This window comes from Chenopodium quinoa, unplaced genomic scaffold (genome assembly GCF_001683475.1).
Source record: "Chenopodium quinoa cultivar QQ74 unplaced genomic scaffold, ASM168347v1, whole genome shotgun sequence".
In the NCBI taxonomy this organism is placed as follows: Eukaryota; Viridiplantae; Streptophyta; class Magnoliopsida; order Caryophyllales; family Amaranthaceae; genus Chenopodium; species Chenopodium quinoa.
Window position 1 is genome coordinate 21,826,777 of NW_018742204.1, and position 72,089 is coordinate 21,898,865.

Below are 72,089 nucleotides of genomic sequence, written 5' to 3' on the forward strand. Positions count from 1 at the left end.
ATCTTCACCCACTACCTCTTACTTTATCATTTCTCACTCCTTTCACGGTCCCCACTTCCTCTCACATTCTTTTACTTTATCATTTCTCGCTCACCCAACTAACATCTTATTTTATTAAAGTCAATAAAATCTCCTAAAACTACGTATCGGTCAAACTGTATCACTTAAAAAAACACGAAGGAAGTATAAAAAAAATACTCTTGAGAACTTTAGAAAAGAAAATAAATTAAGATTGAAAACAAATAAGCAAAAGACACACAAATTGACAATGGACGTATTTAGTTGGATTTGCATGGGATGTCAAAATTGGATGCGTTAATTATATTGGTAAAAGCGTAAAGTAGCTAGCTAGAAGACCCTGTAATATGTCGTGAATAAAGCCATGAAAAGGAGATGCACTAATCTTTCATTTGGTGGTTGATGATTTTACGACACAACACAAAATTCTTCTATATTGCTATAGTAAACAGGACCCACTTGGCACTTGCTAAAGAGGGAAAGACAAACCTACCTATAAAACATATATAAACTCTATTAATTAATATATTAAACAAGCTTTGCCAAAAGCTATTAATGTGTTATTTGGACTGAAAAACGAGCTACATGGACATTGGACAATACAACTAATAAATGGAGATTGTTGAAATTGAATATGTAATCTATCATATACATTCTTTCAGCGTTAGCATATAATAAGTTATTCAAATAGGCATAGCTTAGTAATAACGTTAGTATGTTATCATAGTAACAAAGTAACTATTGATGAGGATCTAGGAGATGAAGGGATGTGGTTAGTCCCTCCATCCCCCTCCCCCCACGTGTGATAGGGGTTCGAATCTCACCTCCCTCCTGTGATAGGAGGGGGCTTCCCGTGCAACTTAGTTGTAAAAAAATAACAATAATAATAATAATAAATAAATAAAGTAACTATTACAGAGTAGTTGAAAATTTACGTACTTAGCCTAGTTTTTCTTTAAGATCGAATAAGCTTTCTCTTTAGTTTGTCATTAAAAAGAATCTAAAAGCACCCCATGGCACCTATTTCGAAGGTGAAAAAGAGGTGTAAAGAGATAGCATAAAGATAAAGGAGCATGAAAAATTGGATAAATATAATGATGATTATAGCGTAGTACTCCAAATGAAAAGAAGATCCTTAACTTTGCATAAGTAAACGCTTAAACATGATAAAGTAAATTGGTGTATCATAAAAAAAATAGTTTGAGTGAGTTAGTAAAAAAAAAAAATAATGTTTTTTATGTTATCATGCAAAGTCAATCGCAATCTTGCTAGATTTATAGAATTAAAAATCAATTACTGTAGTAGATTTGGTGTTTCATTAAACTAGGTTAAACCCCGTGCCATGCACGGTCATTATTAAATTTTATAACAATTAAATAATAAATAATGATGTTAATTCAACGATAATTTATCCAAAAAAAATTATTTGTAACAAAATAACTTGAATTTTAATTAGTTTATACCAATACTAAATACGTAAAGGTTATTGAATTGGATTATATATATAAATAAATAAATAAACATAATAATAGAAACTTAGAAGCTATAAGTTTTTATATTATATAAGAAAATTAAAATATTAGCTTAGGTTAGTACCCTTATACGAACTCATATACATTTGTCCTTAAATTATTGACACACTTTGATCGACATAATATGAAAATTTAGTTGACATAATTTTACTTTAGGATAATTTGTATTCAATAATCAACTTTTAAAATATATCTTTAGTAATAATCACATAAATGTTTAGAATAATTAAATAATTTTCCAATATATGTTGTGTACGAAGTATACTATAACAAACTTATTTTGTTCTTTTAAATGTTACGTATGATTTTAAGATTAATACAAACTATGCTACAAAAATTATTTTTCTTTTTTTAATTAAAATAAATTTTATTATCAAGTGATAAAAGTTGGAGAAAAAAATTGATATTGATAATATTATAATAATTTTGGTAAAGAATATATTCTAGTACATTATTTTTAATCATTGTTAGTATTTTTTTAACTAAAAGTTTCCTCGTATATATAGAATATATGTAAAAAATTTAGTTGAATATAATTGGATTAAATATGTTGTCAAAAAACTAAAAAGGAAAGGAAAAAAAAGGAGGAAAAATTTTTAACCAAGAAATGACAAGTGTCATTCCTGGTTTCGCCTTTAGTATAGGTTTATTGATACTCTATATACACTAGAGTAATACGGAGTAAAAAAAATTTATTTAAACCTACACATTTGATACTCTCTATGTGCGTGTTTTAATAAGTTTTATAGTTTGACCAAATACGCATGTCGATGACCATTACTTTATCTAATCATGTGTTAATAAAATCATAGAAATTTTTTTAATATGAAAGTATATATTATAATGAATCCAACAATATCTTATTATACCCCTAAGGTTTTGAATGAAAAATGCACCGTAACCCTTGAAATTTTTCAAATGCACCATGTATCCTTGAGGTTTGTAAAAAAAAAAATGTACCACATACCCTGATCGTCTTACAAATGCACATATTATTGACTTATTAAACTAAAATTATGCCCACACACTGACTCATTTTTAGTACTTTATATTTATGGAGTAAAATAGCCTAAAAGCATAAATTACATCAAAATTTGAACTCCATCGATCATTCTAAATCCTAAACTTTAAGGTGTTAGAATTTGATTATTCAATTAAGTTTGCTTGATAATTAAATGCTTTAACATTATACTAGCATTAAATTGTACGGAGTAACAATTTAATAGAATTTTATGCTTATAGCCTATATGGGGTCTCAATTTAACAAAATTATCATTTGTTATATGAGTCTAGCCGTCTAAGGGTATTTGGTGCAAATTCTTACAAACCTCAGGGATACATGGTGCAATTGAAAGATTTTATGGGTACACGGTGCATTTTTTAAAGCCTTAAGGGTACACGGAACAATTTCCCTACCTCAGCTAGTCACATGTAAAAAGAGAGGACTACGTTGCTCATCATCTTGCTAGGCTTTTTCCATTTGGTATTGAGCAAGTGTGGGATAATCATAGTCCATATGAACCCCCCCTATGTAAGCGAGCCGTTTTTCTAAAATTAAAAAAAAACAAAAAAAAAAAACATAATACCTAACTCGCTGCTAAAAATTCCCCTACTTTCATGCATCATCAACACCTCTGAGCTTTTTATACATAGAATTACACCTTCTAATAAAGATCAGAATACATACACCTCCAAATTCTTGAACCCCAAACTCTTATAATCATTCAACAATACTCAATTATTTTTATTTTTTTACTTAATTACCAATAATCAAACATTATCGACTAAATCATATAACTAATATATAAAGCTAAACTTTTAGCCAGGTCACGATGCAGCGACACTTGGCATCCTAACTTTTCGCCAAGTGTCGCGCCACGTTGGATAGATTTAAATAGACTTAATAAGATAAAAATTAGTGTCGCGCCACCTTTGATAGATTTAGATAGATTTTATAAGATAAAAACATTAGTTAAAAATTCCATTTTCAATCAAATTAGGATAGAATTTTAGAATAAGTTTGTTGTTTAGAATTTTATTTTCGATAAAATACCAAATAATAAACTTATAATTAGGCCACAAGACAACATCATCATTTAGTGTTTTAACTATTCGTCAAGTGTCGTACCACGTTGGATAAATATAGATAGACTTGGTAGAAAAAAAAATTATTTTATTAGAATTCTATTTTCAATCAAATTGAATTATAAAATAATTTTATCTTTAAAATCCATAAACAACCCGGGCATCGCACGGGGCACAAAACTAGTATAAAATAAAAGATATATAGACAATTAAGACAAGATAACAAATCAAACAATTGATTTAGTTTTATATCACAATCATAGACTATGACAAGATACGTCATATGGAAGTAGAAATTAAATAATTTTAACATAATCCAAGGTACATTAAAAAAAAATCTACCAAGAAGTAGAAACAATTTTCAAACATGACATAATACAACTTACATGACATTTGTAGGAAAAAAAATAGAATTACAATCTATGTACGTCATGTGGAAGGATATAATTGGGATTAATGCTCTCCAATTCAGCCTCGAGGATTAGCAACCGAAGACGTTTACGAGCCAATTTAATCAAGTATAATTGCAACCCAAAGCACGTATAATATACTATTTTAATGAGGTTTTCTAAACTCATTTCTATGAAATCTAAGATGCTGAATAAATAAGGACGAAAAGGGATATGCATGATCATATAATGACTTTATAATAAGTTGATTTATTGGTCTAAGTTATCTTTTTTTATGATGTGTTTATATATATTGTTATCGAGTTTTAGGAAATAACTAACACCTTCATGCAAATGGGATGTAACGTAAATGCTGCTGAATTTCTATATGATTTTAGTTTTTATTACTACTAGGGTGGCCAACGCGCGTGATGCATGCGACATGGCTAGTCAATGCGAAGAAGTTATCAAGGCTTGTCTTTATACTTAGATTTTAGCTTGTAAATAGTTATGATTAGTAAGCATTTTGCACGTAAAATGTCTTATGCAGTCTTTAAATACCTTGAAACTGATAAGAATTAATATAATGAACCTTTCGAAAGAGTAATAATCGACTATTAAGTTCAAAATCATATATCCTTAACCTTTTCTTATGTATTTTAAAGAGTAAAAAATAGCATTTACATGCTTTTCTTATAGAGTCCAGATGATTCTCTAGAATAAAATTTTGATACATATTACAAGCTGAAAAACAAAGAGAAACAAACAGAGGAATAATGAAATTTTGCATCAATTTGTTCTTGGGTACCCTATGAGTAGTTAGGACTCTTAGGTGTTAAATTTAGTTTTGAGTTTGGATTTTGCTCAAGTCCAATGCAACGTACATTTATACTTAGTATTGCTGTTAAGTCTAATATGATCATCTAATATAAAGTTTGGTAGCTTGAACCCAATGTAAAAATCCAAAATAATAAAATACGGAGTAGTTTTTTTTTTTTTCCTCTCTTTGTATATTGGTCCAGGCACTTTATTTTTTATTTTTTAATACTCTGTAATTAAACCCAATGTAAGAAGAGATGAGTTATCCAATGCAGGCAAGCTTGAGCTCAGCTTAATTCAACTCAACAATACAAAGAAATACAGTAAATCATTAAGTTGATACTCATTAGATGTAGAGCATATAACATTATTAGGATGCATCATATCAATCTCACCAGAAAAGTGGTATCTTCTCTTCTGACGAGTAACAATAAACCTTTAAGGTAGGTTAGGATTGATAAAAGAAGTACTCACACCTCCTTTCCTTCAAATATAGAATATACATCCAGAACCTAAGCACAAATACATTCTACTCCCTTTAAAAAACATGTACCTTTAAAAATTGCATCTTTTAAAGTAGTGGACTCTCATTTTACGCTCTTAATCCCAAAATTATAATCGAAATTTGGATGTCCTTTGCATCTCATAACAACGAATCTAATAGCAATGTTGAAAGCCACCTTTGTAAAATTCTACAATCCCTAAAATCAAAACCAAAGTACAATATAAAGATCATAAAAAATAAAAATAAAAAAATCCTAAAAAATCGTATAGGGAAAAAATTAAAGTACCTTTTGATCGGATTTGTAGTAGCGCTTAACTGGACAAACCACGAAGTCACTGACAAATATTCATGAAATGATCAAATTGAAATAATAGAAAGAGACATGCGGGGCTTCCATGGGGTAGTGCTCGAAAGTTGGTATATTCTCTCGCTTATAGTGTTTCTGGTTCTCCATTCACTTTAATTATCTACTATATTTTTTTCTTTCAAAATCCAATCAAATTTAGGAAAAATAGATGAATACCCAGACCTTAAAATTAAAAAAGGATAATACCTTAAAATCTAAAATCAACCAAAACCTTATAAAACAATTGAAATTAAAATTGAAAAATACCTTTGAAGATTATCAGTGATTTTGTGGTTGAAACTTAAAACCAATAATTCAACCGATTGGATGGGAAGATGAAAAAGTATGTAATAACAGAGAGAAGATATACAATATTAAAAAAATCTGGAAAATTTGCAAATTGCAGCCATTTAAAGTTCTATTTTGCAAATTGCAGCCATTTAAATTTTTTTTTTGCAAATTGCAGCCCAAAAGTTCATATAAATTGTAAATTGCAGCCCGATTCAACTTTTTCATCGGTTTACAAGTTGAAAAATCTTCGATTAAGGTTTTAAGGGCCATTTTAGTCCTTAGGGAACCAAATTGAGCTCGAAATTAGCATATATATATATATATATATATATATATATATATATATATATATATATAATGACTTTGAAATTCATATACCGCAGTTGCTCCTCTCTCAATCATTCCTTGTGTTTTATTGGTCGAAACTCTTTCTCTCTTTTTTTTTCTTTTTTAATCTCACTTGTCCCTGTTCCATCTTTAAAAAGGCTTTGAAATTATAAGCTGCACTTGTTCTCCTAATCCATATCCCCCAGCTTCTTTATCTTTCCCAGCATTCTCTGTATATATTTCTTTCTTCCGACCTCCTTCTTTCTTTTCTTTCCCAACCCCTCTATGTGTCTCTAGGCCCCATTATCTCTTATCGTTGTATTGCTTCTTCTTTTAACCCTTTTCCTCCTCATCTGGGCCTCTTTTTCTTTCTTTATTCCTCTTAAGCCCTCTTTCTTTCTCTTTCTCTTATTAACTCCTCTCTCATGGCCTGTGTTTCTTTCACTCTCTCCTATACCTCTTTTGTCTCTTTTTCGGCCCGCGTTCTCTATCGGCCCTTATATTTCCCAACTCCTTCCCCCTCTCCCCCTATTCTCCCTCCCTCTTTCACGTTCTCCTAGACCTCTTTTGACTCTGTAGTTTTTTTTTGATATAATAAAAATAATGATGATGATAATAATAATAATAATAATAATAATAATAATAATAATAATAATAATGTTGAAATCTGCTTTGCTCGGCTCGGCTATCTTGAAATCTACTCTGCTCTGCTGAAATTTAATCTGCTCTACCCTGTTGACCCCTGCTCTGTTGTGCTCTGCTCTGCCCAAAATCTCAAAAGAACAGGGCCTTAGCTTGCTCTCTCTCTTTTCCATCCCCCTTCTCTCTCACGACCCCATTCTTTTCTTTCTCCTTGCCCTTCTTTTTCTCAACTCCCCTTCTCTCTTTCTTTCTCTCTCTGCCCCTCTGTATCTCTCTCTCCCTCTCGTATGTGATGAGTGTCATTTTGACATTTATTTTCTAGTCATGTTCCTAGATTTTATGTTAATTCCTTAAAAATTTATTGTCTTTATTTATGTTTTTGATATTTTATAGCTTATTTCTCCTTTGTGTGTTTTTATACATTATTGAGGACATTTTGGAAGATAAAAAGATGAACAAAATAAAGGTATTTAATGTCTTTGAAAAGAAACATGGTATATGCAAACTAAAGGAAATACGAAGTATTACATAAGAATCCAACACGTTCTACCTTAAGGTTGAAATCATTTTTAAAATATGTTATCAATCAGATTAATTTTCTATACAAATTACAGTATTGATTTTTTATTACATGAAATTGACAATTAATTGACCATCTCTTTCTCCCCCACCTTTCCTTTCCTTTCCTATCTTATGATTTTCAATATTTATAATGTTATGCTTTATTTGCATCCCCCCCGTTCTCGATCATTCTCCTCTATCTTTTCATCTATTGTTACATTGCACCACTTATGTTTTCCAAAATTTAAAGCCTTTATAAAAATATTGTTTTTTTTTTTTTCAATTTCTAAAATCTTTTCAAAAGTATTGTATATCTTTAATTCATTCGGTTAATTAGAAAATTGTGTTCGCACATAACTTTTTTTGAAAGTGTTTACATTTTTGATTTGTAAGTATGTAACGTTCATGCAAATGAAGGAGCATAGAAAAAAAGTATGAGCTAGTAATCTAAAGTTCTCACATACATTAGAGCCATTAGTGTCACCCTATCTCAACACGTGGTTGCACTTTACATGGTGTGTCATAACCATTAAAATCAACGATCACGTGCAGTCCCTTAAATTATCAAAAAGCTTTAAAGATACACTAGTCCCAAGCTTGGCTTGGGGGAGCTATTAGTGAGTGAGGCGAGGGAGTTTGTAGTGTGCTTATTATTAGCACAATTTAGGTGGGGGTTTGAGAAGTTGTTTTGTAGTTATTCATGTTTATTTTTGATGAGTTTGAGAGTTATATTTTCTTAAAAAAATAAAGCATGATGTTATGAAAAAATAGAAGTTCAAAGAAAAAATGTGAAAAAAAATAAGTGAACTTCAAAAGAAAAAAAAATGTTCAAATGTTCTATTTGGAGGTTGATCAAAGAAAATTTTTGAGCTTCAATGAAATTATTCAAGTTTGGAAATAAAGTTTGTTTATTTACTCTACTTCTTCTTTATTATATTTTATGAGTGAAATTGTAAGAGTTGGATTTATTTATTATGATTGGAGTATATTTGGTTGATGTTAGAGTTGGTTATGTAGGAGATGTATGATCATTATTTATTTTGATCATGGGTTTTATTAGGATATGGCTCCTTTAAGCATAGCTTTTCTCTCACTTGTTCCCAAATGATTCCTACCCTTTACCCTAGCCTTACATTACAAGCTTTAAAGACTTTCCGACCTTTGTGCATAGAATTGTATGAATATGAAAGTGTTGTTTATCAATGCAAGTTATGATTTGACATATTTCGAGTCGACTAGTAGGTTGAGCGTTCATTGTTTTATACACACGAGAGTGTGAGTTGGGAGGGCATTGTTCACATAAAAGGGTTGGATGGAGAGCGATCGAGTACATCTTTTACTCGCCACAAAAATTAGAGTTGAGTGTATGAGCACTAGTCTTGAACTATATATGCTCTGGTGGTTTGCTTTATTTGACAATTGTTAGGGAAAATTGGTAATTAGATGGATTTGACAATTACATGGTGTGTCATAACCATTAAAATCAACGATCACGTGCAGTCCCTTAAATATCAAAAAGCTTTAAAGATACACTTGATATTTATTAAGAGCTAATAAAAAAGGTCATTATAAATACAAGTTTTCTATACATCCTAAATGTTACTTTAGACAAGGCCTTTAGGGTTTGTTCTATTCACCTGATTTTCATTAATCTTAACTTATTAGAACTTACGTGAACTTATTTGACCTTGTTAAAACTTGTTTTAGTTGTAGTTTGTAATTGAATAACCCTTATCAAAACTTATTACACATGAAATAAGAGAAAATATGGTGAACAAAACAAACCCTAAAATGTGTTCTCTCACTAAGAGTTTTTAAGAGACCATACTGCACTATTCCAAATTTCCATGTACGGACATCTTATTCAAAAAAAAAATAAATAAAAAAATAAAGTATGGACATCTTCAAAAAATCCACGCAGACTTAAATAAGTGTTTTTGGCTGATTCCAAGCCAAAAAATTATCATTAATCCTGTAAAGAGATTCAAATTCCACCAAAGCACAATCATGTTAATAGAAAAAAAAAACAAAAAATTCATTATTTCAATATTTGCCATCCTATACCGTAAAACCACTTATGGGATTAAGGCTTTGATTGATGGATTATACTGTAAATCAATCACTTGTATTTGACCTACCACTTTTTTTCACGCAAAAGGGGGAGATATTATATTACATCATAAAGGCCTTAGCCGAGTTTAGCAACAACAAAAGCAGATAAGAGAGATACTTAAGCAGTAATCTCCTCTTAATCTGAATAGAAACAGACTTGAAAGTAATGAAAACAGAGCTAGATAAAGTTTTAGGACATAAACAAAATGATCCTACTTGACTCATTACAACGCATAGTACTCATCAGGAATAGCAGCAGCACGATAAAACTAAGCTTGGGGCTGGTAAGCTAGGATTTCAGCAGCATACTGATCAAAGATATCAGCATGAGGGTAGAAATAAGTTTCTTTCTCCCCCTTCTTGACCCTAGTTCTGCCAATATGAGCTAAAGCATCTGCAATTTGGTTGACATACCTCTTGGCATGAAAGATAGCAACATCCCAATCTCGAGCAAGAAGGGAAGAAACATCCCTGATAACGTTACCTAGATCGTGATCCTTGAAAGCTTCTGGATTTTTCAGCATTTTAGAAAGAGCATCAGCGTCTGTTTCAAGGTCAAGGTGCTGAATTTTCCTCTTCCAAGCCATAAGAAGACCTTCTCTGATTACAATGAGTTCAGAGGCAGCACCAGCCATAAGAAGACCTTCTCTTATCGTGATCCTTGACCTACCACTTATTTTGAAGTGATGAACTCAAAAAATGTATTCTAAACAACAAACACTCGCAGTTGCATGCATAAAACACCATCAATCAATTAGTACAATATCTTTAGGCCAAATGAAAATCAAAATAGATAAAACTATACATTCATCATGGACAATCCATCAAAAAAGATACCTTCAAAGAGGGCATCTTGTTATTGTCTAAGAAACCCTATAAACAACTATAAAAGCCTCTTCTCTCAATTTCTTTCCCAACACAAAATCATCCTGATACGAAAAAGAACTAAAATTGAATATGTTAGCATAGAAACCTAAGCAATTAAAATATTTTGGTACTGGATGTACTTGTTTGTTTGGTCACTACAAGAAACTTTATGAATTCCGTATGGCCCTCAATTCTTTACCAACCTGTTGACCCTTATGAGGTTTTGATGATGATGTTAAGAATTGAGCAAACTTCCTTTTAATAAGGATTTTCTAGTGTTGTAATGTTTGCAGGTTCAGTAAGCAGTGGCTGAAGTAGGAACTAAGACAAAGGAATTTTAGAAGATCCAAGAGGATAAGTAAAGACAGAAGAAGAGTTCCAGCAATGGAACTTCCCGAAGTTTCTCAACAGGAACTTCAAAACGGGTTGTAACGACCTGGTTCCGATGTAATACTGGGGCAAGCCTCAATAACCAAGGATCAGTGCAAAGATCGAGATATCAATCGAAAAAGATGAACTTCATAACTTAACAGTTGAATAAAAGATAAGTTTGTTTTTGTAGGTTGATGTAAGCATATTAATGGTTGTTATGCAAGGAATTTATTAGAAGTCAGATAAATCTTGGCAAGCTGATTAATTCGTAAAAGATAACTTTAGTTTTATGAAAAAGTACTTAATTGATTTTATCTTATAAAATCTGAATTAACTCGGTTTTATCTTTTTCATAAAATTCTATCTTTTAGTTAAAACGAATTTGATAAAATTGGTTTTCAGATAAAGCGAAATTAAATCTGTTTTGATTTTGATTTTAAAGAAGATAAGATCATATTTCTGTTTGAGTTATTGATGTGTCTATTTTATATATTATTTTATACCCGTCCCTTGGTCATAATTAGTAGTGTTTTTGGCTCTTTAGAGCCACTTTTATTACTAATTGGTGTTTTCTAGTGTTTTCGTAGATTTGGTTGACTTTTGCAGGGATTTATGCTTTTGAAGTATTTTCCTGAGATATTTTGGAGCAATCACGAGCATTGGAGAAGCACGACCAGAGTTTATAGCCCAGGGCCGGTTAGAGCCATCGAACCGGTGATTAAGGGCTCGGTATAGGTGATGCCGGGGCATTTGGACCGAGTATTCAAGACCCAAAGAGGAAACCCAGATTGGCCCGAAGAATTGGAGCCCAATCGAAATCCAAATAGTGGCCCAAATGAGCCGCCCGGCCAAAAAGGCTGGCTCCCGGAGGTGCGCGCGGCCGGGCGGGAGAAGCTTAGGCTGGCGCCCGGTGACGCGCCCGGTCGGGCGCGAGATTATTAGTAATGAGCAAAAAAGGCGCGCCCGATCGGGTGCGTGTTTTATTAGTTGACGATTAACATAGTTTTAATTTGTTTTAGTTTAGGATTTTTGTACGGAGTATAAATACTCCTCCGTAATACGTTTTTAGGACTTCCTCTTCTTCTTCTCCTCTTTACTTTCTTTACTCTCTTAATTATTCTCTTAGAATTCTCTCTCTAACCCTTTGTTCTTAATTCTACTTTTAATTCCAGATTTATTTTGGTAACGATTCCTCTTCTCTTAATCTTAGTTATTTATTCTATTCCTTTAATCATGTCTTATTTTATTGCTTTGATTTGTTTAGTTTTTAATATGTGTGAGTAGTTTAATTTCTAGGGTTTATGGGGAAGGGGTAATTTATTGTTGTTAATTATCAATGCTAGATTAATTTCCTATTGATTGATTTAATGATCTGTGACTAGATTAGGCCTATCTTTTATGCATGAGTTTGACAATATTGATTCAAGATTCGAGGGATGAGAATTAATGTTTAGGTCTAGTTTCAATAGGCAGATTAATTTATAAATGGTTAAGTCGAGATTCGAGAGATGAGATTTAATACCGGTAGATTAATTCTGTGATTGTAATACGTAGCGAAAGCCCTTTACAATCTGGTTAATTGATGCATTGATGATTGACTATTATTGATTATTGATATTGCATGATAATTTCCTATTGAATTGTTTTAATGTTTTACAATTGCGGCTTGTAAAAGTATAGCAATATTAAATTGATGAACCGAGCAGATGTTAATTTGATATTAAAGGATATTTTCAATAAGAACTTACATCTAGTAAATTGCGAGAGCCTGTTAGATCTATGTTGATTAATAAATTGCGAGAGCCTGTTAATCATGTTATTTATGCAATGTCAATGATTGGTTACTATGTTTTACCCTGGAGTATTATTTATTAGTGAACATATGCCCTAGATCCTTTTATATATTGTTTTCTCCCTATTCCTATTCTTTGTAGTTTAGTTTCATACTCAAATATAAATATTGGTTACTTAGATAATTTAGATTATAATAATTAATTAGGAGTAAAAAGACTTGTTTCCCTGTGGAGATCGACCATACTTCCCTATCTACTTTAGTTAGAGGATTTAGGTATTTACTTTTGATTAGGGGATACCACTTTACCCTGTCAAAATTTGGCGCCGTTGCCGGGGAAACTGTTTTATTTTTATTTTTGATTGTTTTTGTAGTCTAGATTATTTCTCTTTTGTCTCAGAGAGCGTCAGTTCTCTGAGACAAATCTCATATTTGCTTCTAGTTTTTGTTTATGCCCAGGTGTTCCAGATCAGGTTACATCCCATTCGATCCTGAGATCGAACGTTCCTTTCATAGACAGAAAAACTTCTACAAGCAAATCCTGGCGGATTCTGGTGATAATAACAATAATCACTGCGATCCTCCAACTGATTCCAGCGATTTAGAGGCATCATCAGACGCAGAATCAGAGATAACGGCTCCAAAGAAGCTTAGTGACTATTCACAACCAAAGCTTACGGATTTTCCACATCTCACCCCCACTCCGGCTCTTGATGGGGTTCAATTTGAAATTAAACCTCAATTTATAACGATGATAGAGAGGAAGCAATTCAGTGGAGCCAAGGGTGAAGACCCGAATCTTCACATTGCCGACTATTGTCAATATTGCAACACCATCAGGCAAGCCGGGGTCACTCAAGACCAAATCAGGGAGATTCTCTTTCCCTTCTCTTTAACTGGAAAAGCTAAATTGTGGTTTAATGGCTTAAATAGAACTACACTTGGTATAACTGACTGGGAAACTCTTGTTTTGAATTTCTATAACAAGTATTATCCTGCAGAGAGAACAGCAGTACTACGGAGTGCGATTCAGAACTTTGCCCAAGAAGCCGATGAGTCTTTATATGAGGCTTGGGATAGGTTCAAGGACTTATAAAAAAATGCCCTCACCATAATTTAGCGCAATGGCAGTTAATCCAAGCCTTTTATAACGGCATTGGAAATTCTTCTAGAATAATTTTAGACTCTGCAGCTAGTGGGAGATTTATGAATCTTAATGTTGATGATGCAGGTCAGGTTATTGAAGATATGGCGATACACAATTCCCAATATGGGAATCCCAGAGGTTTTGCTAACAAGGGGAAGCATAGTGTCGACTCTGTATCCTTTTTGCAAGCTCAACTGACCTCTATTTGCCAAAAATTAGATAACCCGAGCACTGCTAATGTAGCCAATGTTTCTGCGATTAATAATAATTCTAATGAGGCTTTCTGTGAAAATTGTGGTATTGTAGGTCATTGGGAGCAGGATTGCAGGAGTTCCGTGGAGCAAGTTAATGCCTTCCAAGCTTATAGGCAGAATAACCCATACTCCAACACTTACAATCCTGGGTATCGGAATCATCCATACCTTTCCTACCGGAGCACTAATGTTCAAAATCCACCACCACAAGAACCACAGGCGCCACAGCAACAGCAGCAGAAATATTATCATCCCAATGCTAGCCAGAAGAACCAACCACAACAACCCTCCTCATCTTCCGACCCTTCTCTGGCAGAAATTAGAGCAATGTTGGTCAATATGCAAAAGCACATGGAGAGCAGAGATGCGACAATTGATCAAGTTTTAGCGCATAATAAAATTGTAGATAATCAAATTGCGCAACTCTCCGCTACTCTACAAGCCCGCCAACAGGGAGCCTTGCCGGCACAGCCGACTAGGCCTACAGATCAAGCATTTGCAATTACACTAAGGAGTGGTTCAAACTATGAAGGGCCCTCTATGCCCAGTTGATGAACCTGTTTTATTAAATAATGCTAATCTTGATTCCATTAAACCAAACAATGTAGTTGATAGCCCTGCAGGGCTAAAGGATAATACTAACATATCTAATTCTACATTGCAGGGTACAACTTCAGAGGAGGTGGCTACTCCAGACAAGAATAAAAATGCTCCAAAGCCAATCATCAAACTTCCTTTCCCCAATCGTCAATTGAAGACAAACTTGGATAAGCAGTTTGGTAAGTTTCTGGAGGTGGTTAAACATTTGAAGGTAACAGTTCCCTTTACTGAATTGATCACACAAATCCCCTCATATGCAAAATTTATGAAAGAAATATTGACGAGAAAAAGGTCTATTAGTGAGGTAGAGACAGTAGCTTTCACTGTAGAGTGTAGTGCCGTACTTCAAAATAAGTCTCCACCTAAATTAAAAGATCCGGGTAGTTTTTCTATCCCTTGTCATATTGGCAATCTCTTAATTGATAATGCATTATGTGATTTGGGTGCTAGTGTTAGCGTCATGCCATTATCTGTGTGTTCTAAGTTGAATATGGGTAAGTTAAAAGCTACCAATATAACTCTACAAATGGCCGACCGTTCTTTCAAATACCCCTTAGGTGTTTTAGAGGATGTCCCCGTTAGAGTAGGTAAATTTTATATACCTGTGGATTTTGTTGTTCTTGATATGGCTGAGGATATGCAAACCCCAATTATTTTGGGTAGACCATTCCTTAACACTGCAGGAGCAGTCATAGATGTAAGAAGTGGTAAGTTAACACTATCAGTAGGGGACGATAAAGTGGTCTTTAATCTGAATAATGCCCCTAAAAGCTCCATGACTGAGGAGAAATGTTTCAGTGTTAATGTGGTTGTAAATTATTCTAATAAGCCCCAAGCTCTTGAAAAAGATCCCTTGGAGGCGGTATCTTGTGTTGCATCCTTTTCAGATGAGATAGACAAATGGCAGAAGGAAGTCGATGCAATAGAAAGAGCACTATACAATGTTGGTCTTGGTTTCGAGGATGAACAAGTGGAACCGATCGAGCAAGTTGTGCGAATCGAGCCTACGGTAAGTGTTGAACGCAATGACAATTTGAAGCAACATTCGATCGAAGAAGGGTTTTTAGTGCGTAGCATTGAAGATCCCCCAGTCCAAGTCAAGGAGGATCCACCAGATAAGGCGACTTGGCGTCCCACAGGTTATGTTAGGAAGCCGCATCGTAGCCTAAACATCGCTAGACCGGGTGAGAAACCACCCGATCAAGCGTTAGGCTAAGGGTCCTAGAAATTGTACTTGGTAAGAAGGTCGTGCGGGACCTATATAAACCAGCGCTTTGCGGGAGGCAACCCGTATTTTTAATGTTTTTTAGTCTAGTTTTTCTTTTCTTTTTCTTATGAGAGGAGAGATGAGGGAATTTAATGAGTTTTATGAGTGTTTGTACAGGTTTGAAGGAAAAGAGTTAGCCAAATTTTGGAGAAAAGAAGAAAAATAAAGTTCGCCGATTTAGTCTCGGGCCCGACCGGGCGAAGCTCGCCCGATCGGGCGCGAGAGCAAGGGTCTGAAAATAAAAATTTCGCCCGACCGGGCGAATGGCGCCCGATCGGGCGCGAAAATTGACGTTTACGGACTAATTTGTCCGCCCGATCGGGTAAGCCTCGCCCGACCGGGCGCGAGAAGGGAGCAATTTTTGGCCTAAAGATCGCCCGATCGGGCGCCATTCGGGCGCGAGAGCTACAAAATTTAAGTTCGAAAGATCGCCCGACCGGGCGAGTGGCGCCCGACCGGACGCGAATAAAAAGTAAATTTGATCGCCCGACAGGGCGAAATCCGCCCGACCGGGCGCGAGAATCAGCATGCACATATTCCAGATCGCCCGACCGGGCGCGATTTATTTCCGCGTCTTCTTCTTCCCTCTCCTCTTCTTTCTTCCTCCATTTCTTCAATCTCATTTACTTTATCTCTCTAAAACTCAAATTTTCTCTAACTTCTCTCTAAGATTTCTCCTCCATTTCTTACCCAAATTCAAAACTCTTTACATATTTGTGATCCTCTCTTCACCCTCTTCACTCTCATACAAAAAAATTTCAGTTTTAATTCACAAAATTTTCGAGCCATTTCTTCAACATGGCTTCAAAGAGGGCTAGATCCATTTTTGGTAGGAGCTCCAGTTCGAGGGAGGAGTACGACCCAGACTTGCAGCTCCCGTATTGGCCGACGATCCGGATCTTGATCCGGGAATAAAAGGAACGATTGGAGCATTTGGTCGGCCGTGAGATAATTCCTTCTCGGTGGTTACACCGCCCTACCTTAGAATCATATGGTTTGTACGATTTTGTTAAACGATTTTTGAATGATATTGGCATTAGAAAATTTGTTGACATGCATTATCCTACATACCGAAAACTCACCTGTGAATTCCTGTCCATTTTTCATGTTGTTAGTAGTAGGAATGGGCCTAATTTATTTTTCAGGTTAAATAATAGAAATATTAGTTTAACTTTTGTTGAATTTTGTAAAATTTTTGAATTAAATTCTGAATTATCTTACCAGTGGCATGCAGATTATAAAATGGGTGACTTATATTATGTTCTGACTGGTTTACCTGCCCCCGACCCCCAACATGCTAGTACCAAACCTATTCACCACCCTGTCCCAAAAATCTGGCAAAGATTTGCGGGTTTGTGTTTTTTAGGTAGGGCCGAGCCACATAACGCTCAAACCAACGAACTAGCTGTCATAGGACATTATGTGTACGGGTTCGGGAAATTGAACATAGGCAGGTTTATAGTTCACCATTTGAGTAGGCATGCCACACCCAGCACCACCTCCAAGTCCCCTATCCGTTTAGGTGGCCTTATCACTCGCATAGCGGTGAAAAAGGCCGGTTTTGTAGTAGACGGACCCCACCAGCTGACTAACTGTGGACCAGATACCTACATGACTGCTAGGTATTTTGAGGATGTGGGGTGGGTTAGGCCGGATAGCGAGCAGACACCCTTTTGGTGTATTCGGACTGGGAACGAGCAACCTCTGCCCATTTTTCCCCTACCCAGTCCAGACTTGACCGCCTTTCCCCCAAGGCAACTTTCTTACACCTATGATGCTTTAGTTGCCAACGCTAGGGGGCAGGCACCACCACCACCAGTTCCACCACCCCAGCCTCAGCCCGAGGTGGCTTTCTCTCCACCTCGTATGTCCCATTCCGTCCCTCATGTTGACTCTGACCCAGTTTGGGATCTTTAGAGTATAGGTCAGGCCCTAGGACGTATCGAGCATTCACATACTGACCTTAGAAGGATGGTAGGCTCCTTAGACCAGAGGTTAGGGTATCTAGAGAGGAACCACGGTAGAGCTCTCTACCCTATGTACGATGATTATGCTCGTCGGGGCAACATTCCCGACGACGCTATTTACCCTGACTGGTTTCAGCCTCCACCCTAGGGATACGATAGGGATCCCACTGCTCGTGGTATTTACACTGACTATTCTTCCTTTTTCGGGTACGGGCAAGACATTCCTTTCGGGGGACCGGCGGGGAGGAGTTTTCACGCTGATTATTTTGGTGGTAGCTCTTCTGGTGCAGGTGGTGCAGGTTGTGCAGGTGGCAGTGGAGGTGCGGGCTTCGGCTCGATGGACGAGGATGATGAGGACTAGCTATGCTGGGCTAGTTTCCGAGCCAATGAGGACATTGTCTGATTCTGGCTTGGGGGAGATTTTAGTTTGGTATTTTTCTTTATCTCTTTTCTTTTATTTTTGGTGTGTTTTCTTAGGTTAGTTTTCTTGCTTTCTAGGTTAGTTTTATTGCTTTCTTTATATATAAAAATCCAAAAATAAAAAATTGAAAAAAAAATCCAAAAATACATTCCAATGAATTATAATTATGCTTCCCTGTGCCCCTTACTTGAGAAAAATTGTTTTGATTCCTGGTATTTGATGATAAGCATTGTGGATTAGTTGATCATGATTTGATGTTTGATTGCCTTGAAACCTTAACATGCGTCAATTTTGTCCAACTACTTGTGAATATAGTGCTTGACTAGTTGATTTGGTTAGGAATGTGTGATAGTTCCATAGTTCCTGGTATGTCAATGAATTTGAGTATTGGTTTGCAACTATAAGTAATGTTTATATGATTCATTATTATGCACATTGAGGAGGACGAAGACATTTGTTCTTTTAGGTAGCCTCCAGATATTGTAAATACATTTGTTCCCTTCTTGCTACCCATGTTGTTGCCTTGAACTTTTGTTGTTTATTAGCCATATTACAAGCCTATTTTGCCCCATTGGTTACTAGTCCCAAGCTTGGCTTGGGGGAGCTATTAGTGAGTGAGGCGAGGGAGTTTGTAGTGTGCTTATTATTAGCACAATTTAGGTGGGGGTTTGAGAAGTTGTTTTGTAGTTATTCATGTTTATTTTTGATGAGTTTGAGAGTTATATTTTCTTAAAAAAATAAAGCATGATGTTATGAAAAAATAGAAGTTCAAAGAAAAAATGTGAAAAAAAATAAGTGAACTTCAAAAGAAAAAAAAATGTTCAAATGTTCTATTTGGAGGTTGATCAAAGAAAATTTTTGAGCTTCAATGAAATTATTCAAGTTTGGAAATAAAGTTTGTTTATTTACTCTACTTCTTCTTTATTATATTTTATGAGTGAAATTGTAAGAGTTGGATTTATTTATTATGATTGGAGTATATTTGGTTGATGTTAGAGTTGGTTATGTAGGAGATGTATGATCATTATTTATTTTGATCATGGGTTTTATTAGGATATGGCTCCTTTAAGCATAGCTTTTCTCTCACTTGTTCCCAAATGATTCCTACCCTTTACCCTAGCCTTACATTACAAGCTTTAAAGACTTTCCGACCTTTGTGCATAGAATTGTATGAATATGAAAGTGTTGTTTATCAATGCAAGTTATGATTTGACATATTTCGAGTCGACTAGTAGGTTGAGCGTTCATTGTTTTATACACACGAGAGTGTGAGTTGGGAGGGCATTGTTCACATAAAAGGGTTGGATGGAGAGCGATCGAGTACATCTTTTACTCGCCACAAAAATTAGAGTTGAGTGTATGAGCACTAGTCTTGAACTATATATGCTCTGGTGGTTTGCTTTATTTGACAATTGTTAGGGAAAATTGGTAATTAGATGGATTTGACAATTACATGGTGTGTCATAACCATTAAAATCAACGATCACGTGCAGTCCCTTAAATATCAAAAAGCTTTAAAGATACACTTGATATTTATTAAGAGCTAATAAAAAAGGTCATTATAAATACAAGTTTTCTATACATCCTAAATGTTACTTTAGACAAGGCCTTTAGGGTTTGTTCTATTCACCTGATTTTCATTAATCTTAACTTATTAGAACTTACGTGAACTTATTTGACCTTGTTAAAACTTGTTTTAGTTGTAGTTTGTAATTGAATAACCCTTATCAAAACTTATTACACATGAAATAAGAGAAAATATGGTGAACAAAACAAACCCTAAAATGTGTTCTCTCACTAAGAGTTTTTAAGAGACCATACTGCACTATTCCAAATTTCCATGTACGGACATCTTATTCAAAAAAAAAAAAATAAAAAATAAAGTATGGACATCTTCAAAAAATCCACGCAGACTTAAATAAGTGTTTTTGGCCGATTCCAAGCCAAAAAATTATCATTAATCCTGTAAAGAGATTCAAATTCCACCAAAGCACAATCATGTTAATAGAAAAAAAAAAACAAAAAATTCATTATTTCAATATTTGCCATCCTATACCGTAAAACCACTTATGGGATTAAGGCTTTGATTGATGGATTATACTGTAAATCAATCACTTGTATTTGACCTACCACTTTTTTTCACGCAAAAGGGGGAGATATTATATTACATCATAAAGGCCTTAGCCGAGTTTAGCAACAACAAAAGCAGATAAGAGAGATACTTAAGCAGTAATCTCCTCTTAATCTGAATAGAAACAGACTTGAAAGTAATGAAAACAGAGCTAGATAAAGTTTTAGGACATAAACAAAATGATCCTACTTGACTCATTACAACGCATAGTACTCATCAGGAATAGCAGCAGCACGATAAAACTAAGCTTGGGGCTGGTAAGCTAGGATTTCAGCAGCATACTGATCAAAGATATCAGCATGAGGGTAGAAATAAGTTTCTTTCTCCCCCTTCTTGACCCTAGTTCTGCCAATATGAGCTAAAGCATCTGCAATTTGGTTGACATACCTCTTGGCATGAAAGATAGCAACATCCCAATCTCGAGCAAGAAGGGAAGCAACATCCCTGATAACGTTACCTAGATCGTGATCCTTGAAAGCTTCTGGATTTTTCAGCATTTTAGAAAGAGCATCAGCGTCTGTTTCAAGGTCAAGGTGCTGAATTTTCCTCTTCCAAGCCATAAGAAGACCTTCTCTGATTACAATGAGTTCAGAGGCAGCACCAGCCATAAGAAGACCTTCTCTTATCGTGATCCTTGACCTACCACTTATTTTGAAGTGATGAACTCAAAAAATGTATTCTAAACAACAAACACTCGCAGTTGCATGCATAAAACACCATCAATCAATTAGTACAATATCTTTAGGCCAAATGAAAATCAAAATAGATAAAACTATACATTCATCATGGACAATCCATCAAAAAAGATACCTTCAAAGAGGGCATCTTGTTATTGTCTAAGAAACCCTATAAACAACTATAAAAGCCTCTTCTCTCAATTTCTTTCCCAACACAAAATCATCCTGATACGAAAAAGAACTAAAATTGAATATGTTAGCATAGAAACCTAAGCAATTAAAATATTTTGGTACTGGATGTACTTGTTTGTTTGGTCACTACAAGAAACTTTATGAATTCCGTATGGCCCTCAATTCTTTACCAACCTGTTGACCCTTATGAGGTTTTGATGATGATGTTAAGAATTGAGCAAACTTCCTTTTAATAAGGATTTTCTAGTGTTGTAATGTTTGCAGGTTCAGTAAGCAGTGGCTGAAGTAGGAACTAAGACAAAGGAATTTTAGAAGATCCAAGAGGATAAGTAAAGACAGAAGAAGAGTTCCAGCAATGGAACTTCCCGAAGTTTCTCAACAGGAACTTCAAAACGGGTTGTAACGACCTGGTTCCGATGTAATACTGGGGCAAGCCTCAATAACCAAGGATCAGTGCAAAGATCGAGATATCAATCGAAAAAGATGAACTTCATAACTTAACAGTTGAATAAAAGATAAGTTTGTTTTTGTAGGTTGATGTAAGCATATTAATGGTTGTTATGCAAGGAATTTATTAGAAGTCAGATAAATCTTGGCAAGCTGATTAATTCGTAAAAGATAACTTTAGTTTTATGAAAAAGTACTTAATTGATTTTATCTTATAAAATCTGAATTAACTCGGTTTTATCTTTTTCATAAAATTCTATCTTTTAGTTAAAACGAATTTGATAAAATTGGTTTTCAGATAAAGCGAAATTAAATCTGTTTTGATTTTGATTTTAAAGAAGATAAGATCATATTTCTGTTTGAGTTATTGATGTGTCTATTTTATATATTATTTTATACCCGTCCCTTGGTCATAATTAGTAGTGTTTTTGGCTCTTTAGAGCCACTTTTATTACTAATTGGTGTTTTCTAGTGTTTTCGTAGATTTGGTTGACTTTTGCAGGGATTTATGCTTTTGAAGTATTTTCCTGAGATATTTTGGAGCAATCACGAGCATTGGAGAAGCACGACCAGAGTTTATAGCCCAGGGCCGGTTAGAGCCATCGAACCGGTGATTAAGGGCTCGGTATAGGTGATGCCGGGGCATTTGGACCGAGTATTCAAGACCCAAAGAGGAAACCCAGATTGGCCCGAAGAATTGGAGCCCAATCGAAATCCAAATAGTGGCCCAAATGAGCCGCCCGGCCAAAAAGGCTGGCTCCCGGAGGTGCGCGCGGCCGGGCGGGAGAAGCTTAGGCTGGCGCCCGGTGACGCGCCCGGTCGGGCGCGAGATTATTAGTAATGAGCAAAAAAGGCGCGCCCGATCGGGTGCGTGTTTTATTAGTTGACGATTAACATAGTTTTAATTTGTTTTAGTTTAGGATTTTTGTACGGAGTATAAATACTCCTCCGTAATACGTTTTTAGGACTTCCTCTTCTTCTTCTCCTCTTTACTTTCTTTACTCTCTTAATTATTCTCTTAGAATTCTCTCTCTAACCCTTTGTTCTTAATTCTACTTTTAATTCCAGATTTATTTTGGTAACGATTCCTCTTCTCTTAATCTTAGTTATTTATTCTATTCCTTTAATCATGTCTTATTTTATTGCTTTGATTTGTTTAGTTTTTAATATGTGTGAGTAGTTTAATTTCTAGGGTTTATGGGGAAGGGGTAATTTATTGTTGTTAATTATCAATGCTAGATTAATTTCCTATTGATTGATTTAATGATCTGTGACTAGATTAGGCCTATCTTTTATGCATGAGTTTGACAATATTGATTCAAGATTCGAGGGATGAGAATTAATGTTTAGGTCTAGTTTCAATAGGCAGATTAATTTATAAATGGTTAAGTCGAGATTCGAGAGATGAGATTTAATACCGGTAGATTAATTCTGTGATTGTAATACGTAGCGAAAGCCCTTTACAATCTGGTTAATTGATGCATTGATGATTGACTATTATTGATTATTGATATTGCATGATAATTTCCTATTGAATTGTTTTAATGTTTTACAATTGCGGCTTGTAAAAGTATAGCAATATTAAATTGATGAACCGAGCAGATGTTAATTTGATATTAAAGGATATTTTCAATAAGAACTTACATCTAGTAAATTGCGAGAGCCTGTTAGATCTATGTTGATTAATAAATTGCGAGAGCCTGTTAATCATGTTATTTATGCAATGTCAATGATTGGTTACTATGTTTTACCCTGGAGTATTATTTATTAGTGAACATATGCCCTAGATCCTTTTATATATTGTTTTCTCCCTATTCCTATTCTTTGTAGTTTAGTTTCATACTCAAATATAAATATTGGTTACTTAGATAATTTAGATTATAATAATTAATTAGGAGTAAAAAGACTTGTTTCCCTGTGGAGATCGACCATACTTCCCTATCTACTTTAGTTAGAGGATTTAGGTATTTACTTTTGATTAGGGGATACCACTTTACCCTGTCAGTTATCTTATTTGCGAAAATCCTAGTTTGTGTAGCTGAGAAACTCCTATAAATATAGAAGTACTTCAGCTTAGCAAAATGAGAGTTTTTAAGCGTGAAAACCACTTAGTGCTTAAGAGTAAGTTTGTCTAAGGTTAAAGCTTTATCATTTTGATTTCGGGTTTCATGTGTAGCTTTCCATTTATGTGTTAGAGTGTGTCTTTGTGTTGTAATTGGTTTTGGGGTAAGATTGTGAATTCTCTTAAATTCACACTTGTGTATGAGTTTGAATTCTCTAAAATTCGAGTGGTAGCTGTGAGTGCACAGTGAGTGAAAGGAACCTGAGAGGTGTCTTGGGTCACCTAGGAAGTGTCCTGGGTAAAGGGAGAAAAGGTCCTAGGAGGTGTCTTAGGTCTTGTAGGAGGTGTCCTATCATATAGTCAAGTGTCCGTGGTGGAACTTGCAAAGCAAAGGTCTGTGTAATAGGTTGTACTAGGAGAGTTGCCTATTATAGTGGAATTTGTTTATAAGTCCCAATAGGGCCGAGGTTTTACTTCCAGTTAGGCACTGGATGGTTTCCTCATAAAACTTGTTGTGTGCTTTAAGTTCCTTTACGTTTTAATTGTTTATTTCCGCTTAAGTTCCGCGATTGGAACCTACTATTATTCACCCCCCCTCTCGTAGTAGTTCATCTAAACTAACAATTGGTATCAAAGCAGGTTCTCACGAATTTACAAGCAACCTTGTAGAGCAAAGTTCCTGAAGAGATGAATGCACACGAGAAACTTGAAGAAGGGTACTCTACCCAAAGACCACCGATGTTCAATGGCAAGTTCTATTCATACTGGAAGAATAGAATGGAGATATTCATCAAAGCTGAAAATTATCAAGTATGGAGAGTCATTGAAAGTGGTGACTTCGAGGTAACAAAAACCAATGCAAACAAAGAGGTAATCCCTAAACCAATAGCTGAATTTGATAAAGAAGATTATGAAAAATACAAGTTAAATGCTCAAGTAGTGAAAATCTTGCATTGTGGACTAGGACCTCATGAGCACAATAGAATCATGGGTGGTAAGTCTGCAAAGAAAATTTGGGATTTGTTACAAGTAACACATGAAGGAACAAATGAAATTAAACGTTCCAAAATTGATTTGCTAATGTCAAAATATGAAAGATTCGAAATGCTACACAAAGAATCCATTTAGGATATGTTCACTAGATTTACTAACATTGTCAATGAGTTGGAATCTTTAGGCAGGTCCATACCCATTGATGAACAGGTAAGAAAAGTTCTTAGAAGTCTTCCTCAAGATGAGAGATGGAGATCCAAGGTTACTGCCTTACAGGAATCCAAGGATTTCACCAAGTTCAACCTCGAACAGCTCAATGGATCCCTGCTCACTCATGAACTTCATCTTGGAGCTAACACTGAAAGTTCCAAGAACAAGAGCCCCTTGCTCTAAAGGCTTATGAATCAAGTGACTCTGAAGATGATGACATGGAGACAACCACGCTGGTACGAAGATTCAGGAGGATGCTGGGAAAGAGAGGAGAAAAGAACAAAAGAGGACAACTAAGTTCTAAGGAAATCAAGTAATTCGGATGTGGTTCCAAGGACCATCTCATCAGAGATTGCCCTCAACTTAAAGAGGATGAGAAACCAAAGTATAAAGGGAAGGAGCCAAACAAATATTACAAATCATCATTCTCCAAAGAGGACGTCAGGAAAGCCATGATGGCTGCATGGGGAAACTCCGACTCAGAAGATGAAGGAGAAGGAGAATCCTTGGAAGAAACAGCCAACCTATGCTTAATGGCTAAAACTGATGATGAAGCACGGTTGAAGGAACTTGAATCTGAGGTATGGTATGATTTTCGACAACTCAAACATTTAAACAAAGAAAATCTGATGGACATCATTCTGGAACTTCAGGATGACTGTAAAGAACTAAACAGGTCGAAGTTCCAAACTGATCAAGCTTTAAAAATCCACAAAGAACATAGTGAATGGGTAGATAATATGAAAACTGATATACAAACTAGATTCTTTGACTTATATGATAAAAATGTCCTTCTAAAAGAACAAGTTGAAAAACTGAAACTTGACAATATTTTGTTAAATGTAGAGCTAGCCCAACTGAAACTTGGAATAGACTTTCCTGACTCTGAAGTTCCTATCACCAACCAACTTCCAAATTTTGAAAAATTGAAATCAGATTTGGAAGAAGTTAAATAAAAAATCAAACCTTGGAGGAGGAACTTGCTAGAGCCAGGAAAGGAAAAGAAGTGATTAATAATGGAATTCCATTTTGGATAGCTAACTCTCAAAACAAAGATAAAGAAGGATTAGGATATAAGAAAAAGTCTAGGAAAAATAAGAAGTATGTGGATCTACCTAGTCAAAAATTATGTTACTATTGTGGTAGTACAGGACATCTTCGAGCTGCATGTCCTAAAAGAAGTAAAGATACTCTTAAGAATACTGAGCATGCTGAACAGGTCTGGATGAAGAAATCTGATTCTTCTTCTAAAACATTAGAACCCAAGGAAACCTGGGTTCCAGAAACTAACGCTTAGTTTTCATGCAGGTTCCAGTGAGGGGGAACAACACTTGGTACCTCGACAGTGGTTGTTCTAAGCACATGACTGGAGATAAATCTAAATTTCTCTCACTGGATGCCTACTATGGAGGAACTGTGACCTTTGGTGATAATAAGAAAGGTGAAATTATTGCTATTGGCAAAGTAGGAAGGTCAAGTTCCCATGCTATAGAAAATGTATTTTTAGTCGAGGGTCTTAAACGCAATTTGCTAAGTATTTCTCAATTCTGTGATAAAGGTAACTCAGTTAGCTTTACTTCTAATATTTGTAGAATCATTAACAATGACACTAATAATATTATTCTTGAAGGAACCAGAAAAGGGAACACGTATATTGTGGATCTCAATGAAGTTCCAAGTAGTAGTTTGACTTGTCTTAGTGTCATTGAGAATGATTCCCTATTATTGCACAAACGATTTGGCCATGCTAGTTTTTCTTTGCTTGATAAACTTAGATCAAAGGAACTTGTGGAAGGACTTCCATCCATCAAGTTCCTAAAAGATAAAGTCTGCAGTGCATGTGTTAAAGGTAAGCAAGGATGATACATTTGATCAGTTTGTTGCTTTTGTGAAGAAAGAACAAAGAAGAACGAGTCATGACCATGGAACTGAGTTCGAAAACTCAAAATTTGATGAGTTTTGTGATGAACATGGAATGGACCACAACTTCTCAGCCCCCAGGACTCCACAACAAAATGGAATTGTTGAACGGAAAAATAGAAGCTTGGAAGACATGGCAAGAACAATGCTGATTTCCAGTGGACTACCTAAGAACTTCTGGGCAGAAGCTGTAAACACAGCTTGTTACATATTGAATAGAGTCTCTATTCGAGCAATAACCAACAAAATACCTTATGAGCTAATGAAAGGAAGAAAACCAAATATCTCTTACTTTAGATCTTTTGGTTGCAAGTGCTTTGTACACAATAATGGGAAGAGAAACTTGGGAAAATTTGATGAAAGGAGTGATGAGGCTGTATTCTTAGGATATGCCTCAAATAGTAAAGCTTATAGAGTTTATAATAAAAGAACAATGTGTGTTGAAGAGTCTGTACATATAATTTTTGATGAAACTGACTATGTGATTGATGTACAGGATGATGATGATTTTGAAACAGGGTTGGTAAGAAGACATGACCTTGATGAGGAATCAACTGCATCCATGAAGCAGCAAGACAAGAATCCTACAGCTGAAAATCAAACAGCAACTGAAACAGAAGTTCCTCAAGAGGAACATCCAGAGCCTGATAACCCAGAATCTGAGAATCCAAAGCCTCTGAATCAAGAGACAGAAGACAATGGCGCTGAACCAGAAAGATTGTATCCAATCAAAGAATTTACCCCTAAACGTTGGAAACATCAAAAGTCTCACCCAGTGGACATGATTATGAGTGACATAACCAAAGGAACTCAAACTCGGTCCCAACTAAGGAACTTCTGTGCATTTTACTCATTCCTATCTACCATGGAACCAAAGAATTGTGATGAAGCCTTACAAGATGCAGATTGGATTATAGCAATGCAATCTGAATTAAGTGAATTTGAAAGAAACAAAGTCTGGCACCTAGTTCCTAGACCGGAACACCAGAAAGTCATTGGACTAAAGTGGGTGTACAGAAACAAGTTGATGAACATGGAATCATTGTGAGAAATAAGGCTAGGCTGGTTGTCAAGGGGTACAATCAACAAGAAGGCATAGACTTTGATGAGACATTTGCACCAGTTGCCAGGTTAAAAGCTATACGCATTCTTATTGCTTTTGCAGCTTTTATGGACATAAAGTTATTCCAGATGGACGTCAAATGTGCCTTCATAAATGGCTTACTAAAAGAGGACGTCTATGTGGAACAACCCCCTGGATTTGAAGATCCAGAATTCTCAAATCATGTCTATAAACTTGATAAAGCTCTCTATGGGCTGAAACAAGCACCTAGGGCATGGTATGAGAGGTTGTCCAAGTTCCTATTAGATAATGGTTTTAAAAGAGGAAAAATAGACAAAACATTGTTTTTGAAATCTAAAGGAACTGACATTTTAGTTGTACAAATATATGTAGATGATATTATTTTTTGTGCAACTAACGAATCTTTAGTGAAGTATTTTGCTGACCTTATGAGTAGTGAGTTCGAAATGAGCATGATGGGTGAGCTAAACTTCTTTCTTGGATTGAAAATTAAGCAAACTGAGAAAGGAATAATGATTCACCAGCAAAAGTATGTGAAGGAACTCATAAAGAAATATAAGATGGAAAGTTCCAAAACTATAAGAACGCCTATGGGAACTAACATCAGACTGGATGAAGACACAACTGGAACTTGTATAGATCAAAAGATGTATAGAGGTATGATAGGTTCCTTATTATATTTAACTGCTAGTAGACCTGACATATCGTTCAGTTAGGCTTATGTGCGAGGTTCCAAGCCAATCCAAAGGAATCTCATCTTAAGGCAGTCAAGAGGATACTTAGGTACCTCAAAGGAACCGATGATTTATGTCTCTACTATCCAAGAAATGAATCAATTGATTTAGTTGGATACACAGATGCTGACTATGCAGGTCTAGTGGATAGAAAGAGCACATCAGGTATGACTCAATTTCTTGGACTATGCTTAGTTTCTTAGGGTTCCAAGAAACAGAATACAGTTGCTTTGTCCACAACAAAAGCTGAATATGTAGCTGCTGCAGCTTGTTGCTCACAAATGTTGTGGATAAAACAACAAATATGTGATTTTGGTTTAAAATTTGAATGCGTTCCAATTTATTGTGACAATACTAGTGCTATCTGTATTTCTAAAGATCCAGTGCAACATTCTAAGGTTAAGCATATCCACAATAGACATCACTTCTTAAAAGATAATGTGGAAAAAGGCTATATTAAGTTGGAATTTTGTCCTACTGATAATCAAATTGCTGATATTCTAACTAAGCCTTTGAGCAGAGAACGCTTTGAGAACATGAGACTGGAACTTGGGATGATCAAGCTGAATTGATTGCAACTAAAGTTCCTAGATATGGTATTGTCAATTATTGGACCAACTAGAAGAAATAAAACATTTATCACAAACTTGGTGTGATAAACATAACGAGAATGTCACCGTTGGTAAACTCTTGAAGGTTAGTATAATTAACACTTAAGACTCTGTAAATAATTTTCAAGTTAATATAGACATGTATATGACACGTTCCTACATGCATTTTATAAAATTTCTGTTTTCAAAATTTTATCTTTCTAAAAATGAATTTGTGAAAGGATAAACATTGAACTTGAAAATCCATCCGGATAACACTTGTTTTGAAATCAAAGTAAATACATTGTTCCTAAAATCTATCTCTTCACCTTCCAAGCATCGCCTCATAAAATTTACCCTCATTATAAATACTCTTCCAACCACTTGTGTCAAATCACATTAACCCTCAAAGTTTCTCTCAACCACAAAAATTAATTTTACAGCTAAACCATCTCTAACCATGGAAGACGAAAACCAAAACCCTAAGAACCACAACGAAAACTCACCTACCAGATCTCCTAGCCCACAACCAATTAACCTGGAACCTCCTGTTGAATTATTCCACACCTCATCAGAACCTAAAAATACTAAGCCAAAAGCTGTTGAAGAAACTGCTACCTCTTCAGCAACAAGCCTACCAAATTTCCTTGATCGAATTGCTCAATGGAAGAAAAGAAAAGCAGAAAAATCGGAGAAATCACTGGATGAGCAAAGTCGTGAAATTGAAGCAATAGAGGACGAACCTGAAGAGGGAAAGAATGATTCTGAGGGGGAAGAAGATGACAAAGCCTTGAAGAGTCAAGCTGACAGGTATGTTGTAGGGTATAGAATAGATGATGCATGGTGTAGAATGGTGAATTTCGAATTTCTAGATCTGCTTAAGTTTCAGGGTTGGGATTTTATGTTAACTATGAAAGCAAAAAACTATCTGTATCCTCTGGCTATGGATGAATTTGTTAAGGAGTGTGAATTTGAAGATGGTGTGTGTTATAGCAAAGTGAATGGTATTGATATTGAGTTTGATGCTGCTAGACTAGGAACTCTGCTTCAAGTTCCTTGTGAGGGGTTTGATACTTATATGAAAAGAGCTGTAACTGTGAAGGTGGCAGGGCATACTAAAATTGAAATTGTTAATTACTTGGGTGGTAGGAAGGGTGTAAGTGTCATGAATCACAATGATCTTTCTCCATAGCACAAACTGTTATTTAATTTGGTGAAAAAGTCCTTGGTTCCAAGGACACAAAAGAAAAATGAACTGTGCTACTTAGATATGGCCTTAATCTTTTGCATGTCCAAAAGAATTAAAATAAATTTCCCAGCAATCATGCTCCAACACTTAGAGCAATGTAAAGAAAAAGAATTAAAAATAGGATATGCTGCAATTCTTGCTTCTGTGTTTGAAGATTTGGGTGTGAAATTGAAGGAATTTTATGGGCATATGAGGGAGAAAGGAGAAAATGTGATAAATGAAACTACTCTGAGGGGATTAAGCCTTGCTGTTGTGAGGGGGAAGTGCGTGAAGTATGAAGCGCAGAAAAAGAAAGGGAAGGAAGAGGAGTCCCAGCTGAGAGGTCCTGTTAGGAAGAGCAGAAGGCTCTCAGTTGGAACTCAGGCCAGAACAAGTGCAAATGATCCTTTGGAGTTAGTGAAGGAGATGGAGGAGCTGATGAGATAATTAATGATCTGTCTAACAGACTTATGCAGGTTGAAGGACAGTTCCTTGACATGGCAGGAAAGATGAAGACAATGGAGAGGACCAATGCCTCTCAAGCTAAGGAGTTCCAAAAAGCCATCTGAAGCCTTGAAGCAAGACTAAAGAAAGCTCAAGAAGACAACAAGGCAGATCTTGAGCAAATCTTGAAAGCGCTTGATGTCTGATCACCTTTGCAGCCTATCCCAGCCATCCCTTAGTTTAATCTATTTTCTGTTGGTTTTTGGAACAATGATCTGTTTTCTTTGAATGTTTTTGAACTTTGTTTGATTTTGGAACTTGGTTGTTTTCGTTATTTGGAACTTGGTCTGTAATAACTTTAACTTTTTTGGATGGTTTCTATGCTTTTAAGTTTAAATCCTGGAACTTTGTCTATACATGCATGCATTGCTTGTTAAAAAAAAAAAAACAGGGTATTTTGTGTGAAAGTACTAGCTTAAGAGAGCTAGCCAGCGCTGCTTCCAGCTTCCCATATTCGATGAATTGCCTGTGGGGCTGTGAGTAGATGAATAAAACTTTGAAAAGTCAGGTTTTTGATAATGCCAAAAGGGGGAAAAAGCAGGAGCAAACTTGGAAAGCTGAGGTTGTTCTAGTTCCAGTTGAGTAAGTAACAAAGGTTGTTCTCTTCTCTAAATTGTTTACTTGCTTTCTGTTTGTTTTTCATTCTTTTCATTTTGTTATTTATTTCTGTCTAGTTTCTTTAATTAGCCTATAAAAAAAAATTTGAAAAATGAAAAATCAACCTTCTGTTTCTTTACTTGTTATCCTCAGGAGTTTGCTCAGTTTGTCATCATCAAAAAGGGGGAAATTGTTGACCCTTATGAGGTTTTGATGATGATGTTAAGAATTGAGCAAACTTCCTTTTAATAAGGATATTCTAGTGTTGTGATGTTTGCAGGTTCAGTAAGCAGTGGCTGAAGTAGGAACTGAGACAAAGGAACTTTAGAAGATCCAAGAGGATAAGTAAAGACAGAAGAAGAGTTCTAGCAATGGAACTTCCTGAAGTTTCTCAACAGGAACTTCAAAACGGGTTGTAACGACCTGGTTCCAATGTAATGCTGGGGCAAGCCTCAATAACCAAGGATCAGTGCAAAGATCGAGATATCAATCGAAAAAGATGAACTTCATAACTTAATAGTTGAATAAAAGATAAGTTTGTTTTTGTAGGTTGATGTAAGCATATTAATGGTTGTTATGCATGGAATTTATTAGAAGTCAGATAAAGCTTGGCAAGCTGATTAATTCGTAAAAGATAACTTTAGTTTTATGAAAAAATACTTAATTGATTTTATCTTATAAAATCTGATTTAACTCGGTTTTATCTTTTTCATAAAATTCTATCTTTTAGTTAAAACGAATTTGATAAAATTGGTTTTCAGATAAAGCGAAATTAAATCTGTTTTGATTTCGATTTTAAAGAAGATAAGATCAGATTTATGTTTGATTTATCTTATTTGCGAAAATCCTAGTTTGTGTAGCTGAGAAACTCCTATAAATATAGAAGTACTTCAGCTTAGCAAAATGAGAGTTTTTAAGCGTGAAAACCACTTAGTGCTTAAGAGTAAGTTTGCCAAAGGTTAAAGCTTTATCATTTTGATTTCGGGTTTCATGTGTAGCTTTCCATTTATGTGTTAGAGTGTGTCTTTGTGTTGTAATTGGTTTTGGGGTAAGATTGTGAATTCTCTTAAATTCACACTTGTGTATGAGTTTGAATTCTCTAAAATTCGAGTGGTAGCTGTGAGTGCACAGTGAGTGAAAGGAACCTGAGAGGTGTCTTGGGTCACCTAGGAAGTGTCCTGGGTAAAGGGAGAAAAGGTCCTAGGAGGTGTCTTAGGTCTGGTAGGAGGTGTCCTATCATATAGTCAAGTGTCCGTGGTGGAAGGTCTGTGTAAAAGGTTGTACTAGGAGAGTTGCCTATTATAGTGGAATTTGTTTATAAGTCCCAATAGGGCCGAGGTTTTACTTCCAGTTAGGCACTGGATGGTTTCCTCGTAAAACTTGTTGTGTGCTTTAAGTTCCTTTACGTTTTAATTGTTTATTTCCACTTAAGTTCCGCGATTGGAACCTACTACTATTCACCCCCCTCTCATAGTAGTTCATCTAAACTAACACAACCTCTATATTTCCAAAGTCAAATGCCTCTCATGCAATTATTAACTCAATATACGATTCAAGATAGCTCTCACAAAGACAGCAGTACATCACAACACAAATTCATAAAGATATTTCTCCATATTTTTAGTAACAGAACCTAGATGAGAGTATCAGTATGCAAACAAAACAAAAAAGTAAAAATTACATGGCATTGTCCAATTATGATAAATTTGTGACCTTCCATCACATCTCAATAGCATCAATAAAAATACAATCCAGTCAAGGAACATATGATCCAAACCAACATGAAAAAAAGAAAATGAAAGTCGACGCCTAAAATACATGCCATTTATTTCTAATACTCCAAAAGGATATCTTGACCATTCAAAAAACCCAACAGCCAATGACATTGGAAAGAGAAAAAATCATGGAACATACACATATAGCCATAATATTTCAAGGTAGTTCTGAAATTCATCAATCGAATGAAATTTGGTGACACATCCAAGGCAAAGGCCTATATGAGGAATATGGAACAGGAAGGCTTAATGCTATCTGGTATTCTGGGTATGAGTATGCAGACAACATTCATTTGCTCTCGGTTATATGACAACCAAATCAGTATCAATATGGCCTGTATAGCATATGCATGGACATAGTCATTAAGTCACTAATACATTAGACATATAAGTAAGCTACGAAATTTAACAATCCCTATTAGAGATTCTGTGAATTAATGTTAACAAACAGAAGAATATAGAAACAGATTTCATAAACAATTAAGGTATGCGGCACCAAAAACAATTGTAACAATAGTTGTATTGATCAATCAGATACTTACTCCCTCCATCTCTTTATTAGAGTCCCCTTTCTAACATTTATTACTCTAATAAAGAAAAAGGGGACTCTAATAAAGAGACGGAGGGAGTATATCATAATCACAGAGAATTCGCAAAATCGTAAGCTATACGACAACAGTGAACAAATAGACTCGAAACTTAATAGTAAACCATGATATTTGAGCTATAAAAAATCATATACAATGAAGTGATAACCTGAAACATCTGAAACCGCCAAACTTCTACCGTCACACACCAAATTACCAGCCAAAACAAAAAGAACTACGAGCTAGACTCGGACATCCATGATTATTGAATTAAAACATACTGAGCTTGGTTCAAAAAAGTCTCTATATTTCTATAAGACTATAACAATAACAATTGGTAATTGATGAAACAATAAGAAGATTATATGTCAAAAATCAGAATTCCAAAGCCTAAGAATCAAAAAATTTGATTACAACAACAACAAGAAGTACAACGCAGGTACATCATAATCCATTGATCCATTCCTAATTAGGTTTTTTCAAGAATTGAAAACCTAGTTAATAATATCAACTAATTAACTTCTTAATCGAATTTTTAGCTCTGATTAGAAATTTTCAGGTCAACCATGATTCTCAATTAAAAATAAAAGGAATTTTTATAAATTTGCGATTATTAATTCAACAAATTCATGACAATTTCCACAAACAAGAAAAGTGCTTTATCAATAGAATGAATTATTCAAACAAATTATTAATCCAGATGTTAACCACAAATTTCCATCACGAATTAATGGTGGGTTTAATTAAATTAAAATATAATCACGAAAAAGAACCAGAAAACAACAACTTTCATAAAATAATTCAGATGAACAATCAAATTATACAATCAAGATTACAACTTTATTTTTTTTAAAAAAAAGTCATACAATCAACAAAAACCACTACATAACAATCAAAATTTAAAAATTAAACAAAATCAAAGTAGAAAATAATAGAAAAGAATTAGGTACCTGATTTTTCGTGAGGATTGAAGATGAGTAGGAAAAAGATTAAAAAGGTTGGAAAGAAAAAGACTACAAAGATTGAAGAAGATTCCTTAGAGTAATACATACCATTTATTTCCAATTACAGTTTATCTCCTCCATCATTGAAGCTGAGGAAGCAATTTTTCACGAGCAATTTACCATCACCAGAACCTGCATCACGAAGAAAAAAAAACAAAAATATTTTAAAATCCTATACCAAAAAAAAAAAATGAAAAATCTAGATCATAGAAAAGGGGAGCAATTTCTGTAACCACCTAAAAAATCCTGCGAAAAAAAACCAGAAATAATCAAAAATTAAATCAGTCAAATAAACGGAAAAATCTAATCGAAGAGATGAACACCAGAAATAAACAAAAATTAAATCATAATTTTTTTTTTGTTTTGAACCTCAGAAACTGTTCCAATGGAGGAGATAGAGAGTGAGAGCGGGTAGAGAAGAGAGAAAGATAGTGAGAGGAGAAGAAAGAAGAAGACTTAAGAGTTAAGAGAGAGAAAGAAGACAATCTGAGACAGCTGCCAAAAGCCAGGCCACCAAAGAAACATAAACAATAAAGGGTAAAATCGGCAATTCAATTAATTCAGGGGCGCATAAGTAATAGCACCACAAAGTACTATTCATAAGCTACAGTAGTTTGGTTTGCATTTTTATAATGGTTATTATTATGGACTAAAGATATCTTGGTATTGGCTCTATTAGTATGAGTTTTTTTTTTGCCGGTAATGTATGCTAAAAAAATGTGTTCAAATTAATAATTCCTTATAATCATTAAAAAAAAAAAAAAATCCATAATCCCCCCCTTTAATTGAGGCCCTCGGTCGGAGTCCAACCTTAGCCATCCTTTAGGGGTGATTGGTTCATCAAATTGGAATGACCTGGATTGTTATGAAATCTCATATTAGAAAGGTATGAATTCTAAAATCCATACTAATCCAAAGTTGTTTGGTCTAATTGTTGGAATGGATTATATGCTTCATCATCACAGTACCTATTGTAAATCTTAAGGGGCGAGGTGGGTATGGGAGAGAGTTAGAACCCCTTGAATATGAGATTCCATTAATAAAAATCTCAACCAAATAAAAAATTAGATTGAATACATTCTAACTCCATTCGAACCCATTTTAAATGTTCCAACCAAACGATCTCAAATATTGTCACACACTCACTGACTCACACCAGATTGTAATGTACTTCCTCATTTATTATTACTTGGCATTATTTTGAGTTCGACACTATTCACATATATCTTACTTTGACTTACGCTTGTGATTAATATTCAATAATTAAAATAAAAAAAACGTAAGTATGTGAGGTCTTGCATTGTTAGATTCATTTAATAAAAAAAATATTTGTATTTTATACTTATTATTGAAAATATTAATGTTTAAAAGTAAAAAAATAAATAAAAATAAAAAAAAATAAATAAATAAAAAAAAAAAAAAAGAGGAATACATGCTTTATAGGCATTAATGCATAACTTCGTATGTATATAACAATAAAGTGTTGGCTCACTAGGTAAGGTTCTTACATCATATCCTAGAGGTTTGGGGTTCAAATCCTAGCAATTGAGGGTACATGAGGCCTTGAGGGTATTAATTACCCTCCCCTCTACTCCCAAGTCCCAAGTCTCTAACCCGTGAATACTGGATCAAAACGCCGTGAGGGTTGAGGTCTTGTCAAGATCCAAACCCCCTTAATAATGATTTTTTTTTTTTTAAAAAAACACAATATGTACATCCCTTGTTTTTCTATGTTTGGGCCATTGCCAATTTGCTATGGCTTTTGGTTATATGGGCTACTAGCCTATTAGTCATCAAGCTTCAAGTTCTGTACAGACTGCAAATTCTTGGCTGCATTCTAGTGCAGCTAAGCTAGCTGCAACACCAATAAATGTGAACATATAGTACGTTAAAATGAATATACATTTTTTTTGGGAAATTCTCAATGGTAGCCTCCTGTTTTTGCTTATTTCCAATGGTAGCCAATTTTTTTTTCGATTATCTTTGGTAGCCCTCTACTGTTAAAAACTTACATCCGTAACCTTATTAAGCCTAAAACCGTTAACTAACCGTTAACTTTAACCATGGTCAACTTTTTTTGTCTCTATTCAACCATTCTCTTTCCTTAGCTTCCCTTCTTTCATGGCTTCCTTCCAGCCTGCCACCACCCAACCCCAAAACCCCCACGACAACAAGCCAACCACTACCCCTATCTTCTATCTATCCCTAAAAATACCACAACAGGCAGCCGCCGACGCCCCCCGTAGCCAAGCCAAAGCCCAGCCACAACCGCGACCAATTGATGGCTTGATCGATGCCCAACCACGGCAGCAGCAGCCCCCTGCCCCGCCCTTAAATTTGCCGACTTGCTGCTAGTTTGAGCGTCGTAGTAGATTGACTGAGCACCCTGCCTAGCCGCAGCAATGCCTAACGGCGTAGCCAGGCAGAGTGCCTAGCCACGCCATTGGGGTCTGGGCTGGGGTCGGGGTCGGGGTTTGGAGAGAAAGAAAGGGTCGGGGTTAGGGGAAACATCGTGGGGTCTGATTTGGATTGCCGGCATGAGGGGTTGTTTCGAAGGTGGACGGAGGGATTGGGGATGTTGGTCGACGGTGGCCAGCGGGATTCTGGTCGGTAGGTGGTTCCTGGGATGCTTGTCAATGGAGGTCAAGGCTGGTTGGGGATGGGTATTTTATTTTCTTAATAATTTAATTTTTAAAATTAAAATAGTTAACATTTTTTTCCTTTTTTTTTTGAATAGTTTAACCTTAGTTGAGTAGTAAGTTAGATTTAACGGAAAAATCATCATTAAGGTCAAGGTTGTAAAATAATGAAAGTTTAGGATTACCAAAGATAATCGAAAAAAAAAATTGGCTACCATTGGAAATAAGCAAAAACAGGAGGCTACCATTGAGAATTTCCCTTTTTTTTTTCTTCCTTATATCTTAATTCTCTTTCTTCTTCTTCCTTAGCTCTATTATTTTTCTCTCTTAAGTTTTCTTCTCAATTTAACATTTTCTCTCTCCTCTTTACCTCATTTCCCTTCAATCTTTAAAGTTTTCTTCTTCTTTATATAAATTTTTGAGTTACTAATTCGAGTTTTGATGGGTATACTTCTTTCTTTCTAAATCTATGAGTTTAAGATTCAATCATTTGGCTTTATCAAAGAGGAAAGAAAAAAAATGGAGGAGAGAGAAAGTTGAAGGTCAAGAAAACAATGGAGGTTAGATTTTATCAATTTGTAATTATATTTTGTATGATTTCGTTGATCATGCATGATGATTTATTGTTTGATTGTTTGAAATTATTATGAGTTTGTGATGAATATCAATTAAATTGCTTAATTGTTAATGAATATCAATTGAGGTATTGCTTAATTTGTAGTTATTTTCTCTCTCTCCCCCCCCCTCTCTCTCCCTCTTTTTCTTTTGATTTCTAATCATGTTACAAATCAATAATTAATTTCTCTATGATGAATCAAAATTAGATTTAACGTGTATATTCAATTTTTTAGAGTTTCAATAATTACAATCAATCTTGAATATAATTTCTGTAAAAAAAAATGAACACGTAGGAATTTAAAAATGAACATCTTTTACAAAATGAGCATTTAGTACACCGAAAATGAATATTAAATACATAAAAAATGAACATATTTCAAAAATTTATTTCATCTTTATTTTTCGTTAATAATTGTATACGGTGAATTTGAACCTTTATGAAAATCATGTTCATTTTAATATCCTAAATGTTCATAACTTTTTGTTACATGTTCATTTTATAAGTGTTCATTTTTTAATACTAAATGTTCATTTTTATTAGGTTGAAAGTAAAATATAATACTTTGAAAGTTAAATTATCTGAACATTTAGTGTTGAAAATCTAAACAATTTATTATGAATATATATGTTTCGTTATTCATTACGAACATATCTGTTATTGATTATGAACACATATGACATATAGAGTGATAATTATTTATATTTTTAACTACTGTATTGATGATTATATATTATGAACATTCTAAATAATTATTATGAACATATGTTGTGATGATTATGAATTATAATTATTTGTTATATTTTAGTGAGTACAAATTAATTGTATTTGTAGAAGACAAAGACTCTAAATTAGTGAAGAAACAAGTAAGAAGCGATGAAGAAGTATATGATATTACAACGAATTTGCCTTTAAGTTGGAGAATTTCCGATGTATATGATCCCAATTTTATGGTTGTATGATAAAGGTTCATTTCTAATATACTAAATGTTCATTTTTTTTTTGACATGTTCACTTTTTATTACCGAATGTTCATTTTTTACGTGTTCATTTTTATTACTGAATATTCTTTTTTTTTTTTTATGTGTTCATTTTTCTAACTAAATGTTCATTTTTAAGGTCGTGGTCTAGCAAATTTATGATTAGATTATATGATAATCAGATTCATTTTTAATAAATGATCATTTCCTTATAATATGTAAACTTTTTAGTATTAAATGTTCATTTTTTTTACGTGTTCATTTTTTGTTATTAAGTGTTCATTTCTTTTTTCATGTTCATATTTTTTAACTAAATATTCATTTTTTATTTGGGCCGCGCGTTTTGGGCCTCACTTGTTGTAGCTATCATGTTCATATTAATTATTTGTTATATCTAGTGCAGCCAAGACCAATTGTTGTACAGACCTCATCATAGGCTTTGTAGCACAGTCCACAAACTAAAAACTTAAATTGCATCGTAGAATTCGAAGTATGAACACTTGATTTGTAGCACATTTTTTTTTTGAAGAAGAAAAACATTTGTAGCAAAACCTCACTCTAAGGTCCTATTTGGCAAAAATAGCGGTAGCGGGTAGCTTTTAGCGGTTGAGTAACGGATCCCTGTTAAGGTAGCGAGTAGCTGTCAATTAGTAGTGGGTAGAGATTAACTGTCAAAGTAAAGGTTGATAGTATGAGTGTTTGACAAAAATAGCGGTTGTAATACTAAAAACATATCTAAATTCATATAAATATTAATTACAAAGTAATAAAAATTTATTAAACGCTACCCGCTACTTCTGAACGCTACTATTTTTAACGTTGAAGAAAAGATGCCTAAATGCTAACTCTATTGCTAACCGCTACTAGAATTGTTACCTTGCCAAGCACTCCCAATTTTTTTCTACAGTAGTGTTTTGACTAGTCAAAACTCTAATTTCTACGTCAAACGCTACCACCAAACAGGGCCTAAATTATTTCTATTTTGAACAAATTTTTTTTTAATGTCCATTTTACATATCTTTGCAACTCTCTTTAGCATTAGTAACCAAACTCCCTTACCAACTAAGATTACTCTCTACATACATGCAACTTCTTCTTTGCTCTTCTTTTTCCTATGTTTTACAACACTCCATAATTATTTTAGTATTGAGTCCGACTTTGAGAACAATTTTTGTTTAGCCAAACTCGATTTTAAAAATTGATTATGGATAGAATATGACTCATGAGTTCGATTCCAGCCAATCATACGTGTATGGGATAAAAATACCGTACATTACTATAAATTGTAATAAATACTTTTTTTTTTTTTTTGGTAAGGAGAAAACTTCTAATCGAATCTCAACGCTAATGACTTTGTGGTACAATATTTACAGGTCAGACACTTTAAGAATGAGGAAGAAGGGTAAGAGATCCCCAGCCTTAAAGTGACCGCAGAATGTAAATCCTCCATAGTCTATACCTAGTATTAAGACTTTGTTGAAGTCACTTTCCAATAAAAAAACTAAATTTTTTTTTTTTTTTTTGAGGACAAAACTAAATTAAATTAAATTTGTTGGATGAAGTTAGATTTACAAGTTACTCCGAAGATCACGGCCATTAATCTAGAATATAAATATGGTACTCGTAATATAGGTAGAAGAAGACTAGGTCCACTAAACAAGCCCACATCATTGAAACGCACCAAACTACGTCGTGTAACTTTAGTGGGTCCACTTTAAACTGCTGACTAGACCCAACAAATTCACCTCCTTTAAGCAAAACAAAATTAATTAAAAAAAAAAAGGACGCAAAGTCGTCTTGTTGCAGGAAAACAATTTTTTCAACATTTTCCTGCAAATTTTATCGATCAAATTGAACAAAAAAAACCGCCATTGTTGTGTTCTTCAAGCTTCAACTTCACAATCTCATCTCAAAACCCTAATTTATCGAATTACGAGAAAAAGAGGGAAAATTTGGTAGTCGGAAGGTAGAAGAAGAAGAGGAAGATGTGGGTGTTTTACCTGATATCGTTGCCGATGACATTGGGGATGGTTGTGATAACCCTAAAATACTTTGCTGGACCTCATGTTCCTCGATATGTCTTCCTTACTGTTGGTTATGCTTGGTTTTGTTCTCTTTCTATAATCATTCTTGTCCCTGCCGACATTTGGACGGTATTTTCTCAATTTCTCTCTCCTCTTTTGATTTTGTTTTGATTTTTGGGTTGTATTTTGGTTGATTGATTGTTTAATTTGGTTGAATTTCTGGATTTTGATTACTTGATGTTTAATTAGGGTTTAATTTTGGATTTTGTGATCGAAGCTGTTTTTATGATGTGGTGTTCATAAATTGGGATCTGATTTAGGTTTGCATGGATTGCATTTGGTTTATTTGAGCTGTTACTCGTGTTGTTTTGTGTTTTGGATATTGGTGTTTTAGTGATGTTTGATTTAAATTGCACTGGATATATCTTTTAGAGGAGAATACCAGCTTAGGGAGTTGGGCAGTTGGGATGTGAGGTTAATTTTATGTGTGTGTATCGACTCGGTTTGATTTTGCTGGTTATGAAGTCGTGTTCGACTGCTCGTGCTTGGGAAGTGATCATGGGAGAGAGATGCTTTTGTGAGGATTTTTGTAATGAACTTCAGGTTTAGGGTAGCTCGAGATGATATAGATGTGTAGTTGTCATCCATTGGTAAAGTGACTTGTACTGTGCACATTATTGACTGAAGTCATTAGACTATCCGTTCATTTTCTGAACATGGTAATTTTGCAGGTTAAAGGATGTATGTGTTTATCAAAGAGGAAGATAAGTAATGTTAATTTCATATTCCATAAGGATATCCAAATGCTAGCATTTACAGAGTAATTTTTTTGGTGTGTGTAATAGAAAAGGTTAAGTTAATAGCTTGATTAAATTTGAATTAGTGGAGAAGGGTGCTATGCTCTTTCTACAAAGTCAGTTGTAAATGTTAATTATCTGCCTCTGAGTTACTTGTTTATTTTGCTATGCGGATCATGTATCCTTTTAACAGGCTTAAGAAGTGTGCTGAAATAATAATTTTTTTTGAGTTATCTTTTGACAATGTGGATATGTTAGGGACTTAGGGTTAGCAGAAAGGTCCATGATTTTTTCATGTGCTGTACAGAATGACAGGATATGAAGCTCTAGGTTCTTAACAGCTCTATAACATCTGTGTTCTCGTCCTCGGTATCATGCGGAGATCCTTTTTTTTTTTTTTTTGGCAAGAATTATTTGAAAATATGCGATTTCTGTTCCCTTCAGGCTTTGTTTCAAGTGTTGAATATGCTACAGGCTTTTTAAGAGTGGACTAGGATAATAGCTTCATATAGGATTTTCTCTAAGTTGTTGATATTGTTCCTGCAGACAGTTAATGGTCACTACAACGGGGTCATTTCATTCTTGTGGAGCTGGTCATATTGGAGCACATTTTTGTTAACTTGGTATGGTTCTAGACTAAATGTGTTAACTGTCATTATTAGGCATTTTCTTATTGCTGATGCAGAAAATAATGCAACACATATGTTTTTACATTTTAAGAACTCAGTGATTCAGATTTCAGATAGCCTTATATATTTGAGTTATGTGATTTTGCTAAGCAGGGCTGTGGTGCCCCTTATCCAGGGTTATGAAGATGCTGGAGACTTCACATTGACGGAAAGATTAAAAACAAGTGTACATGTGAACCTTGTCTTTTATCTTATTGTTGGATCTATCGGTCTTCTTGGACTGATACTCCTTTTCACTATGCGCAGAAAGCTGTCAGTTGCTACCTTTTTTATTTTATATTTACTTCCGTTTTTCAAAGGTTGTCAAAGACTTATATGGAAATATTGTATCTTTTGCTTGACATTCTTTTTATGTGGGGTTGAACCAGGAAAGGAGGTGTTCTTGGTTTTGCAATGGCTTGTTCAAACACATTCGGACTTGTTACCGGAGCCTTTTTACTCGGTTTTGGTCTAAGTGAAATTCCGCGAAGCCTCTGGAAGAATGCAGATTGGACATTTTGGCAGAAACTATTGTCCCATAAGATTGCAAAAATGGCTTCGAAACTGGATGAGGCTCATCAGAATTTCTCAAATGCAATTGTGGTAAGCTTCTACTGTGTCATATAGAACTGGCAAATATGGTTAACGTGTTCAAGTGTCAGACTTAACCCTATTCCAATAATTTTTGGTATATTTTTTTTATTCAAATGAAAAATGTTAATATTATTTCTGACTCATCGTAGTATTCAAACTCCTGATTATCAAGTACTTGACATGGAATTTTATGGTACAAAGAGTTCATGTAGGAGTTTTGTCACACTATATGAAATTACAATAAAGAGTTGCTCTTCCTTAGTTCCTTTTATGCTTTGACATCAAAATTTTATGTTACTCACTCAAGCTGAATCCTTCTGTTTTCCATCTGCGCCTATGTATTTAAGGTTGAGCCTTCCTTGGATCACATCCATAGGTTTTCGCTCCCCCCCCCCCCCCCACACACACACATACACACACATTCAAGTGTTAACTAGCTATAATTTCTGGTTTGGTGATTTAAGTGCCCCTTTAAGCGGTTTTGGCTCATTTTTCATGCTAACATTATTGGGGAAGCAGGCTTGGGCATAGGATTTTCTAGGCCCCTTAATGAACATTGGTTTGTGCTCAAGCGGATTTCCTAGATAGTTGGCATGCTAGAGTTCTTCCTCGGACTTGCAATTTTTCTAGGTGAAATTTTTGCAATATATTTATTTTCCAAAATTGAAGTCTCTTATCCTTAGTCTTTACTTTGTATTTTTCTTGATACTGCAAATGATGAAATCATAATGCATTGTCTTTTGTTTTCATATTCTCCCCATCTAGACATCATAGGGATACTATTGAAAGAAAAAACTATTACTTTTAGGGGGACAAAAGGGAGCAGAATGTTATGAAGTAGGCTTGGGCTTTTCCTTGCAAATCTTTGATATAGATGACTTAGGATATTATCTGTGTGATCTTTAAGATCTCGAAGGCTAAGGCTCCCTAATTGTGATTTACAGTCCTTGCTTTGAATGTTTGGTGGATTTTAGATATCTAGTGTAGGCATTGCTCAAGATGACCTTAGAATTTGATGCTGCAGGAAATTCTGTTGCTGTTTGATGAAATATTATACATAGTCATCATTTATATTGAATCTTAAAACTCCTAGGAAGGGCAAAAAATTAAGTACACTTATTTTGTCATGTTATGAGCAACTCATCCCAGAGTAAGGTGAAGGGAGACCTTTTGGTGATTTGGTCTCAGCAAGAGTTACAAGATGGTATTTAAGGGCCTTAAATAAAAGCCTTTTTTATCGCTGCGGCACGATATTCGTTTGAGAGACATTGTATTGGGGAATGGTTGATTAAAGTTCAATTAAAAATGAAAGTAGTGGGAAACTAGGAACAATTTATTGTGTTTAGGGGTATTGAGAAAATATAGTGGAGTTAGATGGGTTTTGATGATTTAAAGTGAAGATAGAAATAAGTTAGTGGATGATGAACCCACCCGTAAGGAAAATTTGCGCTTTTATTAAGGGACATGAATTTTGGGAGAAATAGAGCTTTTATTTAGTGATGGAGGGAGTAGTAGGAAATAAAATGACACCCAAAGTCGCAACTTTTGCCCCTTATCCTTATACTGGTCCCATCTATTAATTAATTGGGCGTGTCCCCATGACTCTTAACATGGGTTGTTTCTTCATAAATCAGCTCACTTTAAGTAACATGTTTACAGTTTAGTTGTTGAAAGTGGCTGGGGATATTGTCATTGGCTCTTTGATTTTTATAATTAGTTGAATTCCACCCTCTTCTCCCCTCAACGGCTCAACCCTGCTGCACTAACCTCTTCAGCCAGCCACTTTCTTATTTTCCTGTCACATTTAATACCTACTCCTTCCTTTATTTCGTTAAGGTCAGCCCTCTGAAACAGTCAAAAGTCCACCAAGAGATCCAAGACCAAACTCTAGTTCCACCATCATTTCTCCACCTTTTTCCCTACTTATCCAGATGACCAGATGAATTCAATTAATGGGGGAAAATGAACAATATCTAGATGTCTATTTAAATAAAGTCTTATGGAGCTCACCATTGAATTGGGAAATTCCACTTGCTATGTTGATACGCTTTGAAGAGAAATTAGAAAAATAAGTAAACTTACTTTTTGAGAAATTACCAATTTCTTGGAAACAATCTCTTATACACAACCAAGAACCTTACAATGAATCCACCACCTGAGATTATTATCACAAAGGTAATTAATCAATCACCTTGATAGTCTTGATATATTAATAGGGTGAAAGAAAAGTTACAAAAGGAGTAAGAATAATTTCATGATGGAAGCATCAAATTGTGACCAACTTTATCTCAATTGAGTAAGTTGATGATTGAGCAAGGAGAGAGATGATTAATAATTTGTGGGAGAAATAGGCAAGTGATTCATGTGTGTAAATATTGGAGAGGTCTGCTGGTTTGGAGGGTGAAGATTCGGAATTAAATGGAATTTTTTTGTAAGTGGTGGAGGGAGTAGTGGTGATTTGATGATTGCTATGGATATGGGATCAGGGGACTTGTGGTACTTGGATCTAGTGGGATAGAGCTTGGGTGGTGGTGATGGAGAGGGGAGTGAATATATAAGTTCCCCGAAATTAAAACAATATGTTTACCCTTGTCATAAACGATCACCTTAAAAAGATAAGTACAATAAAATGTTTATGTTGAGATAGATGTGTGGGAACAAGTTGAGAAATAGAATCAGGAATGAAAATGTTTGGATGAAATTTGGGGTTGTGGATATTAAAGATTAGAGATTCTCTGCTTTGATGGACATGAGAGACATTGACCAAAAGATGCACCCTTAAGGAAGGTTGAAGGTTGGGGTGATGGCATCTGAAGGGAAGGCCATGAAGAAAATGGGCTTGCAAGGTGATGTAGCATTAGATAGAAGCAAATTGAGGATGATTGTTGTGGATGACCACATGGACTCCCGGTTCATGCAACCTTTGGGGATAAAGATGTGGCTTTGATGTGGCTGCTGCCTATTGTTGTAATAGGGAATCAATTTGGGAAGACCTCTACAAAGTTGGGATTATTATAAAAAAAATAAAATAAATAGTAGTTTAATTAACAACAACTTTTTTGTGTAGATGGCCACACCGTGTAGCAGGGGTTACTTTTTACTTGTATGAGTAACTTATTCAGGGGTTATTATTATGAGTTAATTATTCAAGGGTTACTTGAAGGGATTACTTACTCAGTTGGTTAGCGCGTTTTTAACCCCTGACTGATAGAGTAACCCTTGAATAAGTAACCCCTATAATTTACCCCTGACCAAACGAGTAACCTCAGATTAAGTAACCCCACCAAACGAGTAACTCTCTGTAAGTAACTCCTAACCCCCTAGAAGTAAAAGTAACCCTGTCCACAGGCAGCCACATATAAAAAATTGTGTATAACTAATTGAATAAGAGGAATGCAATGTCAATTTTATGGCTTTTATCGTGATATAATCTTGTGTCATACGTAGTTTTCTAGCAAATTTTCGGAGTTGATTTTCCTTTAGTAATTTGCATTTTTTTTTTGAAATATTTGCTTTTTTTTTTTTCATTGATGCAATGTGTATCTATTGCTTTGGATATACTGTAATTCTCATAGTTTATGAATGTTGATAAATTCTATAAGTATTTCATTTCATCTTTGCTGTTCCCGTATTTATTCTATTCTCTATTAGGTTGCTCAAGCGACCTCTAACCAAATGTCAAAGCGTGATCCTTTACGGATTTACATGGATGTAATTGATAAGATGTTGACTGAAATGGTATGACAACTCTTCTCTCTTGATTGTATGCTAGAAAATGAATTCTTTCTTAGTTAAGCTATTAAATCTGATTATCACTTGTATCAGTTTAAAGAAGATCCATCCTTCAAGCCACAAGGAGGGAGATTGGGTGAAAATGACATGGATTATGATGCAGATGATAAATCAATGGCTCAGCTTAGGCGTCAACTTAGAGTAGCACAAGAGGAGTATTATCGATACAAAAGGTAAATTGGTCTGAGAACAAAAGGAGTCTATGTATGCCAAACTGCCAATATATAAAATATGTATATTTTATTTGTTCATTTTACTGGTGTAATTAGATGCTTTTGCTTTGTGTCATATTTCTTGACAAATGCTGTGATTTGCATTGTGTCATTTCTTTTGTTATGTTACTCTTGACTCAAGAACTTATTTATGATATGATTACATGTCCTATTGCTTTGTGACATATTGATAAATACTGTGATTTTCATGATATGATTACATGACTCACCCCTTGTGTTAATTATTTTTTTCTTTTTAGTGAATATATGACATATGTCTTGGAGGCCCTTGAGTTGGAAGACACCATCAAAAATTATGAACGACGCCATGCTACTGGATGGTATGTCACCACTTCTCTTTCCACTTATAGGATTTATTATTTGACATGCTTTTGCAGCTAATTATTTGATCGGAAAGTAAGTCGAATTTTTAGGAACTGATGGGGGTATTAAAAGTTGAATCAATTATTTATTCCCCTTATCTTTACTTTGCTAAACACTCCCTTTGTACAACTGACTTGTTATGATGCTGTGACATCTTATTCTCCAGGATGCTTCCTCCTGAACCACAATGGGAATTGCCTAATATTTATATTTCCCGGGTGGGATGGAGGAGTTTTCCTTTGGATCTGGAGTTATTTCTCTTAATTTTGAAGTCACAAAGAGGAAATCAGCGTAGGCATTCATTAGATGAAAATGTGGATTTTTTTGGGAAAGGATATGATGAACAAGGGGTGTTCAATGCCGAGAATATCATCTGTATGACTGTATTAGTTTTGTTGGGAGGTGATGGAAAAGTTATTACTTGTCGGATCTCAAAGTTGAGAGTTTTGTCTTTTATCTAAGCTGATGATGTGGTTGAGGAAAAAGCTAGTGGGGAAGGGGAAAGCCCAATTTGTTCTTGTGCGTTGGTCTAAGACTAGGCTGGGTTGCATATATGCCTATTGCCAAATGTTTATCTCATATCTGTTGGATATATCTTTTCCTTTTCTTTTCCATTTATTTTCTGCGACTGAATGTTGAAACTGTACCTAATGTAAAGGTCAGAAGTTAAAAGAATGCTACTCTCTTCTCCAAAGTCGTATTTGTTGATTGCTTATCTTGATTTGCCATGCTACATAGTCATGCATCAATTGTTATTGATATTCTTGAAATTCATTTCATACGTAAAAGTTTACACGTGCATTTGTTACTATATTTTTGGTAAAGGTAGTGTTTTTTTTTTTTTTTTTTTTTTTTTTTTTTTTTTTTTTTTTTTTTTTTAAGTCCCTGGAACTTGAATTGTACTTGCAGGAAATTTATTTCAAGCCTGAGAGGCAGTCGTCCTGGCAGAATTGGCTCCTTCTTAGATACTATTGGTAATACTAGAACTTCCAAAGCTTTTCACATTTGAATAGCTGTATATAGCAAATTTTGAACTGAAATTTCTTGTGAGAAGCTTGGTTGATAGTCAAATGTTTTTCTATTGCTTCAGATGTGAAGCTTAATTTTGTAAAAAAATTGTGTTTCCTTAATATCTCATTTATGATGTTAGTTTGTAGTGGAGCAACAGGGATATTATATTTTTCTTCTTCTAGCGGGTTGTGGTAAAAGCAATATCAGGCTAACAGAGATGGTTGTTCTTTCCAGAGCTATTATGGCGCTGTATCTTGAGGAAGCAATTACAGAAACTTTTGGCTATCGTACTTGGTTGCATGTCAGTGGCAATTCTTTTGGCTGAAGCAACGTTACTTCCCAATGTTGATCTGTCTCTTTTCTCAATTCTCATCAAATCTGTGGGAAGAAGGGAGTTATTTGTGCAGGTACTCAGGAAGATTGTACTGCATGATTATTTCAATTTTCAGTTATTTCTTCTTTCTTCATCATTATCTTTGTTGTGTCACGTGTCATATTATGCTTAGAAAATTTTCTGCTTGACGAATTTAATTGCGAAGCTGATTCGTCGTTTTAGGAAAAATTTCTTTGAGATGCTTTTAGTATCCAGAATCAGATCTTCAGTCACTTAGTGTTGCACCCTTTTGGTGGCAAAAAAATTAATGATAGAAATTCTCTTGTTGGGGCCATATGTAGGTTGCTGCGCTTTCATAATTCTAAAGTAGGAATGGTCGTCCATATAACCAGTCAATGTTTCTTGACTATCCTGCTGTATAACTAATGCCGTGTGCTTATTTTGTCTTGATTTTCTTCATTATGTGCTAACCCGTGGAGAAAAGGGGCAGAGCTACTAGTTATGAGATGTTTCTATTAAAATTTTTGTTATTGTTTGATTGGTTAGAAGTTCTATTTATGATTTATCTGTTGCTACGTGATGAAATCTTTAATTGATGAAATAATTTTTTAATGTGAGCTATGGTGGGGTGGGTGATTTAATGTGAGATCATCTATTATGTTCATTTGATCGTACCCCTTTCTTTGTTGGCAGGTTTTTGCCTTTATTCCTCTGATGTACATGTGCATATGTACATATTATTCATTGCTCAAAATTGGAATGCTGATGTTTTACTCACTGACGCCAAGACAGACAAGCTCTGTCAACCTGCTTATGATTTGCTCGTAAGTCATTTGATATTTCTCTAGTATGAGAATAGGCTTCAAAATTTGAGATGTGGCTGCAATAGTTTAAATTATCTACTTAAAAATATAAAATGCACCTTCAAGAAAAGCTAGTAATTCTGTATTTTCTTTTCACAGGATGGTTGCTCGTTATGCCCCACCAGTCTCTTACAATTTTCTAAATCTTATCCGCCTTGATGGGAATGCTAAAACTATCTTTGAAAAGGTAACTCTCAAGTAATAAAATAGCATTCGGTTCTGACATTTATTATCAGTGAGTTAAACGTGGCTGCATGGAAAAGTTGATATAGTGGACAATTGGACATACATTGGGGGGTGGAGTCCCATTTACCTTTTGGACTATTGCAATAGGATTCTGGAAATTTAGGGATGCCTACAATAGTTCCAATGTGTGAGTGCACATATTTCAAACTTAAGGGGATTATTGCCTTGTTGGGTGGGTGGGAAGAGGCTGGAGTCCCATTTACCTTTTGGAGCATTGCAGTAGGATTCTGGAAACCTTTGGGCCAGCTATAATTGATCAAATGTGGGAATGCACATGTACATTGGGTGCACCTTTAAAGTTGGCAGACTAAGAAAATAGGGTTTCTGTCTTTTTCCCGTGATGTTATGATATGATGTTTTTTTTTTCCTTTTTATTTCCTATTGGATCTCCCTTTCCCCAATAAAAAAAAAGGTTTAGGTGTGTTAAGAGTTGCCAAACAGCTGTGACAAAATTTATATTATTGTTACCAAATTATGAAGCATGGGTACTTCAATTGGCAGCCATACCCCCACACAAGTACGTTATGGGGTATTGTCGTATTGGGCACGCTGCATGTTTATTCATTATCACTTATATTTTCTGATGGTGCTTCTCATCTCCAATCTTGCATTCGTAGTTATGCCAGTATTATTTCCTCATGAATATCAGAATGGATCAACGGATTATTAATCATGTTGGATATTTTTGCACAATACGCCATTTTCTGACCTGCCATTTGTTTATTGATTGTCAAGCCTGAGTTGTTAGCCAATGTACAAACCTTGTATGATGTGCTTTGCTCATCAGTGTTGCTTTTTGGCAGTATCCAATTGACTAACTATTCTACTCCTTTCAAACTTTTATAACAGCGAATGGGCAACATTGATGATGCTGTCCCCTTTTTTGGGAGGAGATTCAACAAAATTTACCCTCTTATTATGGTTGTCTATACAATCCTGGTTGCTAGTAACTTTTTTGATCGGGTGATGAATTTTTTTGGAAGTTGGAAAAGACTCAGGTTTCAAAGTGAAGCTGAAGACTTGGATGGATTTGATCCATCAGGAATGATCATCTTGCAGAAAGGTAAAATAACATAACTCCATGCCTTAGATCTTGAGTCAAAGAGGGGGGTGGTTCTCACTATTGAAAAGATTTGGAAGGAATATGAAAGTACACTCCTCTCTTCTCCTTCTTCTTCCTTTTTGATTCCTCCTCTTCTGTTCATCCATCAATGCTATAACTTTCTTGCTGATGTGCAGAACGTTCTTGGCTTGAACAAGGACACAAAGTTGGTGAGCAGGTTATACCATTGGCAAGAAACTTCAATGGTGTCAGCATGGATGTTGAGACTGGCATGAAGTCAAAGGTATGTTTAAATTTTTCATTTTTTAAAAATAAATTTTGAAGGTATTACTTGTTATGTATAATCTTTTAATTATCATGTCGTTCTATGCATTTGGGAATATGATTATGTTGTCGATAAGTTATTAGCTTAATGCAAACTTATTTTAGGGTGATCCTGCTGTCGAGATGAAAGGATCTTCATCCATGAATGATATTAAAGGCAGTCTGGGGAAAACATCAAAATCTGAAGCTCGGCAATCTATTGGGAACAGGGAGGTGATTGGCCACAAGTATGCTGTAATGAGAGAGCAGAACAAGCAAACATCCAGCTCAAAACCTGCAGAGAATACTATAGCTGCTGCAAAGGTCTCGTTGCTGAATTCTGAGACTTCCAGTTCAGCAAATGACCTAAGACGCACATCTTCCGGCATGTCTTCCACATGGCAGTCAATGAAAATGGGTTTTAACAATTTCAAGACAAACCTTGAGGCAAAGAAATTTCTTCCTCTAAAACAATCCCAGGAACCAAAACTTCTCTCCCATAATTCTTCTTCTGAGTCTCTGGATGAAATATTCCAGAGATTAAAACGTCCTACTGTAGATAGCACGGCATATGTTGATGATGATGATGATTACGATGATGACAATGATAATGAGATTAGGAAATCGGGTTCAAAAAGATGACATTCTGTGTAATTAAGAGCTACTCCCTATATGTATAGGAACTGTGTCGCAGGCAGAGTGCTTGAGATCATTGTATAGGTCTAGTGAAAAGGTCAAATGCCCGCGCATGAGCTCACAAATTTTGGCTGCGCCGTGTGATTCTGCTGTTGTGGGATTATTTGCTGTTGCCATATTGCAGCTGATTAACTAGAACTGACTCATAGGGTAACAATGTATACATTGTGAAAGATGATTCTTACCCTGAAGAACCCAATACACGAGAAAATATTTTTGTATACTTATATATGAAAGCATATTAGGTTTTGGTATTTTTCCTATAATAGTCAATTTTGTATGTGTATCTGGAATTCGATATATACTAGTGAAATTTGTTTTCAACCAACAATCAGATTATTATCTGTAACACAGTTAAATTTATTAGTATCTTCATCGACTCAGTAACAGTGACTTCATTTCTTAATCTGCATTTATCTTCTTTATCGAGGCCACGATCAATGATCACACCTCTTGTATATTGGGATTAATGACATAATTTGATGTAGATTAGCAGAACTGTTCTCTCATGATTCGATATTAAAGCATTGATTTGTGAAATAAGATACAAAAATATATGTGCTGTACAGTGCACACTGCTTGCCTCTGCTGCTATCTAAATTAATGGAGTAGAAAGAAAGTGAACATATAATTGGACAATCACATCGATTCTGGAGCGATATATGTTGAAATACCCGGCCCTGTGCCCTGTCACATTCATATTCAATTTTTTCAAAGATTTTGTCCCTATGATTCATTTGATACAAAATAGTGACCAAAGTTTGGAACATGGTACAATGATTCATTCTTGATGATTTTTTGGGAGAAATTGTAAGTAAAATAAATAAATTCATGAGCATTATGAAAATAATCTCTGTTCTATTAAACATGGTCAAATTCCTCTCGATCCACCTTATAAAGTAGGTCATGAGAAGACGCTCGATTTTTCGATAGGTGTACAGTCAAATCCTTATTCAACATATAAGAAATTATGGAAATATAAAATATGGTACCTTGATCAAATTGTCCACCTTCTCATCCTCTATCCATATATCAATCTAATAATATATATATAAAGGAAAATGGGATAAATTATGTATATACAAAACAGGTAATACAACTACACAAGTAAGTCGAGCGTGTACTTAAAATACATGGAAACTTAGCTAATAAATTTGCCAACTATGACATACTAGCGCAAACAACTTGATGTGATGGTCATTGGTCAAGGAAAGCACTTGGACGGTCGTCCACGACAACTCACTAGAGTGTGGACTGTGGATGGCCTCACCAAGTTATCGAGTTACTCCCTCTGTATTTTTTTGTTCTTACGAATCTATATAAAACGTTTTTGAGAGGCAAAAAAAATTCCATAGGAAGGATGTAAAAAGACGGGAGTCAAAGAAAGTATGACCTTACTAGAGTGATTTTGCCTTGTTCAAACTTTTTTGCTCTTTGCATTGGGGTTATCATCTAAGTTAATTAAAAGCCGCATGATCATATCTATAAATACGCACATATATTAAACAACTATGTATAGAAAAGAGGAAGATCTCGTCAAAAGTTAGGGAGATCTATGGAAACCTAAAGGAAATATCTATTACGGAATACAGAGTATTGTTTATATTTTCAATTAATGAGACAAAGTGCAAAGCCTAAAAGACTCTTAATTTGAAAGTAACATTTATTGCAAAAAAGATCTTATATATTGATATATACAATGACAAGTTATTTATTTATTATTTCTTTTAGCTGCACATTCGAAGTCTTTAACGTAATTTGCCTTATATATTTAATTATATTTCCACTCGTGTCAATACTAATCGGAGAATCACTCGTGTCAAGCAATATTCGTGTAAAAGTTAAATTCCATTCATTATTTTAGCTTGTGCCTTATGTTATTCAATATCAAGGGTTTTTCTACTCCTTGGTCAACAATACTCATATTTAAAACTAATGAAAGTATTTTTGTTACCACCGTATAAAATCATGTGAGATTTTGTTAAATTTGTTTCAATATATTTTTTGTCTTTCGTTATTTCCATGAAAAGAAAGAAATGCCAAAATCAATAATAGCTCACCACGCGCAATGCCCCTATTGGATATTTTGTAATCTTCACATAACTCTTTTATGTGGAATGGTAAGAATAATAATCCTTCAAATTTGCTTTGGCATTCCATCTTATTGAGTCTTGGTGTCTTCTTTCCAAGTTTTGTTAATTAAACTCAAATTTGATGATCAAATAAGTGAATTGAGTTTACGCTACACAATATATCCCTTAGCTAATTTAAAATTAAATATGTTTCCTCGATTAATATTCATTGAGATACACATATAAGATAAAACATATTTACGTGAAATTTTACTATATAATCCATCTATTGAGTATTATTTACTAATATCCAGAATAAAAATTCAATTAAAACACTTATCTAAAATCAATATTTTAACACCTTGCCGACTTAATTAAGCAAGGAAAAGTAAGAGAACCCGCAATAGGAAGAAAAGAAAAAGTAGAACACTCTTTTCCAAGAGAAAAAGTCCAAATTCTTTGTCATGGTACATCGATATATATGGTAAAAATAATCTATACAAATTCAAGAACACCATACATATATTCATCTTCCCCTAAATTAAAGGTTGAAGCATATAGAATATATATATTTTTATGTACCAAACAAGAAAAAAAAAAGGGTTATCCTTAAAATTATTACCCCTTCTTGGATATACATACATAAAAACATCAAAATAAACAAAATTACATAAAAAGAAAGAAAAGAAAAAAAGTAAATTGTAACAATTAAAATAAAAACCTAATTCTTATTATTCTTTGTAATTGCATTAACAATAGAAGAATTATGAGACCTTTCTTTCATAGTTTTTGAGTGTGTCAAAACCCCTTTTGTCTTCTTACTTGTAGAATTAATCAATTTCTTCAAAAACCCATTTTTCTTCTTCAAATTCATCATATTCCCTTCTTCTAAAATACCATCTACTACAAAATTATTATTCTTATTTTTCCCACCAACAATATTATTTTTGTCACTATTAACACAATCAATCTTGTGTTTAGACATAGGAGCACAACTAACTGACCTGCTCTTCTTTAACCCATTATTCAATACCATTCCAACCGATACGTACGCTTCGGACCCGTTTCTCCGGTGCCGGCTCCCCGGAGATTTTCTTGTGGCAGTGGTGGCTGATGAAGAAGATGCGGTTGAATACGGCGGCGACGAGGTGGCTGAGGATGTATAAGAGATAAATGTTGTACTTTTACGGTTAAATGAAGGAGATGAGCTAACTTTTAATAGTTTTTCTCTTAAACATGATGCACAAACTCCTGGATTTTGCTTTGGATTTGGATGTCTTCTACACTTTGATGAATCTGATTCTGAAAAACCCATGATTTAACTATAATAAATATGCAATTTTTTTTATGTTTTTCTTGGTTTATGATGTTTGAATGAATGAATATAAATGGAGAATTTTGATGAGGAAATTTTATGTGTTTGAATGAATATACCAAAGAAAGGATTTTTGATGGATTGGATTTATATAGTATATAAGGGTTAGATGAAATAACGTGTTTCCACGAAGTTTCTTTAACGAGTCTATGACTCTGACTTATAAGTTGAGTACCCCCACGAACTCTTAACTAGTAAAACAATAAAAATGTTTTTGTTTGGAATTGAAGTTTGATTTGATTCTTGGAATAATAAGCCAAATTAATTAAGATTATTGAATTAGAATATAGATAGTAGTTAGATGTAAAAGATAAATCTTTTGATGGCGGAGAGAATGACATAAAATTATGTCTTGTAAATAGAGACTTTGACTGATATAAATAGAATTATGATGTTTGTATCTGCGAATTTGTTGGATATGTACAACTGGTTTAGTCACCTTAAATTATATATAAGTCAATATTCAAAGGGTAACTTGGAATTGTATTTAGTTAGATATTTTTATTCGTGATTTACGCCACATCATTGTAGTAAGATTAAGGATAAATATTTTACCGAGATAATAAAATTATGATTGTTATAATCTTACCACACACAATGTAAGATTGAGAGAGTTCGCCTAACAATAATTATTGGAAAATTATTTCAACAAATTCGAGGTGATCATGATACACTGAGTCAAAGTACAAAGTTATAATCAATCATCTCCTATCTTAACACCTAATTAGCCACAATTGGAGGGCGAAAAAGATAGAGATTGGAATACTTATGATTGGATTAATTTTGCTTTTTGCATGAGAAATAATGCAAAGTTACGTCTTTAATTTGGAATGTGATAAATATGGTCAAACTAAAAGTAAAGTAAAAAGGTGGATACATAAATATAAACATTATACTTCCTCCGTTAACCATTATCTGCAACTTTGGGGTGAGGAACGGACTCCAATGCAAAACTTCTTAATGGTGTTTAACACAAAGTAAGGGTATGTCATTAATAGTTAATCAAAAAAAAAAAAATTGAAAGAACAATCTAGCACCCCAGCCACCGAAACCCACCGACAGAACCACCACCTCCACGAACACACACCTTTTCCCAGATGGACGACCACCCTCCAAACCCACTGACGGAACCACCAAAACCCACCTACGAAAACCCACCCACGAAAACCACCCACCGAGAACGACCTGCGAAAACCCACCTACGAAAACCACCTGCGAAAACCACCCACCTACGAAAACCACCCACGAAGAACGACCACCCACCAAAAACGACCAACCCACCAGAAACGAAACCCACAACTCGAACCCAGAATTACGACCCACCCCAATTCGAACCCAAAACCACCAAAGAAACCGCCACACCCACCGAATACCAGATCTTCTTCGTCGTCTTTTTCTTCGTCACCTTCTTCTTGGTGATACCAGATCTGATTGAGTTTGAAGGAGGAGGGAGAAAGGTAATGGGAAAGATGAATTGGGTGAAAAATTAGGGTATGAATGTGGAGAAATTGGATGATTTTGAACTAGTTTGGTTGATTTTAATGAGTTATTGGGGGAGATGAATTAAATTTGATAGGAGTAGTTAGATTAATTAGGTTAGATTAGTAATTGATTAATTATGTTTTTAAGAATGTAATTGATCTTATAAAGTTTTAAGTAAGGGTATTTTTGTAATTTTGTTAATTTTTTTTTTACTAAATATGGAAAGGTTTGGAAATGTTGCACATAATTTTTAGCGTCCATTTTTAGTAAAAGTTGCAGATAATGGTTAACGGAGGTAGTATTATTGGTACGATTATATAGTGTGTCTGTGTGTGAGTTGTTAAGCTAATAACATAAGATTGAACGGTCCAACTTAGTTGACGGGAACTAATTAATGTTGTGGTTCATGTTTATAAGATGGGCCCAACATTTGATGTTGATGCACACGTGCACCTAAGGACGGATTTTGGAAGAAGTTTAAACACGGTTAAAAAGGAAGGGTCGGCGCACGTGTAGCAACAGAAAAATGCCAATTAAAATGGGCGTGTAGCATAAAATTCCGTAACTCACTGTTTAATGTTTATTGAGAGGTGAGCTTCTATGATCATACTACGGAGTACGAGTAGGAGTTTTCCTATTTGAGCAAAATTGCTTCTATGATCATACTAGGAGTAGATATGAGATATATAGGTAATACTTCCTCGTTCTTTATTACTTGACCCGCTTTGACTTTTACACTATTAACCATCCCTCATTTGACCGTCTTTTGTGAATAGTATATAAGGAAAAATATATTCATGTATGATCTTTTTGGATTCGTCTCAATAAGTACTATCATAATATATAACTTTTATAATTTTTACTTATGGAGAATTTAAGTTATTGATCGTTAAAGTTTTGCATTGGCAAACGTGATAAAAGAAACAGGTCAAGTAAAAAAGAACAGAGGAAGTATATAATACGGAGAATTTTTTTTTATTTTTTTTTATTTTTTTTTGTAAACCTATTGAATTAGACAATTGTATTGATATTTTTGAGAGATTTTTGAAAAGATTTTAATGATACTTTGCCCTTTTATGTATTGTCAGAGCCACGGAGTAATAATTTGGGTATATAAATTAAGTGTTTGGTTTAGATTATATCATATCTTAGAATTATATTTAATTTGGGTACGTTGGATCAATTTAGTCTCCGGATTATTAGGTTTGTATTCGGAGTCGGGTGTACGTTCGGTTTTGAATTTGGATTTAGTCCAAATCCGATCCAATCCAAAATATAATTCGGTTTTCAATTTTCCAATCCGATTCGTTTCGAATTTCTCTTCCAATCCAATCTGAATTAAAATTCGGTTATTTGGATTTTTTAGCGACTAATATAATTATAAAAATAAAGTTTTAATATAAATACAAGTCTTCAAAATCATGATTAAAATATATAGTTCAACATCTAGTCATTAATTAATTAATACAAAGGGCATGTTCTCATTGACTGAACTCAGCTGAACTGAACTGAACTAAACTGAATTCAGCTGAGCTGAGTTGAACTGAACTGAACTGAACTGAGCTGAACTGAGCTGAACTAAACTGAACTGAACTAAAATGAATATTTTATAAGAGAAGGAAATTAGGAGCTGAACTGAACTGAGCTGAATTGAACTGAACTGAACTGAGCTGAGCTGAGCTGAACTGAACTAAACTAAGCTGAGCTGAACTGAACTGAACTGAGCTGAACTTAATTGAATTGAACTGAACTGAACTGAACTGAGCTGAGCTAAGCTGAACTTAACTGAACTGAACTGAATTTCAACGTAAGAGAACATGCCCAAAGTCTCCCAAATTTATTTTATGTAGTAGTAAAAAATTGAGCTAAACTTCAAAAAATAAAGAAATACATATTTATGCAAGGTTAATTTTACAATTCGGTTTTCGATTTGGATTGGATCCAATTAGGGTCAATTCGATCCAATTCAAAAATCCGAACTTTTAAAAAAATTCAATCCGATCCGAATTGATAGTTCGATTTGGATTGGATTGAATTCCGGTTTTAATCCGAATTATGGACACCCCTAATTCGAGTTAAACTCGATTTGTGTTATATGGAAACGTTTATCCTTTGGAGTTCAGGTTGGTTTAATTTCATAATCAAATCAAATTCAGAAAGTTTAATTTTAGTTTCAAGTAGTGTTAGGTTGGATTTAGAGTAGGCATTTGTTGGGTAAATTCTGATTAGATTCTTAAAAGTTAAAACATTGTAGTTGCAAATTTTTTTTGAAGGATTGTAGTTGCAAATTTGCAACACACTATTTATGATATATTATTTAAGAAAGTCATTAAATTGAGTAGATGGATATATAAATTTAAATAGTTTTGACATCAATATTAAGAAAAGGTATTAAGTTGTTATACTTTAAAATTTTGAATTAACTTGTTTGTTTACAATCCCTAATCACATTCTAATATAACATGGCAAAGAAATGTGTTGTAAGTCTTTGTAAGTTGTAACTACACAATATTAAAAAAGTGAAGGATAGTTCAAATGGTTAGATATTCCCTCCTGATTCAGGAGATCTTGGAATCGATTCTCACCCCGCCCTCATGATTCACTAAGGATGAAAAAAAAACTAATCGATATTAAACAATGGATTGTGCAAGTATGTAAATAACGATATACTACCTCTGTTTCTTTTTAGTTGACACGTAATCCTTTTTAATAAGTTTTTTTTTTAAGTTGACACGTTTTCTTTTGGGGTAAATTTTTTACCTTGCATTTATAAGGTACCTTACTTGTTTATTCTCTCTCCTCTCTTTAATATATGTGCCTAAATCAAACACGTAAACTAAATAAAAATGAAGGAAGTAATACTTTAAATTTGATGAGTAATGATAGGCTGATAGCTAGTTATCTATAATCATCGTGCCTTTTACGGATATAAACTAGTGTCAACAAAATGAATGAATGTTTATAGAGAGATGAGCTTCTATACACATTTCGGTGCACCGCAAAAGCTTATCACACGTGTGAATGTCTGGCCAACTAACGACCGTGAGTTTTAGACACTGTAGACTGATCAATTCATAAATCAATCGTGACTAATTATCAAAAAGCGAACAATGTGCGGTTTTATTTGGACCTTTCAATCTTTAAAAATTTAAGACAGTTGGAAATTATGCTAAAAAAGAAGTATTATGTCCCGTTCTCTTCACCTTAAAAAAATAATATTAAGTAAAAATAATTTCAGTTCAGTAAAAATAAGTTCAGTTCAGTAAAAATAATTTCAGTTCAGTAAAAATAAGTTCAGTTCAGTAAAATTCAGTTTTCTTAAAGAAGAATTATAATAGAAAATCAGTAAAAATAATTTTAGTTCAGTAAAAATAATTTAAATTCAGTAAAAATAATTTCATTTCAGCAAAATTAAGTTCGGTTCAATAAAAATAAGTACAGTTCAGTAAAAATAATTTCAGTTTAGTAAAAACATGCCTATCAAATCAAATCTACAAGATATAAAAAGATAGAGAGTGTTATTGGTCGGTTAGTTAGCCTTAATGTTGCATGTGAATTGAATCATCAATAGTTATTATTGTTGTATTAATGTTTTGATGGAGGGTTGCAAACAAGGAAATGGTGGGAACATACTTCATTAGTTCATTGGTGTATCATTTTGGCTAGTTATGATTCTTATAAATCAATCATCTATTATTATTATTGTAGTCTTTACCGAGTTATTGGTCCAAATGATGTCACAAATTGTATTAGAGATATTTGGAGTGTGTTCATTATCTGATAATCAGTTATATGATTTCAATTGTAAATTGAACTTGGCTACCTTTAATTAATAAGGCAATAATATTGATCAATTATGCATATGATATGACACCACATAATTGTTAATTAGTGCTAACCCGTGATAGGATAATATGTATTGTCATTGACTTTTGATGAAAATTTATAGATAGATACGCAAATAAATGTTCACTTTTGAACACTCAGGGAAGTACGCGCTTAGCGATAAAATAACAACTAGATATGAATGCATGTTTATGGTGTAAAATTGAATAATAATGTGTTTGTATAAAATGTGAATCATTGATATGCCTATCTTTAATATTAAATAGTAGGTAACAACTTGAATTATGTTACTTGCCAACGTCGTAATTGAAGTTGTTGAGAACTTAATTTGGCTTAGAAGGAAAATTAGAGGAAGACAATTGCTTGAATTTAAATATGGAAGTTGGAACCACTCTAATATATAGTACACTTATCTTAATTAAATAAAAATTAAAATAAAAAAACCTAATTTAGTTTTTTTTTTTAGAGCATGGTTTCGATATTAATCAAAAACCATGATAGCTCCTTGTTAACTTGTGGGCGGTCAAAGACTTATCGATTAGTGTTAGGTTGGTTGCATATTATGGACTTTTTTTTTTTTTGGTGAACTTAAATTATGGACTATGGGCTATACTATAATTTTTTTTTTTTTGAAGAAGAAGGGCTATACTATAATTAGACAAACATTATTGCATTAAAATGGAGAGTACCAAATTATCCACAAACAAGATATGGTGCTAGCTCTTGCTCAAAATCATCCTTTCAAAAATTACTATAATGAGAAAAGAAAACAAAACAGACTATCTAAATCATCCTTTCAAATGAAATTTATGGACGCTACAAAGCAATTTTTAATAATGGAAATAAAGCACACTAAAATTACACTATAGCCTTAAACTACCCCAACCCTAGCTACAAAAAGTTTTATATGCGGCTAGCCGCACCATACGACCAGCCACATTTTTTTATATTTTCTCTCCCCTCTACCTTCCTTCATTTTCTCTTCCTAACTTTCTCTCTCTAACCATCAATGGCCGAGCTAGGTCTTCCGTCGCCGTCAGGTTCGTCGTCTCCGTCCAGATCTCCTCGAAGCTCCAAGCCAGATCATCGTCACCGTCTTCATTTCATCGTCGAAGCTCCTCGAACTCCAAACCAACCCAAACATTCGTCGTCGTCTTCATATTAGCCGACGAAATCAGCCAAAGACCTCCACCTCCGTGGTCTTCCTGTTAATTGATTGCTGGTGGAGTCGAGCAACTGCAAAATCTCAGTTAATTGCTCTTAGATACTGTAAATTGATTCATTCTACTGTATTTTGTTAATTAATTTTGATCCGGTAATTTATTTATTGATCTTATCTACTGTGCTCGTTTTGTTGAAGAATTTTGATGCTCATTTTGCCAGAATTTTCATTTTTTGGCTGCTTTTCGTATTAGATGTTTGAATTTGAGTCCTAGAGGCAGGTGGCGTGGGTTAGGGGCTCAATGTATTTGGCGATGGCGTATAGGGGTGAAAGTTCGGTTTTCGGTTTGGTTTTTTGCCCAAACCGAAACCGAACCACTTTAATTCGATTTCTGTATTTGTTAAAACCACACCGCACCACTTTACTTTAGAATCCGAACCAAACCAAACCATATTCATTTCGGTTTCATAATAAGAAACCGAACCAAACCGAATTTTTTGGGCCTAATTTATTTGGGCCAATAATCTGCAATTTTTTTGGCCTCATTCATCAACAAAGCAGTACTGTAGTAGCATAATATCATTAACAAGTTCTAAAACTTCTAATTCAACAAGTTTCAACTTTTAACAAAATCAAATCAAAACCAATCCATACACATAATTACACAATTTTTAACAACAAAGTAACAAAATCAAACCAACCAATTCATACAAACAAGTTTTAACAACATAATTGAACAAGTTTTTAACAAGAACAGCAGCAGAATTGCAAAAGAGCAGTCATACCAAACCCCTACACAACGGCCCTTTCCTCAAATTTGGGTTTCAAAGTCTAATTAGACCATGAAAACACTAGATCTAGTGTTTTCATGGTCGAATTTGACATGAAAGCCCTTTAGTTGATGCCCTTGATGGAGTTCGAAAATCCTCGAAAGGTTAGTCGATGGTGATGCGAATGGAAGGTGGAGAAGTGAGAAGAGAAAAGGAGAGAGAGTGAAGGGGGAGAAGTGAGAACTAAGAACTGAGAACTTGAGAAGAGGAAAGGAGAGTGAGTGAGAAGACTGAGAAGATCAGAAGAGGAGAGAAGGGTGAAGCGTGGAGCCGCGGAGAAGAGAGAAGAGGAAATGAGAGAATTAGGGTTTTTTTTTTCATTTATATACTTAGGGTAAATCTGTTGGGCTAGGGTTATTTTTTGGGTTTGGGCCTATATTTCGGTTTGGCTCGGTTTTTTCGGTTTTTCACTTTCTCAAACCGAAACCGAACCAAAAACCGATTTTTTTTTTTTTCAAAACCGAAACCAAACCACCTTAAAAAAAAACCAAACCATATTTGTTATTCGGTTTGGTTTTCGGTTCGGTTTGGTTTTAAACCGAATTTGTTTCACCCCTAATGGCGTAGGGGCTCGATCCTCCCTTTCTATTCAGACCAACGATTGCTTCCTTTATCATCTGCAACATTACATATATAAATTTGTTTTACGCAAATTTGATTTAAATTGATACTTGAAAGTTTCGTTATTTTGGTTTGATTTGGATGATTTTGTGGTCCCTGTTTTGTTGTTGTGGATGTTTACTTCAGGGGTTACTAGGTCGGGAGTTACTAAGGGTTACTAGGTCGGTTAGGGATTACTAGCTAGGTTAGGGGTTAAATTACTAGGTCGGTTACGGGTTACTAAGTCGATTAGGGGTTACTAGGTCGGTTAGGGGTTACTTGGGGTTACTAAGGGTTACTAGATTAGAGGTTACTAGGTCGGTTAGGGGTTACTAGGTTAGGGGTTACTAGATCGGTCAGGTGTTACTAGGGGTTACCAAGTCAGTCGGGAGTTACTAAGTCAGTCGGGGGTTACTTTGTCTGGGGAGTTACTAGAAGGGTTACTTAAATGGGATTACTGATATGGAACCTTGCCGCACTGTGCGCTGCAAGTAATTTATTTATTTATTTATTTTGGAAAGGATAGCTCCAAGTAAACTTGGTGAATAAATTAGAAAAACATACAATAGACAAATAAACTTAATTGGTAAAGTACTTTGCATTGTTTTTTTGCCTAGAATTACAAAAATTACTACTCTGTTTATTGATTTTCCATTGCTTGAAATTGTGATTCATATAGCATGGTTTGCTAATGACCTAGCTCGACACCATCTCCAACATAAAATAGTTAACATAACCTCTAAAAACATAGTACAAAGACCAATAGGTCCCAACTTTGCAAATGAAATATTTGGAAAAGAAATTGACGGTTCAATTTCTATTTCTTGAGGTTGATTTTCCTTCATCAAACTGGCAAACATAAGAGAAAGATTAAACATTTGTGTTTTTTCTATGAGAATTTTCGACTTATTGGATAAAAATGTTCATCTGGTATATATAGCATTCTCTTACATGCATGTAATAAGGTAACTCATGTACGAGTACATAACTAGTAATAAGTGCCTTTGTAAAATACAAATAAATAAATAAATAAATAATATATTGTAGTACGGAGTAAGGGCTTGTTCACATTTACTAAACTGATTGGAGCTGAACTGAACTGAGATGAAAGGAATATTTTATAAGAGAGAGAAATTAAGAGCTGAACTCAACTGAACTGATTGGAGCTGAACTGAAATGAAATTAAGTAAATATGAACAGGTCATTAAACTCATAATTCTTGTTTGGAATTATAACGTTTCCTTGTTTAGAAAGGCATTGGGGTAGAAGATGAATGCGGCGGAGCAAACAAAAATGAAGAAAGTAACGCAAATTTCAATTTAATGCCATTGTTGTATAATAGTACAAAATGGTTTTGATTGCAGGTACGAGGGATGTTACACATTCTAGCTTAGGATTTGTCAAATAATTCAATATATACCTGGTAGGTTGGTATAACATAGGTTTTGGGGGCAATTTAGATAGACGATTTGTGACATGTGCTAGGTTATTTAAATGATTGTTGTGTTAGTCTGAATGTGTATATCTCTTAAAACTGATGTAGATTGGATCATACAATAACGTATATGGAAGTAATTAAATAACCTTACTAAATTAAAGCACGTCAAAATTACAAAATGATCACCTTTTGTTACCGGATGAACACACATTTAAATATCAAACAAGGAAATATTCCCAAATTATTTCTACATAGATTGTTATGTCTAAATTCTAAAATTTTCATTGCTTTGGATCATTTGGATGCCGACTTGTAAGAATTATAATTTAGAATTAAGTTTCGACCTATCCCAATCATAATAATATGGACTTATTCACTTATAGTTAAAGATACTTATAATAGCTGTCAAAAAAAAGATACTTAATTTTAATAATAAAGTGTATGGCACATCGCAAAATTTGTAATTGATCAACTTAATTGACATGCTTGGCATTGCTGATACTGGTGTCACGATTTTTGACCTACACAATATTTTCATTGTATTTTAAAGATTGCCTTCAGTCTTGACTTAAAGACTGATAAGGTTGCAAAATAATATGGATTTTTTTTTTCTATTTATTAAATTTTTCCTTAGAAAAGATCAAATGCACTAATTTAAAAATCATTTCAATTCTCACCTTTTATTGACTAGAATTCTAGGCTCTCAATGAAGGTCAAACACAAAAATAATACGTAGGTCAACCACCAGAAATTATAGACTGGAGGTTGTGGAAAATTAATTAAGAAACATAAAGAGTTTCCAAAAAATCAAAAAAACAAAAAAATAAATAAGTTGGAGTATCTTAGTAACCTATTAAAGCTAGTCCGTATAAGACTGGATAAAATATTAAAACAAAATTCAAATTTTATGATAAAATCATATTATGATCCGTGTACTTTATATTACCCAGATCATCATAAAAAATTTATAACTTAAGATTATGTATATGCTTATAAATAATGGATAAATATTTTGTACAAAAGAAAATATTATTGATACCAAAGAAAAATAAATTAAGGCCCTCCAAAATAGACAATGACATAAGTCTCAATCTCAGCTTTACTGAGCTGGAAGCAGCTGTGATTCTCTACTTTATGAGATTGATTGAAAAAATAGATAGTCTAATGTTGAATGGAAATTAAGAAATTTAATTCGATCAATTGACCTGCTTAAAAAAAAAAAAACACTATAAATCAATTTCGGTAATTGTCCCTTTCTAATTTCCACATCGTCTTAGCATAAAGTAATTCCTACAACAAGATTTATGGGCCATTCACATTACTTTGCGTTTCTACTTTTAACTTTTTTTTAAGTCAAATTAAGAATAAACCCATTGTCCTTAACTCATCCATTTAGCTTGGCTGCTTACAAACATTACAAAGAAAAATACTTTCTATAATCCTATTTGTTCTTATCTTTTACAAAAAATTTGTAAAGTAGAGAGTTAAAGTGTAAGGACAAAAGGAGTCCGACAGAGTAATTTAAGTAGAAAACAGTTTACCGTTTGTTGGATTTATAAGATTAGGGTTACAAGTGAATACTCCATAGTTCATACTATAAATCTATGTCACTCGAACTCTTTATTTCATTTCAATTATTATGTTGGTTTTTAGACAATGTAACATTGATACGACCATTCAATCCCCGAAAGTTAAAACTCTAAATATGTAATTGTATTGAACATGAGTACCCGTGTGTTATTCTCAAACCTACATTGTATAATCTGTATTATTGTGAATTTGTATATTAATATTTGGAGAGCAACCAGCAAAAAAAATATTTGTTCTCAAAATACATGCAATAATACCATCCTCATTTTATAATGGTTCGACATATATCATATAGCCCATATATAGGCCCTAAAAGCTAAAGTCCACAATATCCAAACAACTAAAGTCTAAACAAACTAAAGCCCAAACAACTAATTAACTATTATCAGTTTTTTCCCAAAGGTGAGGTACACGTACAATTAATCAACTATGTTAGGCTAGCTCTTTGAATGTTGAACAAAAAAATCTTTCAATAAAAAAATAATAAATTATTAAGACAATCTAGCATGAATATGATATCTTAATTATGATGGTTCTACCTCAAAGCGTAGCTTTCATATATAATAATCTAATCAGACCAGTTGTAATCAATGACCTTATATTACTATTAGTATAGTATTTGAAATAAAAATCCAAGGTATTTTAAGATTTTATGATATTATTTTGTAGAAACCTTTTCTTAGCAAATAACAAAATAAGATAGAGGACTTCTTGTAATGTAACTCTCAAGTGTGCTTCCATGTTCGAGCATGGCAGCACTGTTTTGAACTATTTTACCCTTTCTTGCCTCAATTAAGTCCATTTAGTTGAGAATTTTAGTATTAGTTGGAAATTGGAATATTTATTTTATTAAGGAGAGAAAAACATAATATAATTATGTATAAGAATATTTATATTAAGGAGAGAAATTTTTTTAACTGTAATATACTTTATACTTCGTATAGTCACATTTGCATTTTGCAGTATTTGTTCTTTAAATAGTTTGCCTTAGAGTCACCAAGGATTTTTTTTTTTAGCATATACTCACTCCGTCCTATAATATAGTTCTTATTTGTGTGTGTATTTTTTTATTTTTTTTTACAGTATTTAAGAAATAGGTAAAAAAGTGGATAAACTGATAAAGTACATTAATAAAAGTGAAAAAAGTAGACAAAAGTTAGAGAAAAAAATGGAAAAAAGTACAAGGTATGTGCAAAATTCAAGGGTAAATTAGGAAGTACGATATAATGGTCTGTACATACTATCTAAAAATAGAAATATGAAGAACATTTTTGTTCTACAAAATTGGAAAATAGGAACGATATTATGGGACGGATGAAGTACTTAATTAGACAAAATTTACCATACTCTCTCTTTTCTGCATTTCACTTACATATACATTGCAATTGCATACTAAATTACACGTCAAAGGCACAATTTTTCGAGCGGATCTTACGGTGTTACCACCTAGATCCAGGACCCTAATATCTCCAAAGCTACACCTTGTCCATGCTAAGAACAATAGAACAGGTTTAGCCTCAAAAGTTACAAGATAAAGGACATAAAAATATAAAAGTATGTTCTTAGGTACTAAAATCACTTAATCAGTAGGTTCCTTCAAAAAAAATATTATGTATTGCTTGGGCTTTCTAATCTGATTTATTAGGTCTAAAAACTGATATAAATTTTTGGGCTTACACAGATTAAATCTTGGGCCAAGTCTTGTTATATATATTTATTGGGCTTATATGCTTGCTTACAAAAATAAATAATATATATATATATATATATATATATATATATATATATATATATATATATATATATATATATATATATATATATATATATATATATATATATATATATATATATATATATATATATATATATATATAAAGGTCAGCTCATCCCCACATTCCCTTAAATCTCTTGTGAGTTGTGAGTGTAATGAAAAAAAATTCCAAGCCTTAACTTTTTTTTTGAGGCAACTAGAGTGTACCCGTGCAAAATGCACGGGATATATATTTTATAGAAAGATATTACAAAGATTTAATAACAAAAATATATTTTAAATACGTGAATTTGTTTGTGATATAGTAACTTTGTCTTTTATGTGGTTGAATACACCATGTAGCTAGCTATTGTGGAAGTTATTTTGTCAATGTTATAGGGATTATACAGTCAATATTTTAAGGGTTACTCGTTCAGCGTTATAGTTGTTATCCCGCCAGTGTTATAAGGGTTGTGCGTTTTGTGTTATAGGGGGTTACTCCGTCAATATTATAATTGGGTTATTACAGTGCCACTGATGGCTTGTCGGAAAAAAATAAATAAAAAAAAATAAAATAAAAAGTGTTGTCGCACAAAAAATATTATGTATATTTTTTTTCCGATGATTATTGAATTAATAATAAGGTAGTTAGCTGATTTAAAAATATATAAATAAACAATTAGAAGAATTTTTAAAAAGGAAAATAGTGCAACTTATGGTGGCGATATTATTTTTAAAAAAGTGCACGTAATTTTGAAAAAAAGATTTACAATTATTGTAATATTGGTGTTTCTTAAAAAAAAATTGGACAAAGTAGGTAGTTTTTTGGGGTAGTGTGTGTTATTAGGAAAAATAATAGTGAAATTTTTTTTGGAGGGTTTTTATTTTTTTTTTAAAAAAAAGACATGTGAAAGTTATTTATAGGGCAAAAAAAAAAGGAAAAAAAAAAAGTAAGTGAATGAGAATTGAGAGATTGGGTTTTGGAGTGTTGTGGTTAAAAGTTGGAAAAACCACTCTACAATTATAATATAGATTCCAAGCCTTAACTTGTCGTTACTAATTAGGGTAAAAATGTAGGACACTCTTAGGCCCTGTTTGATTCACCTTAAAAAAAAAATATTAAGTAAAAATAATTTCAGTTCAGTAAAAATAAGTTCAGTTTAGTAAAATTAATTTCAGTTCGGTAAAAATAATTTCAGTTCAGTAAAAATAAGTTCAGTTTAGTAAAATTAATTTCAGTTCGGTAAAAATAATTTCAGTTCAGTAAAAATAAGTTCAGTTTAGTAAAATTCAGTTTTCTTAAAGAAGAATTATAATAGAAAATCGGTAAAAATAATTTCAGTTCAGTAAAATTAATTTAAGTTCAGTAAAAAATAATTTCAGTTCAGTAAAATTAAGTTCAGTTCAGTAAAAATAAGTTCAGTTCAGTAAAAATAATTTCAATTCAACAAAATTAAGGTGAATCAAACAGGGCCTTATAGTGGGAAAAAAATATATACCCGAGTAGTCCCACATGAAAAAAAATAAAAAATAAAATAGAGGAATATGGAGTATGTAAGTTTGTAGGACTACTTAGCTATTACAAATTATACTAATTACGTCACATCAGTAATCGGTCATATATTGCGAAAATGATGATAATTGATAAATTTGTATATTCTTTTGCAAGGAAATCATATCAATGAAACTTAACTACATCTATATTACATATTAAAATTATACACGCGATGCATGAAATTTAGTACGGAGTAGCATGTTTGTGTCCTATATTTTTCCGCTTATTTTCCGTAAAACAAAATATGAAAACTAAACTTTGCTAATATTGCATATGATTTCCCTTCCTAAACTCCTTATTTATCGTGTTCAATTTTGTAAAAATATAAAATTTAGAAGAAAAAGAAAATTAAAAATCGACTGACCCTCCAACCGACCTTATATATGATCATTGATCACACTGAGTTTGATGTGGTCCATTTGAAGAACCAATAAAGACATAATATGGAACCACTGGAAAAATTTGTTAATTCAGACTTTAGCTCGTTGTAAGTAGCAAAGACAATGAAGGCCATGTATGGACAATTGTACCATAAATTCCGTACATAAATATTCTTTGTAATTCATTACCACTAGCCGTATTATTAATACGGTAAATTATTAATATTTTAATAAATTTAATAATTTATCTCACTTAATTACCGTTTATGATATTCTTTGATCTTTATGTACATTTTGTAGAATATTGAATGTATAAATGGTTACATTAAAGTGATACAGTATTGACAAATGTATCAAATTTGACAACGAGCAAAAATAATAACATATCGAAAACAAATTTGCTTTTAGATCGAGAATAAGATTTTATAGGGGGTTGTTATTCGTTGCTCCCATTTTATCGGGTAACGCTCCCATTTTACCGAGTAACGCTCCCATTTTGACTTGAAATTTCAATTTTACCCCTAACATTTAAATACGGTTTTTTTCACTTCCCGACCAACATTTCTCACTTTCTTACTTCTCTCTCTAACTCTCTAAAACACTCTAAATCTGAAGAAAAAAAAAAAAATTCTTCCAAATTTTTTTGTTCATTTTAAAAAAAAAAAAAAAAATCATCATAAACACAAAAAAGATGGGTGATTCGAGGCGAATAAGGCTGACATTCGGAGGGAGGAGTTTTGGCGACGGTGGAGGCAGCGGCGGAGGCGGCGGCGACGGAGGCGAACAAGTGATTTTTTTTTTTTTTAAATTACGGAACCTGGAACTTCCGCCCAAAAAATCCGGAAGTTCCAAGGAGGATCCGGAAATTCCAGGTGGATCTTCCTTGGAACTTCCGTATTTTTTGGGCGGAAGTTCCAATTTTTTATTTCCTGTTAATAATATGGTTTTTTAATTTTTTATTGTTAATTTTATTTTATTTTTTTTTGGATTTTGTTATTTTTGTTGTTATTTTGAAGTGTTATGGTTAGTATTATTATTATTGTTATTATTATTGTTGATATTATTATTATTATTGTTGTTATTATGGTTAGTATATTTTGTAGTGTTATTATTTTTAAAAATATGATTAGTATTATTATTTTTAAAAATATGATTAGTATTATTATTTTGTTGATATTATTATTGTTATTATGGTTATTGTTCTTGTTGTTAATTTTTTTTTTTTTTTGGATTTTGTTATTTTTGTTGTTATTTTGAAGTGTTATGGTTAGTATTATTATTATTATTGTTATTATTATTGTTGATATTATTATTATTATTATTATTGTTATTATTATTGTTGATATTATTATTATTATTATTGTTATTATTATTGTTGATATTATTATTATTGTTATTATTATTGTTGATATTATTATTATTATTGTTATTATTATGGTTAGCATATTTTGTAGTGTTATTATTTTTAAAAATATGATTAGTATTATTATTATTATTGTTGATATTAGGGTTTTTATTATTATTGTTATTATGGTTATTGTTGTTGTTAAATTTATTTTTTGTTGTTGTTGTTGTTGTTGTTATAATAATATTATTATTATTGTTATTAGTAGTACTATTATTAATATTTTTAATTATGATTAGTAATATTGTTGTTGATATTAGTGTTATTATTATTGTTATTATGGTTATTGTTGTTGTTGTTAATTTTATTTGTTGTTGTTGTTGTTGTTGT

At 33.7% G+C, this 72,089-nt stretch overlaps 2 protein-coding genes across 7 annotated transcripts; one reads left to right on the top strand and one right to left on the bottom strand.

Moving 5' to 3' along the window:
• Positions 1 to 20,447: 20,447 nt before the first annotated feature.
• On the bottom strand, positions 20,448 to 36,789 carry LOC110723522. 5 transcript variants are annotated; one of them, XR_002511737.1, is made up of 4 exons: positions 35,419 to 35,650; positions 35,286 to 35,295; positions 35,098 to 35,181; positions 33,316 to 33,793 (listed from the first exon to the last, which is right to left on the bottom strand). XR_002511737.1 is itself a non-coding variant. In XM_021902881.1 (3 exons), the coding sequence occupies exon 3, from the start codon at positions 21,051 to 21,053 to the stop codon at positions 20,688 to 20,690; it is 366 nt and encodes a 121-aa protein (XP_021758573.1). In that variant the 5' UTR covers positions 21,054 to 21,090; positions 35,098 to 35,181; positions 35,419 to 36,789; the 3' UTR covers positions 20,448 to 20,687. The 5 variants fall into 5 exon arrangements, 2 of the variants coding, with proteins under 2 accessions (XP_021758573.1, XP_021758567.1); XM_021902881.1 differs by lacking the exons at positions 33,316 to 33,793; positions 35,286 to 35,295 and adding an exon at positions 20,448 to 21,090 and having other exon boundaries at positions 35,419 to 36,789; XR_002511738.1 differs by lacking the exon at positions 35,286 to 35,295 and having other exon boundaries at positions 35,419 to 35,648.
• A 4,252-nt stretch (positions 36,790 to 41,041) lies between these two features.
• Positions 41,042 to 52,640, top strand: LOC110723541 (LMBR1 domain-containing protein 2 homolog A-like). 2 transcript variants are annotated; one of them, XM_021902894.1, is made up of 14 exons: positions 41,042 to 41,437; positions 42,652 to 42,728; positions 42,888 to 43,046; positions 43,163 to 43,376; positions 47,019 to 47,105; positions 47,193 to 47,332; positions 47,632 to 47,712; positions 48,665 to 48,729; positions 49,001 to 49,173; positions 49,794 to 49,924; positions 50,063 to 50,150; positions 51,059 to 51,272; positions 51,449 to 51,555; positions 51,702 to 52,640. In XM_021902894.1, the coding sequence occupies exons 1-14, from the start codon at positions 41,270 to 41,272 to the stop codon at positions 52,215 to 52,217; spliced, it is 2,220 nt and encodes a 739-aa protein (XP_021758586.1). In that variant the 5' UTR covers positions 41,042 to 41,269; the 3' UTR covers positions 52,218 to 52,640. The 2 variants fall into 2 exon arrangements, with proteins under 2 accessions (XP_021758586.1, XP_021758593.1); XM_021902901.1 differs by lacking the exon at positions 41,042 to 41,437 and having other exon boundaries at positions 42,651 to 42,728; positions 42,910 to 43,046.
• The last annotated feature ends 19,449 nt before the right edge of the window (positions 52,641 to 72,089 follow it).

What these genes read in the sequence shown, in the direction of transcription:
- LOC110723522 (XM_021902881.1), bottom strand. Translation starts at nt 21,053, where the DNA reads ATGGCTGGTGCTGCCTCTGAACTCATTGTAATCAGAGAAGGTCTTCTT.
- LOC110723541 (XM_021902894.1), top strand. Translation starts at nt 41,270, where the DNA reads ATGTGGGTGTTTTACCTGATATCGTTGCCGATGACATTGGGGATGGTT. An exon ending in CTCCTTCTTAGATACTATTG is followed by an intron (nt 48,730 to 49,000) that starts GTAATACTAGAA and finishes TGTTCTTTCCAG; the next exon opens with AGCTATTATGGCGCTGTATC. An exon ending in AGACTGGCATGAAGTCAAAG is followed by an intron (nt 51,556 to 51,701) that starts GTATGTTTAAAT and finishes AACTTATTTTAG; the next exon opens with GGTGATCCTGCTGTCGAGAT.